This window comes from Cajanus cajan, chromosome 5 (genome assembly GCF_000230855.2).
Source record: "Cajanus cajan strain Asha chromosome 5, NIPB_CcT2T_4, whole genome shotgun sequence".
Classification (NCBI taxonomy): Eukaryota; Viridiplantae; Streptophyta; class Magnoliopsida; order Fabales; family Fabaceae; genus Cajanus; species Cajanus cajan.
This window is the reverse complement of record NC_138521.1, coordinates 24,716,389-24,788,477: the sequence shown is the minus strand read 5'-3', so window position 1 is coordinate 24,788,477 and position 72,089 is coordinate 24,716,389. Positions and strand designations below refer to the sequence as shown.

Genomic DNA, 72,089 nt, shown 5'->3' with positions numbered 1-72,089 from the left:
TTTTTAGATGAAGAAGATGAAAAGGAAGAATATTAGATTTGTTTCTCTCTGATGCAAATAAACCGTCACTCTTATATTTTACAAGTAATGAGTAATGATTACTCTCCGAAGAATAAAGGGGTTCACCTTTTTCAACTTACAAAACACATAAAGTCCCTTTGTATTAAAAATAAAATTTCCAATTCTAGAAGCAATAATTACACTCAATAATGAATATCCGGGATGAGACAGTCTAAGTGTCTAACGTGTAAGAAAATATTACCTTGCATTTACTTCAAATGCAATATTATAGAGTATTTTTCTAAACACCAATAATAACCTTTGAGTTATGAAATAATTTATATAAATTAATTAATTGTTCAAAAAATTCAATTAACATTTTTTTTAAGATAAAGATTTTATCCCTTACGCACAAACACCTAAACTTTATTAATCTTAAATACACCCTAAACATATAATATCATTTTACTTTAGTTACTTGGTCACGGTTAGTAAACATTAGAGTCATCGTTCTAAGTAACTAGCACAGTGTATTCATATTTTACCCCTTACACAAATACACCTAATCTTTATTAATCTTAAATATAAAGAATATATTTTACCCATTAGACTCAAACACCTAAACTGTGTTAATTTTAAATATAAAGTACATATAATATCATTTTACTTTAGTTATTTGGTCACGGTTAGTAAACATTAGTGTCATCAATTTAAGTAAGTGACATAGTGTATTCATATTTTATCCTTTACGCACAAACACCTAAACTTTATTAATCTTAAATAAACCCTAAACATATAATATCATTTTACTTTAGTTATTTGGTCACGGTTAGTAAACATTAGAGTCATCATTCTAAGTAACTAGCACAGTGTATTCAAATTTTACCCCTTACACAAATACACCTAATCTTTATTAATCTTAAATATAAAGGATATATTTTACCCCTTAGACACAGACACCTAAACTGTATTAATTTTAAATATAAAGTACATATAATATCATTTTACTTTACTTATTTGGTCACGGTTAGTAAACATTAGTGTCATCAATTTAAGTAAATGACATAGTGTATTCATTATTTATCCCTTACGCACAAACACCTAAACTTTATTAATCTTAAATAAACCCTAAACATATAATATCATTTTACTTTAGTTATTTGGTCACGGTTAGTAAACATTAGAGTCATCATTCTAAGTAACTAGCACAGTGTATTCATATTTTACCCCTTACACAAAGACACCTATACTCTATTAATCTTAAATATAAAGTACATATAACATAATTTTACTTTACTTATTTGGTTTAGGGTTTATAATATGGTAATAACAACTATATACACAAAATGTTGTATTTAAATATAAAGGACATATTTTACCCCTTAGACACATACACCTAAACTCTATTAATCTTAAATATAAAGTACATATAATATCATTTTACTTTAGTTATTTGGTCCCGGTTAGTAAACATTAGAGTCATCATTCTAAGTAACTAGCATAGTGTATTCATATTTTTCCCCTTACACAGACACCTAAACTCTATTAATATTAAATATAAAGTACATATAACATAATTTTACTTTACGTATTTGGTTTAGGGTTTATAATATGGTAATAACAACTATATACACAAAATGTTATATTTAAATATAAAGGCATTACAAAAAAAAGTCAATTTAGCCACCAAAATTAGCGACCGATTCTTTTTTGTCGCTAATAGCGACATAATTAGCGACCGAATATGATTTGGTTGCAAATTTTATTTAGCGACCAATTTAGCGACCAAATTTTTTAGTGGCAAATAATCGGTCGCTAAATCGGTCGCTAAAATAATAATTGTTGATTAAAATAGCGACGGAACGAGTTTCAGTCGCTAAAAAAATAAAATATTATTATTTATAATAATTTTAGCGACCAAATTAAAATCAGTCGCTAAAAAAATAAAAAAAATTATTATTTATAATAATTTTAGCGACCAAATTAAAATCAGTCGCTAAAAAAATAAAATATTATTATTTATAATAATTTTAGTGACCAAATTAAAATCGGTCGCTAAAAAAATAAAAAAATATATTATTATTTATAATAATTTTAGCGACCAAAATAAAATCGGTCGCTAAAAAAATAAAAAAAAATTATTATTTATAATAATTTTAGCGATCAAATTAAAATCGGTCGCTAAAAAAATAAAAGTATTATTATTTATAATAATTTTAGCGACCAAATTAAAATTGGTCGCTAAAAAAATAAAAAGTATTATTATTTATAATAATTTTAGCGACCAAATTAAAATCGGTCGCTAAATGTAAATTTTTTTAAAAGTATTATTATATATAATATTATTTTTATAATGATAAAAATATTAATGATAAGAAATAAAAATCAATACCCTCCTAATAAAATTAATTTTTTTTAAAATAATACAAATTATATAATTCAAAATAGATAATTAATATATCATGATGTATTAAAAAATGAGAAATGCTATAAATGAAAATTAAATAATAATAATTTTATTGAATCTTTTTTAAAAAAATAGACTAATTTAAATAATAATTTATCTAGAAAATTTATTTATTTTTCTCTTGAGAAATTTATTTCTCTTTTACCATGCTTAATATTTTATTACATTATTAGATAATATGAAAATACATAATTTATTGTGCTTTCCAATTTTGTGAAGATAAATAAACTTCTTTTCATAAATCTTATTTTATTTTCATTATTATTTTCAAAATTGACTAAAACATCTAATTCAATTGATATAAACATGTTAGTTCCATTAAATTAAAAATAATTGGCTTATATAATGATTAATAAAAATTTATCAAACAAATCTAAAATTGATAAAATATAATTAATGTTCCATTAGTTTAATAAATAAAAATTATAAAATAAATTATATATATATATATATATATATATATATATATATAATATATATACCAATAACACATGAGATCAATTACTTAAAATATGTTATACCAACTATCTTCGATTATGCTCGTACTACTTTGGGGTAGGTATCGCTTCTTTGAGGAGACATGATTCTATTATTATATATGAATATGATCCCACCATGGGAAACTAATTCAACAACAACCTTATTTTGAAATATTTTTATTTTGTTTAATGATAAATTAATTTTTAATATAAAAATATTTATTTAAAATATATCTAATTATACATATATATTTTAAATTATATTAATTAAATATGTATATAATAGTTTATCTTAAACATCAATTAAATAATACCTTGCTACTTATAATTTATTTAAATATTTATAAATGAATATTACATTAACTCCATTGATTATTTTAATCCTTGCCTTTAATTTTATTATATATAAAAATTACTTACCTAATATATTTTGAAATTATTTTCATGAATCTTATTTTATTTCAATTGTTATTTTAAAAGTTAAGCTTAATCATTCAATTCAATTGATATAATCGTGTTAGTTTCATTGTTTAAAAGTAATTGACTTATACAAAAATTAGTAAGAATTTGTGAAACAATTACAAAATGAAATATTTTTTAGTAATTTAAAAAAATTATTATCCTTTGATTTTAATTTACTCATAGATGTTCATAGTATTTAACTTATGATATATACACCTCCTTTTTATTACAATTACACCTGCTTTGTTTAAAAAGGCTAAAATTGCTGACAGTAGAGCTCAAATCCACACACATACTTACGTGGAGAAAATCTTAAGTCTTCCCCCTTAACTAATTGGGCAAACCACCCACTGGTTCTTTTTGATCAGTTTTTAATACATCACAATGCATTTCCTTGCTTTTTTCTCTATCAAATAGAATATGTGACTGTTTTAACGAAGTTTTTTTTATTCGCACATTTATTTTAAAGTTTCATGTTGAAATAAAATTCCAACACAAATTAACATATTTTATAACTAATATCTGGTTTTAAACTTGATATGAAAATATTATGATATAACTTGATAAGATTTTAAATTAGTATTTTATTAATGGTTGATAATTAGAAAATAAAACAAGGATAAATACATTTTTTAAATTTTATATCTTAGATTTAAGATGAATAAATATATTAAGTTAATTAATAATTTATTTAAAATGTTAAAATTTAATTTATAAAAATAATATTTTAAAAGAGAAGTGTTATAATAACACAGGTGTAACTTTTACTAAGTATTACATCGCTCAATAACTTTATATTAAATGTGAATTTTATAAATTCAACCGTTAGATTGAAAGTTTTTTACTCTTAGATCATATATACAAAATTTTATATGAATTCAAGATGATTTGATACTTCATTCTTGTAAAATAAAATTGACGTAACATATACATTTCAAAATATATTAAAATATGGACACTTTGATTACCTTCAAGTTGTTGTTCAATTTTAACAAAACTTGATATAAACAAATAAAGTGATATGAACTTTCAATTTAACGGTTGGATTTACAAAATTCACATTTAATATAAAGTTATTGAACAATGTAATATTTAGTAAAAGTTATACCAGTGTTATTATAACCCTTCTCATTTTAAAATATAAAAATTATTATTTAAAATTTTAAATTTATAATAGATAATTTAAATTGTATCATAATATTAATTTTAAATAGAAATAAGTAGATTGTTAATTATAAAAGTAAGTATATATAAATAAAGATTAATTAAATATAATATAATTATTATTATTGGTAATATAATTATTAAATATATTATTATATTTTTATAACGGTTCGGATACATCGAAATGAGAGGGATCCAAAGATAGTATAAGTATGAGATTGTATATTTGAGGATGACTTAAATGAATTAATTTGTACTACCTATACTAACAATATGGATATGCCTTTCTGTAGCTTATCTCATAAGAACTCCACAGTTAAGCGTGCTTGACTTGGAGTAATATGTGACACCCTCTACCCCAACATACATATACAGTAGTTATAAAAAAAATAAAAGTTTTCATCAATAAAAAATAAAATTTCCAACCACGTAAGGGTAAAGAGTTCACATTCATAAACTTAATCCAAATAACATGTCAGTAAAATTACAAAGAAATAAAACTGAATTTTCCAAAATAATTTAATAAGAACATCTTAAACTAATCCTATCTATGTCCCGATGTCACATGTCCTATCAGAGCAAAACCCAACATAGAAGCCTAAGCTTCATGACCAACATTCTCAGCCTCACGCTGATGATCACCTGTATAAAAGTCAAAGCAAAACAACACAAAAAAAGGGAGTGAGAAACATCTCACTCTAGCTCACAGTGTATATGTCGAATAGCTAAACACAAACAAAACAAGTATAACATAGATAAGTTAATAATAACATCACACTCATCCAAGACATAAACCATCACTTTATCATATAACATTAAAAATGCATAAGTATGGACACGGACTACATATTATCATGCATGTGGCGCCAGTAAAACATCACATGGCATATTGCCGCTAGCAATACACGAAGAGTAGTCTAGGAGTACGTGCCGGGTCACACCCTCTGCGCACTCTCACTAGAAGGATATACTACCAGAGTCTCGTCGGGATAGCTAAGCCGCGCAAGATACATCCCATGCACAGAATGGGCGAGACTGGGACTTCCAAACCGAACTATCCCCAAGGACTAATCCCCAAAGCTTTTACACTAGCGGGCCTTCTCTGGCGGTGTATTCCATATCGTACCCTTAAAACACTTATGCAAATGATGCATGTCAATCAAGACTCTATGCATTCTCATATCAAATTATCATTTCTCATTCCCATATCACATTATCATGTCTCATTATCACTTTTTACATCATCTCATCATATTCACATAGTCATCATTTTTCACATCATCTCATCATATTCACATAATCATCATTTTTCACATCATCTCATCATATTCACATAGTGTCTACAGAGCACTCAAAATCATATCAAAACTGATCTATTTTAAAAAATAAACACATATTTATACATCTCATTCAAACAAGGAATACATCAGAACAATCAGAAAGCAAAACAGAAAACATTCATATTTTGCCTGTTTCTCATTGGGTTCCCACAGGAACCCACAGAGCACTCTAATTCATATCAAAACTTGTTTATTTTCAAGATTATATACATATTTACACTCAGCAAATATCAAGAAACACAACAGAAAACTCAGAAGGTAAAACAGAAAACATTTAAAATTTGTCTCTTACAATTATCAATGCATTCCCTTAGGGTTTCCCATAGGAACCCATAGAAATCTCAATTCATACGATTAATTACATATAAGAAAACAATAGGCAAAACAGATACAATTGGGAAAAACCCCTCACACATAAGCATACAAAAAATGCAACAAACACAGGATTAGGGGCCAATCCCACTACCCAGCATACAATCCCACACCCAGAGCGAGGTTTCTCACTCCCCCCTTACCTCGATAAGTAGGAGCCGAATCTTGTTGGTCGCCCCCTCTAGGTTCCCCTTCGTCTTCAAAGAGAAAAGAGGAAGAAGATTAGAAAATGAAAAAATGAGTTTTAGAGAGTGAAAAATGTTCTATTTATAGGCATCAGGTCGCGGCCAGAACGACCTGTTCCGAATCTGGAACGGCACGTTCTGGACAAATAAAACAGGTCTAAAAACCTCTCCAAGAACGGCTCGTTCCAAAACCAGAACGGCCCGTTTCAAGGTGGAACGGCCCGTTCTGAGCACATAGAACATGTACAAAAATCTCTCCCAGAACGGCCTGTTCCAAACTAGAACGGCCCGTTCTGAGTCAAGACTTTGTCCTTTAAAAACACATCCGGAACGGCCTGTTCCCAAAGTGGAACGGCCCGTTCTGGGTTAAAATATTACCTATGTTTGCTCGAATTGGAACGGCCCATTCCCAAAGTGGAATGGCCCGTTCCGGGACCATGAAAATTCCGAATTTTTAAATAATAAATAAATAAATACTTATATATATATATATATATATATATATATATATATATATCAAATTAAAATAACATATCAATACAATTTAAAACATGATTTTCTTTAAATAATAATTATAACAAAATATCATAATTAATAATATTATACAAAATAATTTTGATAAATGATTATTAATAAAAACCTTTAAAAATTCAATCAAACTCATTTAATTAATCAAAATAATTATAAGGAAATAATCTTCATAAATACAAAAATAAATAATAATTATTTGTAGTATTAGTAGAAAAATTTGGGATGTTACATAATATAGGGATGGGTGACCTTCTGGGAAGTTTCCCAAAAATTGTGTAATTAAGGACAAAACATGCTGAAAAGTGAAGTATTGTGAAATAGAATCCATGAGAGGCCAACTATGAGTATTTCGTAGCGGCCGAATTTGCAACGTCTATAAAATTTAATAAAATAAAAAAATAAATCTTTAGCGACCGATTTATTCGGTCACTAATTTGGTCCCCATACACATCAGCGACCAAAATCATTGCAACCGTTTTGCGATCGAAATTTTGGGTCGCTAAATAGCAACCGAAAATTTTTTGGTCGCTATATAGCTTTGCGGCTAGGGTTTTTGCGACTACTTAAATTCAGTCGCTAATTCGGTTTCTAATTCGGTCGCTAAGGTAAATAGCGACCGATTTTGGTGGTCGCTAAATCCAATGTTTTTTGTAGTGAGGAAATATTTTACCCCTGAGACACATACACCTAAACTCTATTAATCTTAAATATAAAGTACATATAATATCATTTTACTTTAGTTATTTGGTCACGGTTAGTAAACATTAAAGTCATCATTCTAAGTAACTAGCATAGTGTATTCATATTTTTCCCCTTACACAAAGACACCTAAACTCTATTAATCTTAAATATAAAGTACATATAACATAATTTTACTTTACTTATTTGGTTTAGGGTTTATAATATGGTAATAACAACTATATACACAAAATTTTATATTTAAATATAAAGGACATATTTAACCCCTTAGACAGAGACACCTAAACTTTATTAATTTTAAATATAAAGTACATATAATATGACTTACTTTAGTTATTTGGTTTAGGGTTTATAATATGGTAATAACAACTATATACACAAAATGTTATATTTAAACATAAAGGACATATTTAACCCCTTAGACAGAGACACCTAAACTTTATTAATTTTAAATATAAAGTACATATAATATGACTTACTTTAGTTATTTGGTTTAGGGTTTATAATATGGTAATAACAATTATATACACAAAATGTTATATTTAAATATAAAAGACATATTTAACCCCTTAGACACATACACCTAAACTATATTAATCTTAAATATAAAGTACATATAATTAATTTTGTATTTGTTAATTTAATCATTAATAATGACAAGTAGTTAAATTAAAATATGCAGCTTCAATAAGGCAAAGGAATGAACTTGATCCACTTAAATCCACTTAAAATAAATAACTCATTAAAATTAAATAAAAAGGCTGCATAATTAAAATAAATGGTTGTACTCTAGCAGACATGGGAGCCAAGGGAGGTGCAGTTATTGGGAACAGATGTGGGGTATGGGGATGCAACTTCTAGTATAGATATAACTCTTCGTATATGTCATTTTTCGTATAAATATGACCAAAGTGATTTGTTAGTCATCATTGCTTTACTGCACAACAAATACTGTACGGTCATTATCTACAGTAAACATCAACCTCAAAAATGGCACTTCCACTCGAGTTAATAGTTGAAAGTTTTGTGTGGGCATCCATCTGTCGCCACCGGCCCGAAACGGGCTTTCGGCATTCGCGAAGGATGGTTGGACTCTTTTATTTGTTTTAAAAAAATGGATTGCTAGAATGACTTATTCTCAAACTGAGACCTCGTTAAACGAGCAATTTTATTAAAAGGCTCACCAATCCATGTTAATCCCAAGCGGGACCCTCCATGGATTAGCGGTTTTCATAAAAAGGAAGGGTTCATGGAGTCGCCACCAATGTTTTACTCAAAACATTGGAAAAAGAGGTTTAAGGCAATCGATTCAAAAATCGACTTCGGCCATTACAACCAGAGTCGGGTAAGGGAGTCGGTTACGCGTGGGGAAGGTGTTAGCACCCCACAGCGCCCCTTTCGGGTTCCCTATGACAGATTATTTAAAAATAATAGTGCGAAATTACTAAATTACCCCTATTTATTCTAAGCAATTATAAATTAACTATCTACATGATGACAGTTTAAATATGTACACACAGAAAGCGGTAAAAGAAGGGACTTTAAAGAGATAAACCTTTGAAGCGTGCTTTCTTATATATCTTGACAAAAATTGGGAAGCGTTTTGGCGTTCCCTCCCTCTACAAGACCGCTCGCTCCCTCCTATAAAATTTTAACTATGGAAATCCGGAGGATTTCCCTTCGACTAGGTTCGAGACTCAAGCAAATGGCTCGTGACTCAAGAACTTCGTCGGATCAACTCTCCGAGTGATTTCTAGGCAGAGCACTGCTCAAAAAAACCCAGAATACTCAAGAAGAGGGTTAAAACTCAGTAAAAAAGTGTGGAATGACATCCAATTGACGTCATATTTATAGGGATGAGGCGCAATACGGCCTCTGGGGGTCAATACGGTCCGTATTGAAGTTTTGAACTACAATACGGCCGTATTGAATTCAGTACGGCCGTATTGAAGTTCAAAAAACCTCAATACGGCCGTATTGAGTTCAGTGCAGCCGTATTGAAGTTCAGTGCAGCCGTATTGAGTTCAGTGCAGCCGTATTGAAGTTCAGTGCAGCCGTATTGAGTTCAGTGCAGCCGTATTGAAGTTCAGAAACTTCAATACGGCCGTATTGAGTTCAGTGCGGCCGTATTGTAGTTTAAAATGTTCAATACGGCCGTACTGAACTTTTGGGAGGCCGTATTGGGCTTCATTCCCTCCACTTTCTTATTTTTTGCTACTCTAAGACCTCTAAACCTACAGATTGTCATCCCACGGTCTTCTAAGAGTCCCTTTGGCTGACTTTCCTTTGATCTTCGAGAGTCTTCGAGTCTTATTTCCGACCCGGACAATTTTAGGGGTCTACAGCTGCCCCCCCTTTACTTAGTCAAACGGCCTTTTAGTGTACCGGTTGATAAGTAAAGGAGTTGACCCAATTGTCCGGGGAATAAGGCCATCCTTCCGACTTGTAGTGTCTTCCGGTGGAAAATTGCTGAGTAGCTTCTCCAGGTTTTGCTTCGCTCGTCGCCCGAGCCGGAAGCTGCATATCTCCGTGCTTCTGAACACTCTGGTAGCGTGAGTACCGCCTCTCCAGGCTCAACTTCACTCGACGCCCGAGCTGGAAGTTGTGAGTACCGCCTCTCCAGGCTTAGCTTCGCTTGCCGCCCAAGCTGGAAGCTGTGAGTACCGCCTCTCCAGGCTCTGCTTCGGTGCTTCTGACATCCTAGGCAGTTGAGTTTGCCCTCTCCAGGGTCAACTTCACTCGACGCCCGAGCTGGAAGTTGTGAGTACCGCCTCTCCAGGCTTAGCTTCGCTTGCCGCCCAAGCTAGAAGCTGTGAGTACCGCCTCTCCAGGCTCTGCTTCGGTGCTTTTGACATCCTAGGCAGTTGAGTTTGCCCTCTCCAGGGTTAGCTTCGCTTGCCGCCCAAGCTGAAAGCTGTGAGTACCCGCCTCTCCAGGCTCAACTTCACTCGACGCCCGAGCTGGAAGTTGTGAGTACCGCCTCTCCAGGCTTTGCTTCGGTGCTTCTGACATCCTAGGCAGTTGAGTTTGCCCTCTCCAGGGTTAGCTTCGCTTGCCGCCCAAGCTGGAAGCTGTGAGTACCGCCTCTCCAGGCTCAACTTCACTCGACGCCCGAGCTGGAAGTTGTGAGTACCGCCTCTCTAGGCTTTACCTCCGTGTTCTTGACAACCTCGGGGTAGTTGGATACCTCCGTGTTCCTGACAACCTCGGGGTAGCTGAGTATTGCCTCTCCAGGCTTGTGCATACCTCGGTGCTCTAGACATCTGGGTAGCATGAGTTTGCCCTCTCCAGGGATTTGTGATGATTTTGTCTTCACAGTCCACGATGCTGCTTCGACAGTTGTTTTTGATTTTGATGCCACTGAGGGCTGGATAACGCAGGGATCCGTCTAGGGGATGTGCAGTCATTCATAGGTTTTTGTGCCCCAACTTGCATTGCTTAGTTGGTACCCATGGAGAATTTCTAACTCCTTGAGGTGTAGACACAGATGCTCTCTCTCTGAGTTGAGCGATGCCTTATGTTTGGCTGTCGTCCTTTCGACGTTGTGGAGTATCCCGGTTGTCCTTATTCGGGTATCTCTTTTGGGTTTTTTTGATTTTTGTCGCCTCTGTGTAGGCTATTATCCGCTGGGGGATTTTGTCATTGATTGTGATTAGCCTCTTCTGTTAGGCAGATCATCTTGACGCTTGATGTTTGACTGAAAAGCCAGATTCCGCTTGGGGAATTGTTATTGATCTTTTGGATTTTTGCTTTTTGTAGGAATGCCTCTGTGTAGGAGACTGGGGATTTGAAGTTCTTATGTATCCCAAAGTATTATTTAGAAAGCCTCTTCAGGCTTAGCTTCACTCTTCGTTTGAGTTGGAAAGCTATCTTCCACTGAGGAAGTCTAAGTCCTTTGACTTGGATATTTTGTTTGGATCATGCTTCCGTTGGGGAATTTTGCTGATCTCGCTTTGATAGCTTTCACTGGGGAATTTGGCCTGTGAGTGGAAGCTGAGATATCTCTGGGGAGTATTATTTCGGCGAGCCTCTCCAGGCTCAATTATTCTGAGAGAGTATTATTTCGGCAAGCCTCTCCAGACTCAGTTATTCTGTGGGAGTATTGTTTCGGCAAGCCTCTCCAGGCTTAGTTATTCTGTGCAAGGCGATTGATTTTCTAAATCTTTTGCCTTTTTTGTCGTTTTTGGCTTTTTCTGTATTTTTGCCTTTTCTGTTGATTTGCGGCTTTTTCTGTTGACCGCTGCCACACACAAGCAATTTTTCCTATTTTCTATTTTATGCAATTGCCTCATGATAAGGTCTTTGAATGTGCAACTAATGTGTGTGATGCACAAATGCAAGTTTTATTATTTAATGTATTTAGAAAAATGAATGGCTCTCCCTATCCTCCTTTTCTTGGAGGAATTTCTGTCATCGACGTGAGGGAATATTTTTGTGAGCCTTTTATGCAGGAGATTATGGATTTTATAAGAACCCCTCCAATTTTCTTTATTGACCGATTATTAAGGAATTTCATACAATTTTTTAGAAATACCAATTTAGAGGCATAATCACATGGTCAAGAGAGAAAAGAAATGAATAGATATTTTATTAATATTCACAAGTGTTTTTACAGAAAGATATACAGAAGGAATTTCTGAAGAATGGCTGGCCAGGGTAGGCTTATTTACATTGGGCTTAACAATTATATCTGTAATTGTTGCTCCGTACGTTCTCCTAGTTGTTTCGGGTGATATGCCTGAGTCAGGAGTGTAGACACTGCAAGACGCTTGCTTCTAGAAGATAATCACATGAATCGCCTTTCGGTTTTCGATTCAAGTGATCGTTGCTTGATTTATTTTTATGTCTTATTCTTTTGCCCCTAACTTTTGCCTAGGACGTATCCTAGCGGGGGTGATTTTGCCTTTGTTTTGCCTAGTACCCTTGTACTGGCGGGCTTTTTGTTTTGCCCTAATTTTTGCCTAGGATGCCCTTTTTTGGGTTTTCATCCTAGCGGGCTTATGCAAGCAACGTCTTCAAGCATAATACTTCTTTACCACGTCGGCGTTGACTGGGTATCGAAGTTCTTCTCCATCTATGTCTGTGAGGATCAATGCTCCTCCGGAGAAGGCTCGCTTCACCACGTATGGTCCTTCGTAATTCGGGGCCCACTTTCCGATTTTGTCCTTTTGGGCTGGTAGTAATTTCTTCATTACCAGTTCTCCCTCATGATAGACTCGAGGGTGGACTTTCTTGTCAAAAGCCTTTTTGATCTTTCTCTGATAGGCTTGACCATGGCATATGGCGTTCAGCCGTTTTTCTTCAATAAGGTTTAACTGGTCATACCGGCTTTGAACCCATTCTGCTTCGGAAAGTTTTGCTTCCATGATCACCCTCAAAGAGGGTATTTCGACTTCGACGGGTAGAACTGCCTCCATCCCATAGACAAGGGAGAATGGAGTAGCTCCGGTAGATGTGCGTATGGAAGTCCTATAACCATGGAGAGCGAAGGGTAACACCTCGTGCCAATCTTTAAATGAGACAACCATCTTTTGCACTATTTTCTTGATGTTTTTATTGGCTGCCTCGACTGCCCCATTCATCTTTGGCCGATATGGGGAAGAGTTGTGGTGTTGGATCTTGAATTCTTGGCACAGTTCTCCCACCATTTTGTTATTCAAATTGGATCCATTATCAGTGATGATCTTATCAGGAATACCGTATCTGCATATCATATTCTTTTTGATGAAGGATGTTACCACCTTTCGGGTCACATGAGCATACGATGCCGCTTCTACCCATTTGGTGAAATAGTCAATGGCCACAAGAATGAATCTGTGCCCGTTGGATGCTTTCGGCTCAATGGGTCCAATAACATCCATGCCCCACATTGAGAATGGCCAAGGCGAAGCCAATACGTTGAGTGGGGTTGGTGGGATATGAATATTGTCGGTGTATGCTTGACATTTATGGCATTTTCGCACATATTGGTAACAATCCTTTTCCATGGTCGACCAATAATATCCCGCCCTGAGGATCTTTTTAGCCATTGCGGGCCCGGGAATGTGGGTACCGAAAACCCCCTCATGAACTTCTTTGATCATGTTTTGAGCTTCGACTTGGTCTACACATCTCAACAAGACCGAGTCATAATTTTTCTTGTAGAGGGTTTCGCCGACTAGCAAAAATCCCATGGCCCTTCTTCGGATATGCTTCTTGTCATTATCACTGGCCATATCAGGATATTCCCCTTTTGTCAAATATTGCTTGATGTCATGGAACCATGGATGATCATCAACTACTTCATCTATCAGAAGGCAAAACGCTTGCTTATCATGTCTCCGGATATTGATGATGGGCATTTCATGCTCATTATCCAAGGCGAACATTGATGATAGTGTAGCAAGAGCGTCGGCAAACTGATTTTCCTCCCTTGGAATGTATTCAAAGACGACACTTTGGAAGAGTTGTGTCAAATCTTTGATGTGCTCAACATATGGTATCAATTTGGGATTTCGGACTTCCCATTCACCTCGTAATTGGTAGATGACTAGGGCCGAATCACCAAACACTTTGAGCTTTAGGATACCATTGTTGATGGCTGCTTGGATTCCCAACGCGCAAGCCTCGTATTCTGCCATATTGTTTGTACAATCGAAGTTGAGTCTTGCCGTTATGGGAATGTGTTTTCCTTGTGGAGAGATTAGCACTGTGCCAATCCCTCGTCCAAGCATGTTGGAGGCTCCATCAAAATACATGGTCCATGCATCATCTTTAAGCTCTTCATGTTGTAGATGCATTATATGCTCATCGGGGAAATCATCCTGAAGGGATTGGTAGTCGTTGGTCGGCCCATGTGCTAGGTAATCAGCTAGGGTACTGCCCTTGATGGCCTTTTGTGTGACATGTATTATGTCAAATTCTGATAACTGTACTTGCCATCGGGCAATCTTCCCAGTGATTATTGGTTTGTCGAACACGTACTTGATTGGATCCATTTTGGAAACCAACCAAGTAGTATGCCTTATCATATACTGCCTGAGCCGTTGTGTTGCCCACGCTAACGCGCAGCATGTCTTTTCTAATGGCGTGTAGCGGGTTTCATAATCGAGAAATTTCTTGCTCAAGTAGTAGATGGCTCGTTCTTTCTTTCCAGTTTCGTCCTGTTGTCCTAGCACAGCCCCCATAGACTCATCAAGCACCGTCAAGTAGAGGATTAATGGTCTTCCCTCGACAGGTGGCACCAATACCGGTGGATTGGCCAAGCACTGTTTGATCTTATCAAAAGCTTGTTGACAATTTTCATCCCAAACTTCGGAATGATTCTTGCGCAACAGCTTGAATATTGGCTTGCACGTGTCAGTCAACTGTGCGATGAACCTTGCGACATAGTTCACCCTGCCGAGGAATCCTCTAATTTCTTTCTCAGTTTTAGGAGTAGGCATTTCCATTATTGCCTTTACTTTATCGGGGTCCACCTCTATGCCTTTTTCACTGACGATGAACCCGAGAAGCTTTCCCGACCGGACTCCGAAAGTACACTTAGCCGGATTTAGCTTAAGCTGATACTTGCGAAGCCGATTGAATAATTTTCTCAAATATTGGACATGGTCCATCTCATCTTTTGACTTTGCGATCATGTCATCCACATATACTTCAATTTCTTTGTGGATCATATCGTGGAATAACGCCACCATCGCTCGTTGATAGGTGGCACCCGCATTCTTGAGTCCAAAAGGCATTACCCTGTAGCAAAAAGTACCCCAGGGTGTAATGAAGGAAGTCTTCTCGCGGTCTTCCACATTCATCTTGATTTGGTTGTACCCAGAGTACCCATCCATGAAGGAATAGAGTGTGTTTGTGGCTGTATGATCCACCAATGTATCGATATGTGGTAAGGGAAAATCGTCCTTTGGACTAGCACGATTAAGATCCCTGTAGTCAACACAAACTCTAACCTTTCCATTCTTTTTAATGACCGGCACTATGTTAGCCAGCCATTCGGGATACTGGGATACAATCAGGAACCCCGCGTCTAATTGTTTTTCTACCTCCTCCTTGATCTTTAAAGACCATTCGGGCTTGACTCGTCGGAGCTTTTGTTTGACGGGTCGAAACCCTTCTTTCAGTGGTAATTTGTGCTCGACGATATTAGAGTCCAAACTGGGCATATCATGGTACGACCATGCAAATACATCTTTGTATTCCTTTAACAACTGGATCAATTGCTCCCTTATTTCATCACTGATATGGGTTCCAATATTGACCTCTTTTATTTCTTGGCCTTGCCCCAAATTCACGGTCTCCATTTTTTCTTGATGCGGTTGGAGTAGACGAGCCTCTTGATTTAGCAGTCTTTGCAAGTCTGGAGAAATGGTCTCCTCATCACTGTCCAACTCAACCCATTCATCCTCAACTTTTGGATCCCGGTCGGAGCGAACAATCACAGACACAATTGTTTTATTGGTTCTGTTTAGGTTTAGAATTTATTAATATTAATGAGAGAAAGAGAGAAAAGAACAAATGAGAGAATAATGTGTGAAAAATGCCTCTTTATTGATATGTATTAAAATTTGTACAAAGACCCTTATTTACATGAAAAGGTTCTCATGATCTCGGGTACTGATCACGAGTCCCTAAAAGAAAAGAAAAATATGGAGGGGCCGTATTGTGGCTCATCATTCTCTACTCCTGCTTTGGTAGAGGATTCTTGCTCACGTCAGGTGCTGTCGAATCAAAGGTGACCCACCCGGCATCAATAAGGTCTTGGACCTTGTATTTGAGAGCCTTACAGTTCTCCGTTGAATGTCCTGGTGCCCCCGAGTGGTATAGGCATTTATCTTGTGGTTTGTACCACTCGGGATAAGGTGGATCCATCTTCCTTGGTGAAATGTAAGCTAGAAGATGAGCTTCCACTAACTTCGGCAGGAGGTCGCTATATGTGGTCGGAAGTTTATCAAGCTTCCTCACAGGGTTATACTGCGACTTTCCTGACTTCGAAGTGGAAGAAGATGAAGAAATGGTTATGGCGTTGACTCCTCCCTCCTTCTTCTTCCCGAAGGCCTTCTTAGCTTCATATGATTGGGAAGGCTTAGCCAGCTTCCCACTTTTAAGTCCTTGTTCCACTCTCTCCCCAATGGTGATGATGTCCGAGAAGAGTGTCGTTGTGTTCCCTATCATTTTGTCATTATAGGGACCAGTCAACGAATTGATGAACAAGGACACCGTCTCCTTATCCGACAGCGGGGGCTCTATCTGTGCCGCCAACTCCCTCCAACGTTGGGCGTACGCCTTGAAGGATTCATCGTTCTTTTTACTCAAGGCTTGAAGATCTGACCTATCGGGTGTTAGGTCGATGTTGTATTTGTAGCGCTTGAGAAAGGCGTCGGCCAACTGCCTCCATGTGTGTACTAGATTTCCATCTAGCTGCATATACCAGTTAAGCGCGGTATCAGCCAAGCTCTCTTGGAAGCAGTGGATCAAGAGCTTTTCGTTTGTGGCATATGCAGCCATCTTTCGGCAGTACATGGTGAGATGACTCTTGGGGCAAGTCGATCCCACGTATTTCGGGAAATCTGGCACTTTAAATTTAGGAGGGAATTGAATGTCCCTCACTAAGCACATGTCGGTGGCATCTTTGATGTCAAAATCATGCCCCTCCATAGCCCTCAACCGATCCTCTAGGGCGTGGAATTGTTCTTTTGAAACCTCGGGCTCTTTGATTACAATTCCAGCCCCTATAGGTATAGCGTGTGGAGGCTCTTCCTCGTGCTCTTCCTCCTCTCTATGATGGGACTCATGGTCACTGTGGTGTGATCCATGCATATTGTGGTGACGCATGAGCTCCATCATTTGCGCCATCTGTTCTTTGAGCTGAGAGAGCTCGGTTGTGAGCTTCTTATTTTGCTCTTCCAGCGCCTCCATCTTCTTGATTTTCTGCGCGCGTGTGAGGACAGAGAGATGACCAGCCACTTTCTAAAAATGAATATTTAATTTAATTAATTTATGGAATGAATACGCTCTTGACATGAGCTTGATAACCCTCCATTTTTAAGGCACTGCCTTTTTAAAACGGAGAGTTACCACCCTCCTTGACTTATGATCCCTCCCCAACGGAGAATCTCGATAATTATGGGTCTCTTTTACTCATGTCAAGAGGTATTGGTGAACCTAGAATGCATGGTTTATGAGGATGCATGATATCTTATTGGTAATGATGCACATGCTCCTCACTTTTATTATATTTTCACACACGGTCTTTTCCCTCATGTCATGGCATTTTCATGCATGGGGATTTATTCTTAGACCTTATCATGAGGTTATTTATTAATGCACAAACAATTGCACATAAGCATTTACACAAACAATTCACTCATCCACGAACAGTCACGAGCGAATCACGAGGTAGGGGTATCCTGCAGAAAAGTGCATATTCAAGGTGGTTCTAACTGTTCTCACCGGTCTGAGGCCCCCAAGGTGCCCCCATTATAGGGACCCAATTCCTCTCGTCGTAAGTCGATGGAAAGCTCCAACGCACTGTCGGACTCGAGTTCATGGTTATCACCTTGAGTGATGCTTTCCGACAACGGTCTACGGGCACCTATAGACCCATTCGACAACCGGCCGTACTAACATCCACTCCCTATGGTTTACCACTCATGCCCCCGGGTATAGAGGGAACTGTTGTGTGCAAAGGTTTGTGTGCAGTTTGTATTTCAAACAATTGCGGAAAATTAAACAAACAACAGTTATTAAAGCCAAATAGATAAACATGTTATCATACAAGCAAGGGGTAATGAAGTAATTTTAACTATTATTTGTTAAAAATAATCTGTCACTAAATGGGACTGACTCTCGAGGCTTCCCCAGTGGAGTCGCCATCTGTCGCCACCGGCCCGAAATGGGCTTTCGGCATTCGCGAAGGATGGTTGGACTCTTTTATTTGTTTTAAAAAAATGGATTGCTAGAATGACTTATTCTCAAACTGAGACCTCGTCAAACGAGCAATTTTATTAAAAGGCTCACCAATCCATGTTAATCCCAAGCAGGACCCTCCATGGATTAGCGGTTTTCATAAAAAGGAAGGGTTCATGGAGTCGCCACCAATGTTTTACTCAAAACATTGGAAAAAGAGGTTTAAGGCAATCGATTCAAAAATCGACTTCGGCCATTACAACCAGAGTCGGGTAAGGGAGTCGGTTACGCGTGGGGAAGGTGTTAGCACCCCACAGCGCCCCTTTCGGGTTCCCTATGACAGATTATTTAAAAATAATAGTGCGAAATTACTAAATTACCCCTATTTATTCTAAGCAATTATAAATTAACTATCTACATGATGACAGTTTAAATATGTACACACAGAAAGCGGTAAAAGAAGGGACTTTAAAGAGATAAACCTTTGAAGCGTGCTTTCTTATATATCTTGACAGAAATTGGGAAGCGTTTTGGCGTTCCCTCCCTCTACAAGACCGCTCGCTCCCTCCTATAAAATTTTAACTATGGAAATCCGGAGGATTTCCCTTCGACTAGGTTCGAGACTCAAGCAAATGGCTCGTGACTCAAGAACTTCGTCGGATCAACTCTCCGAGTGATTTCTAGGCAGAGCACTGCTCAAAAAAACCCAGAATACTCAAGAAGAGGGTTAAAACTCAGTAAAAAAGTGTGGAATGACGTCCAATTGACGTCATATTTATAGGGATGAGGCGCAATACGGCCTCTGGGGGTCAATACGGTCCGTATTGAAGTTTTGAACTACAATACGGCCGTATTGAATTCAGTACGGCCGTATTGAAGTTCAAAAAACCTCAATACGGCCGTATTGAGTTCAGTGTAGCCGTATTGAAGTTCAGTGCAGCCGTATTGAGTTCAGTGCAGCCGTATTGAAGTTCAGTGCAGCCGTATTGAGTTCAGTGCAGCCGTATTGAAGTTCAGAAACTTCAATACGGCCGTATTGAGTTCAGTGCGGCCGTATTGTAGTTTAAAATGTTCAATACGGCCGTACTGAACTTTTGGGAGGCCGTATTGGGCTTCATTCCCTCCACTTTCTTATTTTTTGCTACTCTAAGACCTCTAAACCTACAGATTGTCATCCCACGGTCTTCTAAGAGTCCCTTTGGCTGACTTTCCTTTGATCTTCGAGAGTCTTCGAGTCTTATTTCCGACCCGGACAATTTTAGGGGTCTACAGCTGCCCCCCCTTTACTTAGTCAAACGGCCTTTTAGTGTACCGGTTGATAAGTAAAGGAGTTGACCCAATTGTCCGGGGAATAAGGCCATCCTTCCGACTTGTAGTGTCTTCCGGTGGAAAATTGCTGAGTAGCCTCTCCAGGTTTTGCTTCGCTCGTCGCCCGAGCCGGAAGCTGCATATCTCCGTGCTTTTGAACACTCTGGTAGCGTGAGTACCGCCTCTCCAGGCTTAGCTTCGCTTGCCGCCCAAGCTGGAAGCTGTGAGTACCGCCTCTCCAGGCTCTGCTTCGGTGCTTCTGACATCCTAGGCAGTTGAGTTTGCCCTCTCCAGGGTCAACTTCACTCGACGCCCGAGCTGGAAGTTGTGAGTACCGCCTCTCCAGGCTTAGCTTCGCTTGCCGCCCAAGCTGGAAGCTGTGAGTACCCGCCTCTCCAGGCTCTGCTTCGGTGCTTTTGACATCCTAGGCAGTTGAGTTTGCCCTCTCCAGGGTTAGCTTCGCTTGCCGCCCAAGCTGGAAGCTGTGAGTACCCGCCTCTCCAGGCTCAACTTCACTCGACGCCCAAGCTGGAAGTTGTGAGTACCCGCCTCTCCAGGCTTTGCTTCGGTGCTTCTGACATCCTAGGCAGTTGAGTTTGCCCTCTCCAGGGTTAGGGGTCTACACCATCAAATCAGTTTGTAGAGCCAAAGCCGTGTGTAAACTTTGGTTTGCTTTGTTTTCCGAATCTGACTTCGCAAAAAGGCACTACAAAGAATCCAAAATCATGAAAAAGGTTTTGTTCTTTTCATGTTTCGTAACTGAAATACTATTCGTAGACACAAGCAAGCCTCTTCTTAGTGCAGACGCAAGTTGCATTCTTCCGTACCGAATGACCTACTCCAATGTGTACATGAAAATTATTGGTACATGTAGGGGCATGATACTTATTTGGGTTCCTACATACTTCTTGATTTGGAATCCCTCTACCTGGTTTACTCGTTCTTTTTATCCATATCCACCTACTATAATGAGAATCTCTAGTGATTTTTTTGGTCTCAACTACTATGGATTTGGTTATGACCGATCTGAAGACAATTATGTTGTGGTTCAAATTTATCTCAGTAAATGTGATCCATCTCATCGCGCACTCATGTATTCTGTCAATGGTGCTTCATGGAGGGATTTCGAAGATGAGTCCCTTATGACAATTACCCACCCTTGTATTTTTGTTCATCAGGGATGTATCGAACTCTATTTTGGTGATTCTTTTCACTGGATTAGTTTCAACTGGGAAACAAATGCTGATGTTATTTTGGCTTATAATTTAATTGATTCAAAATTTTATCAACTAAATATTCCTAGTGAAGTTCAATTAGAAAACTATACTCTTTGTTGTTTGAGAAATATAAGATATTGTTTGGCTTTCTGTACTGTCATGCGAGATGAAAACTGGGACTACATGGTGGACATATGGGAAAATGAAAGAATATGGTGTCCACACGTCATGGACTAAGTTGACATCTATGCAAGTCAGTAATAACTTTCCAGGATATATGTTGCCGGCGTGTTCTTCACATGATTCAATTTTATTTGTCAATAATGAAACAGGAGTTTTGGCCACATGGAATGCAATAGATGAGACCTTAAAATATAAGACTTTTGGCCATGTAACGCAATGTCAGCATGAGATGATAGTGTGTGAAGAGACACCACTTTCAACCTAAATTTAATGTAATTTTATGCTCTTCTTAGATTATTATATGTATTTTAATCTTTAAGATGATGTATTAAACATATTATGAATTTCTATTTGTATACTATATATTATATATTATAAACCTTATATTTTATATTATACATTTTATATTATATATTTTTTCAACGCAATTTCAATGAACAAGTTGATAAAAAAATTTGCTTATTCAATACTTTAAAAGTGATGATATCAATTAATAACAATTTTTTTTTTATAAAAATAAGTACGTAACAAAATGGCTTATTCATCACTGTCATCAGTCATAAACCCATTTGCCCCTTCAGATGCTTTTCATACATACAAGTATGCATTTAAAAATCCAAAAGCCGAACGCAGCATCCAAAGCTAATAATTACAACTACTCTAAATTGAATTTTGTTTTTAACTCATTTAAGTAAACTCGAAAATCAAAATATCAAAAGTCGGATTCAGAAAGAAACTTATAGAAGCAAAAAGCAACCTTCTCATCTTCTTCCTATTGTCTTCTGGTATCATTATATTTCATTCCAAATATGTATATTTTTTTTTATTTTATTAATATTTCTATATTAACATAACAATAATCAGCACAGTTAATCTATGTTGTTTTAGGAATCAGTAATAACTTTTCAGGATTTATGTTACCAACGTGTTCTTCAGATGATTCAATTATATGTGTCAACAATGAAACGAGAGTTTTGGCTACATGGGATGCAAGAGATGAGACCTTAGAATATAAGACTTTTCACCATGTAGTGCAATATGAGCACCAGATGATAGTGTGTGAAGAGACACTGCTTTCAACCTAAATTTAATGTAATTTTATGCTTTACTTAGATTATTATCTGTATTTTAATCTTTAACATGATCTATTAAACATATTATGAATTGCTATTTGTATACTATATCTTATATATTATATATTTTATATTATAAATTTTTTGTTTGCAATTTCAACGAACAAGTTGATAAAAAAATGGCTTATTCAAAACTAAAAGAACTTTTCAGACTATCAATTAATAATATATAAAGCAATTTTTTTAAAATAAATACGTAACCAAAAACAACAGAGAATGGAACGTAAAACGAGACAATGAGTACTCATCATTGTCATCAGTCATCAACCGATTTGCCCCTTCAGTTGCTTTCCATACATACACGTATGCATTTAGAAATCCAAAAGTCGAACACAACATCCAAAGATAATAATTACAACTACTATAAATTGAAGTTTGTATTTAATTCATTTAAGAAAACTCCAAAATCAAAATATCAAAACTCGGATTGAGAAAGAAACTTATAGAAGCAAAAAACAACCTTTTTCATCTTCTTCCTAGCTATTGTCTATCCGTAAACCCTAAAATCCATTAAAGACAATCAGCCAACATCAGCTGCTTTCTGTTTCCAACGCTTAACACTATCTATTGGTATCATTGTATTTCATTGCAAATCTTGATTATATATTTTTTATTAATATTTCTTTATTCACATAACAATAATCAGCACAGTTAATCTATATTGTTTTTGGAATTAGTATGTTTGTGTTTTATAGTTTAGTAAATTTTTATTTAAAATGGACCGTATTATGAATGCTGAAATGGATAACATTGTCAAACACTTCAGATTTGAGTTATCTCCAAATAAGGTTAAGTAATATTTTGTTTTCTTTTATATTGGATATAAAATGTATACTACTATTATAAAGTATTAATACTTATCCTTGTTTCAAATGCTTTGTTATTGTTAGGATCAAATATTTTTAAATGTTGAGTTTTACAAACATTGGAATGGTAAGATACAACTAGGGGAGTGTCTCATAGCAGACCCAAAAGGGAACACTTTTAAACTTCATTTAAAAAATTTAGGTAAAACTGTTGGAATGTTTTATGGGGTCAGTGAAATCATAAATTTCTAAAGTTTGAAATCTAAACACATAGTTGATTTCTACTACAATGAGATTAATAATTTTTTTATGCGTATTTATAATATTATTGAGGAGGAAATATGTTATCCTCAATTGAGAAAAGAAACCAACAACAGTTCAACAAATGTCGGGTAAATTTTTCATACACATAAAGCCAAATATATCATTATTTTAATAATATTTGAATTACTAAATTACATTTTTCATTTTGACAGCATGGATAATGTCGAATATATGGAACCTAAAATTAAAAAGGAAGATTCAATTGAAAATGATGAAACCTTTCCAACAAGCCAACTTGAAAGACATCCAGCAAGCCAACTTCAAAGACATTCAATTGCTTGGTTTCTAACTGTGACCAAAGCGGCTTCAACCAGATGACAGCCTTTGGTTAGGATTTAAATGATTTATGTTATTTGTATTTATATTTAAAAATTAATATTAATATTTATGACCAACATTTTTTACTGTCATATATTTCATTGCAGTATTTTCCAGTCAAATATGTTAATGATTGGAATGTTAACAACTACAAAGTTTCTGTTTTGATTAATGAGCATGGACAAATGGTGAAGTCTGAAATTTACAGAAAGAGTACAAAGCGCAACAAAAACGAGTTTTACCTGGGCAAACAATGGGGTCAACTCATTAAGCACGAAAGATACAACGAAAACCAAATATTGAAAATTGAAAAACTCAATGACCGCAATTATCTAGTATTGAATGTTGATAATGCTTGAATAAGCTATTTAAGTTTGATCATGGTATTTTTGACTTTGGGGTTGATATAGTTTCTGTTATGTCGTAGTTTTAATTTTCAACTGAACATTTTAGTTTTTTAGAAGTACTATATTTCTATTTCTGAACTTCATTATTTACTACATTTGAATATATATTTCCATCCATGTTGTTAAGTTATTTTATGTTTGTGATTATCTAATATTTAATATTCTCATGTTATGAATATATTCATCTGTATTTAATTAATAGTTTTACAACATATATAGTTGGTTGTATGTTGCGCAAATATGTATTTGGTTGTATGATAATAAAGTCATGGCTGGATACTGGATAACCTAACAATCTACGTAGAGACACATTGGTAGTCCTTGCAGATCACACGAAACAACTATACACATCCAAAATAGAAAGGTATGTTTCTTATTTAAAATTTAAAAAGCACATCCAATAGAAGCATGTCGTGGCTCAAAATAGAAAGATATGTTTCTGTCAGATGAAAGTCTGCTTCATTAAATATAATGGATATCATTCTTAAACCATAAAAAACGAATCATATTCCTTTACGAGCATCACGTGCGTGTGTTTTATGAAACTCATTAATATTAAAAAATTATTTCATCCAACTTCTAACCACCTAAAATGTCCATTCAAATTCTTTATGAATTACAATAACATGTCATGTTATTTAAGACAGGTGCAAGGGTTGAATATTGGACTATAGGAATTACGAGCTTTAACACAGGAAAACACAACAGAAATCATCCTTCAATGGTGTCTCAAAGCAACAAAAAGGCAAACAAAAAAAATACCTCTCCGACAAATTTGGGTAAAATGTCAACACGAAAGAAGAAAGTACCCAAGGTCAAGCAGTTGATAGAAATTTCTTCTAGGTTACATGCTTTACATTTATCTTTCTTGACATCATTTACTTCTTTAAGAAAACAACATATTTGAAATTTATTAACTGACGAATTTTGCAGCTACATGGAAAGTGTACAAAATGATGTTGCTAAGGATAAAATTTCAGCAACTCCAATTGAAATTTTTGAGAAGAAACAAACAAATGGATTAGAAGACACAGTAAAACGACTAGCATCAACAATGGAGATCATGATGGAAGGAATAAATAATCTAACAAAAGTTGTTGCATCTCAAAGTCCAATGTTAACTCCAATGCATACTTATTCCATGAACCAGTTTACACACACTCAATCAAAACGAGATGACCGAGCCTCACCTGTTAGCATACAAATGAATGGAAATGAAATTATTGGAAAATTTAGCACACCTATCGATGATTCAACAAAAGGGAAAAAAATGACAACACACAAAAAGTTGGTGTGAAACAAGACAAACTCAAAAAAAGGTTGTTTTCATTCACCATAGCAGGAAAAGACAATGGTTTATTGTCTAATTTGGAGCCTCTACATAATAAACATTACGAAGGTCTTAATAAGGCAGTAAAAATACCACAGGTATTTCACTTTGTATAATCTTTTTTTTTTCTTTCACATATTTGTCATATTTCAATAAATTTCTCATATTATAATTTGTTCATTGTAACACCCTCAAAAAGGTTATTATTGTTATTATTATTATTATTATTATTATATGGTATTTGGTCACAATTATTTTAATATATATAGAGGAATATTATTTTGTACATTTTAAATAATTATTATTTTGGACAATTATTTTGTATGTATTAAATAAGTATTTTATTAGCGTTTTTAAATAAATATTTATATGTTTTAAGAGAAGGTTGATTTTATATGATATTTTGTTATTGAAATTATATTATTATATTTTGGGTCAGAAATATATTATTATTATAGAGGAAAAATATTTTGTAATATACATGTATTTATTTTATTTAATTATTTTGAGGAAAAAGAGAAGTGGGTTGAAAGAGAAGGAAAATGGGTTGGGTTGACCCAATCCAATGGATTAATTTTAAGAAAGGAGTCAGGTAGCGTTAACCCTATCTACCTCATTTGCGTTCTAAAGGGTTAGGGAAAAAAAAGAGGTGAAACAAAAAGCTCTAAGAAAGAGTACTCAGGGACGATTATAGATCACACCAAGATCATTCGTCTTCTGCTCATCCAGGTAAGGGGGGAGTAAGAAACATCGCTCGGGGCTGTGGGAATAATTGTTGGATAGTAGGATTGGCCCCCAATCCCTTGCCTGATGCATGCTTCTAGGAATAGGCAACATATGAACATTTTCAGTTTTGCCTCCTAATTGTTCTGTTGGGCTTCTTGTTAGATGTGATGTGTAGATATGCGATTGATTTTGAGAATGATCATGTTTTGATATGTATTAGAGTGTTCTATGGGTTCCTACAGGAACCCTATGAGAAACAGACAAAAATATGAATGTTTTCTATTTTGCTTTCTGAATGTTCTGTTGCGTTCCTATTGTGATGTTGAGTGTAAATATGTATTCAGTTTCGAAATTAGATAAGTTTTGATATGAATTAGAGTGCTCTGTGGGTTCCTGTGCGAAACCCTAAGAGGAATAATTATAAGAATGACTATGTGAAATATGAACACATGATGAAACATGATGTGAATGAAATATGCTACTATGAAAATTGTGAATATGCTATGATGATGTGCTATGATGATGTGATATGATGATGTGACATGGTGATGAGACATGATGACGAGACATGAAGAGGAGACATGACAATATTATATGAGGATAAGACATGATAATGTGATATGAGAATGCATAGGGTTTTGAATTACATGCATCATTTGCATTTATGAGCTAACAAGGTGTACCTTAGGGTCACTGGTGATGTAACAAGCTAACAATGTGTACCTTAGGGTCACTGGTGATGTAACATGCTAACAAGGTGTACCTTAGGGTCACTGGTGATGTAACAAGCTAACAAGGTGTACCTTAGGGTCACTGGTGATGTAACATGCTAACAAGGTGTACCTTAAGGTCACCGGTGATGTAACAGGCTAACAAGGTGTACCTTGGGTCACCAATGATGAAATGATGAGATATGTGATGAGACACGTGACTGGCGCCACATGCATTTATGAGTCGAGACTATGATATCATTGCATGATAAATGAGTATACATGTGATACTGATTATATATGTGTATTATTTATATGTGATTGGTGTTTATGACTTGTAATATGTTTGTTGTGTGTGTGTGTGCTATCTAACCTTTATTTCTACACCTGAACCTGAGTGAGATGTTTCTCACTCTCTTGTTGTTATTTGTTTGTGTTTAAATTGTGTTGCAAGTGATCATCAGCATGAGGATGTTGGTGATGAGGTTTAGGCTTCAGTTGGGATGCTCTGATAGGATATGTGACATCGGGGCATAGCTAGGCTTAGTTTAGGATGTTATTTATATTAAACTATTTGAAAACTCCGTTTTATTTCTTTGTAATTTCTGTGTTGAAGATGTAACACCCCAGTTTTCAATAAAGTTATTATTATTATTATAATAATAATTATTATTATATGGTATTTGGTCATAATTATTTTAATAATTATAGAAGAATATAATTTTGTACGTTTTAAATAATTATTGTTTTGGACAATTATTTTGTACGTATTAAATAAGTATTTTTTATTAGCATATTTAAATAAATATTTATATGTTTTAAGAGAAGGTTGATTTTATATGATATTTTGTTATTGAAATTATATTATTATATTTTGGGTCAGAAATATATTATTATTATAGAGAAAAAATATTTTATAATATACATGTATTTATTTTATTTAATTATTTTGAGAAAAAAGAGAAGTGGGTTAGAAGAGAAGGAAAATGGGTTGGGTTGACCCAGCCCAATGGATTAATTTTAAGGAGTCAGGTAGCGTTAACCCTATCTACCTCATTTGCGTTCTGAAGGGTTAGGAAAAAAAAAGGAGAAACAAAGAGCTCTAAAGAAGAGTACTCAGGAAAGACCTTAGATCACACCTTTGTCTTCTGCTCATCCAGGTAAGGGGGGAGTGAGAAACCTCGCTCTGGGTGTGGGATTGTATGCTGGGTAGTGGGATTGGCCCCCAATCCTGTGTTTGTTGTATTTTTATGTATGCTCATGTATGAGGGGTTTCTCCCAATTCTATCTGTTTTGCTTATTATTTTTCTTATATGCAATTAATTGTATGACTTGAGATCTCTATGGGTTCCTATGGGAAACCCTATGAGAAAACGGGCAAAATATGAATGTTTTCTATTTTGCCTTCTGATTACTTTGTGGTGTTCCTTGTTGGATGTGATGCATGAGTATGTGGTTAATTTTGAAAATAAATATGTTTTAATATGATCTAGAGTGCTCTATGGGTTCCTGCGGGAAACCCTATGAGAAATAGGCAAAATATGAAATATTTTCTATTTTGATTTCTGATTTTTCTGTTATATTCCTTGTTTGATGAGATGTAAAAATATGTATTTAATTTTATAAATAGATGAGTTCTGATATGAATAAAAGTGCTCTGTGAAAATTGTGAATATGATGTGATAATGCGAATGTGATGATGAAATGTAATGATGAGATGTGATGATGAAATATAATGAGGAGATGTGATGATGAGATATGTTGAGACATGATAATGTGATATGGGGATGAGACATGAAAATGTGATGTGTTAATGCATAGAGTCTTGTTTGACATGCATCATTTGCATAAATGTTTTAAGGGTACGATATGGAATACACCGCCAGAGAAGGCCCCCTAGTGTAAAAGCTTTGGGGATTAGTCCTTGGGGATAGCTCGGTTTGGAAGTCCCAGTCTCGCCCATTGTGTGCATGGGATGTATCTTGCGCGGCTTAGCTATCCCGACGAGACTCTGGTAGTATATCCTTCTAGTGAGAGTGCGCAGAGGGTGTGACCCGGCATGTACTCCTAGACTACTCTTCGTGTATTGCTAGCGGCAATATGCCATGTGATGTTTTACTGGCGCCACATGCATGATAATGTGAAGTCCGTGTCCATGCATGTGCATCCTTATTATTAAATGATGATAAATTACTATTTGTATGACTTGGATGATTGAATAAACTATTGTTGTTGATTGATCTATGAGGAAACTGTATTGTTTGTGTTTGGCTATCCGGTGTGCGTTCCTACACCGTGAGCCAGAGTGAGATGTTTCTCACTCCCTTCTTTTGTGTTGTTTCTCTTGTTTGATATACAGGTGATCATCAACGTGAGGCTGAGGATGTTGGTGATGAAGCTTAGACTTTTATGTTGGGTTTTGCTCTGATAGGACATGTGACATCGGGACATAGATAGGATTAGTTTAAAATGTTCTTATTAAATTATTTTAGAAAATTCAGTTTTATTTCTTTGTAATTTTACTAGCATGTTATTTGGATTAAGTTTATGAATGTGAACTCTTTACCCTTACGTGGTTGGAAATTTGATTTTTATTGATGAAAAATTCTATTTTTTTATAATTACTATATATGTATGTTGGGGTAGAGGGTGTCACAGAAGATATTGTATATGAGTTTATGAATGTGAATCCTCTACGTAAGATATTTGAGAATTTAATTTTATTTATGAAAGATTTTAATTAAAACATTTTTTTAAAATGATTGTATATGTATGTTGGGGTAGAGGGTGTCACATTCATTATTATTTTCAATGGATATCTATGATATTCAATATTCCCAAAAACATGATAGTGGATGATATTCAATCAGTAGTTGCTGCTTATATATTTGGTACAAATAAGGATGATGACAAAAATGGGTAAGTTTAGTTTAATATGATATTATCACTTATTATCATTTAAATACTTTAAATTATATAACTATAAAAAAAATATTTTATGCTAAACAAGTAACTAAGTTGTGTTGTAAAATGATTATTAATAGGAGAGAAATAATAATCAGAACAGCTGGGCCAAGAGAAATAGTCGACTATAAAGACAATTTGAAGACACTAATACCAAGAGGATTAGTTGATCAAGATGTAAGTTTCTAAACTTTGTTTTATTTATTTTCTAATACATTATTTTTATATTTAAAATTTATAAAGATTTATAAAAAAATTCGAGCATAATACTTCTTTCATTTATTTATTCATGTTCTTAACCTATTCATGTAGGTTCTTATCTTACTTGCTTCCATGCTCACTGAGATTGAAAGATCAACTCCTAACTGTACTGAAAATTGGTATTTACTGACTACCGTTGCGGTATGCACATAATATCAAAAAATTTTAGTTTTTTTCTTCTAATATTACATTTATTAACCTCTTTATTTCCTATTTATTACAGCAATTTGCTCTAGGTTGGACAACTACACCAAATGTTGTTAGGGACTTTTATCTATTCGAATTCATGGGAAAAATTGATTATTTGTCCAAGATTTGTAATATTTTGGTCAACAACCCTAAACTTTTATAACAAATTTCCCATTCAAAATACTAAATTAATGTTTGTAAAATTTATTATTTTCAGATATTTATTCTGATGAATGACATGAATATGCATTGGTATCTCATGCTTGTTGATCTGAACAAGGAAAAACTGATTTTGTTGGATTCTTGCCCAAAGAACAAAAGAAATGCTCATCGAAGGAGAAACGTTAGGAAATTGGTAAATATAATAATTATTTTACAAAAGCATTTATTATTTTTTAAAACAAATAAAATTTAAAATTACTAAGAACAATTTATTTTATATCAGGCTGTTTTTTTGGAAGAAATGTTATTGGATGATTCATTTTATGAGAATGATTTCACAAATAAACCCCAATTTTTGGATTATACTTTGGAGGTGTCAAAGAACATAAGACAACAACAACCTGAATCGTAAGTAAATTCTTTAATTTTATCTTAAATAAATTAGTTTTTATATTTATTATTATTTTATTATAAATATATTAATCAAAATTCTGTTACCACAAATAAATATTGTAGAAATGATTGTGGAGTATTCGTTGCTAAGTGGATGATTGAAGGAGCAAAGACAGAAGATTATAAAATAAATGTAATTATTAAATACATATTATCAATTAAATTTCATATAAGATATATTTGTCACAAACATTATAATAATCAAATTCTTTCTCATGTATCAGGTTAACACCGAAACTAGGATGCAAATTGCACTCGATTTGGTCCTACAAAATTAAAACAAAAATTATAATGAGATCATTAAACTTGTTACTGCAAATTGGAAGAATCTTTAGGAAAAAACAAATGGCTTCAAAACTTTATGACTGTTGATAAATTATTTTATATTTTATGGGTATATTATTCGACAACGTGATTTGTTATAATTTTTTCTCCTTTTATCTCCAATTTTTTTAACTATTATTATTCCAAACTTTGTTACTGCTTCATAATTAATAAATATTTTCATGCATAAATGAACATTGCTAAACTTTGATTATATTCATGAAAATATTAAATCCTATTGTTTAATTATAATAATATAATAATAAAAAATAACCACGGGATATGCTTTTGGGAATACGAAACACCTTATTATACAGGAAGGTAGAGAGTTGTGGTTTTGATATTCACAGTGTACAATCATTAATTGGCCACAACCACAAGTCTTAACGTTTCAAACAAATACGTGGGCGAAAACGGGGCAACAATCAGTCACTTTAATTTTCTCCAATTCCAACGAGGCAAAAACTGGGCAATAGACAGATAAAGTGCCATCATTTCATCATTCTCTCAACCCTAAACAAATACAACACAACAAGCCACTTTCATCTTCTTCGAAGAATCATCTTCTTGCCACAATCATCTGAAAAACTTCAAAATCGTTGGTTAGGTAACTTCATCATCTTCATTATCGTTGTTTTGCAAAAAATTCTTTCTTTTAGGGCTTAATGTTTATCATACTTCACTTAATATAAAAACCAAAACTTTACATGTTAAATTCGTCCATTTGACTGTTCTTCGTGTGTATTCTGTAATAAAAAATAAAAAATCACTGTTCTTCATTGCATGTATCCTTAATCATGATTTCATACATTGCATATATTATTTTTGCATTATCTTTTTTTATGTCTACAGTTTAGGGTTTATATTCGTTTGTGGAATTGAACCCTTCAATTTACTTGTCTTTGTTCCTGGTTGAAGACATATAATGGACTATTTTAACGACGCTTATCCAGAAAACCCACCAATACACTTCCAATCTGACGTGTACCCAAATAAGGTTAACTTATTTATATTTTGTTAAATAAAATTAAATAACAAAATTCCATGCTATTCATAACTTATGTTCTTCCATATTTTTGTTTTGTTTTTGTTTAGGGTCGCATCTATTTAAATGCAAAATTTTACAAGTACTGAATTTGTAAAATAGAGCCAGGCGAGTGTCTCATTATAGACCCACAAGGAAATTCCTTCAAGGTTTATCTGAAAATTTTATGTAAAACTATTGATATGTTTAACAAAGTGGTAAATGAAATGATAGATTTTTATGGTATAAAAAACAAACATATTGCAGAGTTCTGGTACAAGGGGTCAAACAAATTTAACTTGTGTATCTTTACTGCTGCTGAAGAGGAAATATCCTATCCTAAAATTAAAAACGAAATTGGCTAGAGTTCTAAAAGGTACATATAATTGCAAACCTATATTTCATTAACTTTAATTTGTCAATTATTTATTTATTTATTTATTAATCTGCACTTTTAATTTTCTGAGCAAGGTTAATGTCCCACTTCTCCACCTTGACAATGAGATTGTAGATTTAACGGAGGCTGATTCACCACCACCTGAAAAACAACAACTATAATTGTCTTTTCCAACAGATCATATGCCAAGACATCCCGTTCCTTGGTTTCACACTATAACAAAATATGCAGCTGTAACGACCCGTCATGGTCTCTACACTTAGTGAAATCGCACTACTGCTAGTGAGACTAAGAGAAATATTAAGTTGGATAACTCATACATACATGTACAAATAAAAATGAAAATAACTAAGTTTCTGGTTATAAAATAGAACGCCATATATGTACAGTCATCCCAAAAATAATATTCCCTAGTGCCAGTCAAGCACAGACAAAATCATTACCCAAAATGGTAACTCTAACACAAGGATCAAACTTCCCGTCTCGCAGCGATCACCTCAACTCCAAGCTAGCCCTGACCTGCTCCTATACCAAGTATGATCATCGCACTTCCACCACATGGAAACAGAAGGGTAAGCTAGAGTTCAAAACCAATCATACAAGTACAGAATAAAATTTATACTACACATCATCCAACTATCAATCATGAAGTCAAACACCACACACTTCATCATATTAACAATCATACAATAAATGCATCTCATGACAGATATCAATGCATATCAATCATCTAATGCGTTGTCATGCATATACCTAGGAGATCTCCATAACAATAGAGTTGTATAAGTGACATTCCATCCTACCGAAACCACCCCAACCGTTTTCACGCCCAATGTGCCTGCTCGGTCACAGCTAAACAGGATATAATCCTCACTCGGGTTTACTCGGATGATGTAACTTACACAATTGGAAGTCCAGATCCACCGTCAGATATAGCACAGTTGGGTACGGGCTTACCACGACCTTGGCATGCATAACCAAGTCAATTGTGGAGTTCGCCCACCGACTATCCGCAAGGATCCACGCACCTTCCCGAGTACTTGGTTAAGGGAATAACCCTCGACCTCATACCCCGCTCCAACACTAGCTAAGGACTTAGAGGAGACTCACCCAACCCAGTGGCCTATCTGAGCACCACTCTCCCAAATTCAGTGGCTTCCCTGAGCACCACTCTCATATATCAGTGGCCTATCCAAGCACCATTCTCAAGAGACTCTATGTGAGCTCTTCCAGTTCGAAAATATTTTTCCTCTCCTCAAGTCCTAGGCTAGACTCATGCCATAAGGCATCACATGAAATTATGCATCATACATCATACATGGTTTGCCCACCATCATGATCAACAATCATACACATGTCATAAGACATCACATGCAATTATACATCATACATGGTCTACCCACCATCATGATCAATAAACATACTCATGCCATAAAGCATCACATGCAATAATGCATCATACATCATACATGGTCTACCACCATTATGATCAATAAACATAACCATATGAACATATACATATGTCATATCATATTCAAACATTCATAAGTATCATAACAAAGCATACATATGAATCACCCCTCACCATACATCATATATCATACATACATGATCTAAAACTTCAACTTTAAACATGCATAAGCATCAATTCATTCATAAACATATTCATGCCCGGCATAGCCTAAGCTCGCCCAGCCTAATCCCAACCTGAGAGTCCTAAGACTCACCCACGCCCAACGCGTTCAACTCACGCTCGATGTCCTTGAAACAAAGACTCCTAAGAGTATCCACGCCTGACGCAACCAAATCACGTCTGGCCCAACATCCAACCCGAGAGCCCTAAGCTATTCAACGCCTAGCGCGCTCAACCTGCGCCTAGCCTAATCCCAGTCAGAGAGTTCAGAAACTCTCATCCAAACCAACAAATCCAGCCACATGCAAACACAAAAACACAATGCATAAGCTCCATACAACACAAAAACAAACTCAAAATCTACATGCACCCATCCGATGCATCAATTCCACCCAAAAACCTCATTTTTCCCAAAACCTCGATAAATGAGCGAATTCTCCGATCCAGCCATGGATCCTCAACTTTCATGCATCAATTGAGTTTCTAAACTCACATGCAACTGAAATAACAAACATTCTAGCTTCCCTCACCTGAAGATTGACTCAAAATAGCCAATAACTGAGAAGAAGTAGAATTCCCTTCTAAAGCTCAACCTGGAACTTCAATCCTCCCAAAGCAAGCTTCCTAGTCTGAATCTCAAGAAAAGCCAGAAGGCGTTAGTGATCTAAAGGAGAAAAGGAATCATACAAAGAAATTTGGGAGAGAAAGGAGCTCACAGACCCAGAGTCCTTCTCTTTAAAACTTCTCTCTAAAAACTCATTCTCCTCAACTGCCCCCAACCCCTATTTATAGACATTCTGGAGTGGCCAGAACGGCCTGTACCGAAACCGGAAAGGCCTGTTCTGCACTCCCTCAACACGTACAAAACCCACATGTAGAACGGCTCGTTTTGGAACTCATCCAGAACGGCCCGTTCTCCAACCAGAACGGCCCGTTCTCCAACCAGAACGGCCCGTTCTCCCTCCAGAACGGCCTGTTCTCAACTACGATTTTCAGGTCAATTTATTAGCTTGGAACGACCCGTTCCAGATTGGGAACGGCCCGTTCCAGATTGGGAACGACCCGTTCTAGGCTACTAAATCAGCCACATTTTTTTTCTACGTTACAGCAGCAACTGGAAGACAACCTTTGGTATGGAATTACATCATTTTTTTAATTAACAAAATATTTTATTTCAAAAATTAATATACATAATGATGTAAATAATTTACTTTCATTATTATTTCCAGTATTTTCCGGTCAAATACTTTGATGTTTGGGGCATAGACAAATACAATTTTTGTGTCTTAATCAATGAAGATGGAGAGATGGTTCAAGTTGACATTAAAAAACCGTCAACATAGCGAAAAAAAGGGAGTTTTATCTTAGGAAGGAATGGGGGCAGCTTATTAAAGGTCAACGATACAACAAAGGCATATGACTTAAGATTGAAAAAGTTCATAACTTGAATTTCCTGATCCTCCATGTTAACAAAGCCTGACTTGGCCTTCTGATTTTATGCTTATTTTATAACTGTTGACTTCATTTAAGTGCTTCTGTATGATGACATTCTTGTTTTTTTATCTGTATCCCAATTAACAATCATGACAATTTCACGCGACTTATACAATCTACTTAACTTATTGCGTAATTTAAATCAAGTTGATTTTTTTTACAGTATTATTTTTTAATTTATATGATCATTGGTTGATGATGTTTTTTAAAATATGTTTAGGCTTTTATATGTAGTAATAATGAGTAAATTGTCACATAAGAGATATCATGTTACAATTTTCATGGGCCATTGTGTTAAAAAATCATTTTTTTGTAATTATTACTATGTGACATTATATGTATTCAATGTCTTAGCTTTATTCAATTTTTCCAAACATGTACAAATGTACATTAAAATTTAAACTTTTCATTTGTTACAGAAAATTTTAAAAAAATATATGTACAAATGTACATTACAATTTAAAAACCAAAACAACATTAAACTATTTATTTTATAAAATGTTTTGTAATTTCACTTATGTTTTTGTTAGCATAAATTTCATTTATAGTTTGCCTAGTTTATACATTTATCAAAATATTTTACAAAAAAATTTTGTTTATATGACAAACAACTTAGTGGAACAAAAATAATATTATGTAACAAATGCATTCAAATCTCTTATTTGTTGTCAAAATTAAGTAAATTTAACCCTAAACTTACATAAATTTATAAATATAAAAAAATAAACTTGCAAAAAAACATAATTCATTAATCAATCATCTTATAAATTAAATTTAACAACATCAAAAATACATCACTTTGGCTACAATAAACACAATGAATGCCAATATCACAAACTTCATTTTCCTATAATCTACAACGTGAGAATCAATAGTATTACACGCTGCCATCAAATCTTCATTAATCATTTCAACCTTACTACTAAGAACACTTAATTTACTATTCATTTCATCAACTATGTCCTTCAAAGATTCTATTTCAGTGTCTCTATTCAATTTATCAACTATCCCCTTCAATTCTTCGATCTCACTCATTTTAGCTGCAACTACTGAAAGCAAATTTTCATTCTCATAAACTTCATCAACTAGGTTGCACCATAAGAAAAACTGGCAATGCTTGTTATATCCATCATAATTTCCACAACCAAAAAATTTTCTACTAAAGTTCTTAGAAGTGCTTGACATTTGAACCTTACAAGGAACTCCACAAAAACACTTTCTCATCTTTCTATTTGGTGATAATGTAACCCTACTACTTTCTGAAGATGCACATTCAACCATGTTCCTAAAAAAAATGCAATTCAGAAACTGAAAACTTTTAGTCAGAAAGTAAAACAACAAAAAATAATTCATAAATTAAGTGATGCATTTCACAAAAACATAACTAAGTTAAACATAAACAAATTCAACAAAACTATATCACCAAATTCACCTATGCAATTCACAAATAAAAAAACTAAATCACATATATAACCATGTAAACAAACAAAACTCCAAATGAAATCTCCTGAGCATGCAAAAACACTAAATAGACAAACAATAGAATCAATCGAAAAACAACAAACGAAGGAACCACATAGGTACCAATGTACATTTTTGTAAACAACTAAAAAAATTACCAACAAAACGGACATAGATCTATTGCATGCTTCCATGCTCACTGAGATTGAAACGCCACATTCACAAATAAAACCCTTGACATTAATTCGCAAATAGGATCAATAAACACACCACCAAAATCGACATATCTAAAATGATGAACATAGCGATGAATACACAAAACCCCTTCGAATGGGGTTGCAAAACCCCAAAACACCAAAACACCGAAAAAATAACTAACAAAATCCAAACCTCAGTTGAAACCCTAAAACCTTTTACTAAAATAAACATGCATTTCATACTTTCTAACAAACTTCAAAAGAAATCCCCTTTCGAAGAGTAACCTCATACAAATAAAGCACAAACCTAATTTGGAAGATGAAGATGATAAAAATGAAGCAAACACATTAATACAAAGAAAATGACTAACGAAATGTCGTATGTGGAAGGGAGGATACACGGTGAAGATACCGTCTTTGATGGAGCTTTTGGTAGGGAGAGTAGGTTTTGGAGCACCGGAGACCAGAGAATGGGAGGTGATCGGAAACAAAAAACAACAAAAAATCAAAGGTGCTTGCAAGAAGATGCGACAGAGAGAAGAGGAAAAATAAAAATGAAAAGGGTAGGAACGGAGGGTACACGGAAAGTTACCGTCTTTGATGGAGCTTTTGGTAGGGAGAGCACCGGAGCCAGAGATGCACCAGAGAGAAGATTGAAAAATGAAAATGAAAAGGTAAGAAAATGAAGAAGATAAAGCATATTTAAATAGGCTGAAGACTATTATTTAAAAGAATATAATTAATAAGGGTTAAATAGCAAATATTAAAATATTCTTAAAAAAATACAAGTTCTGACAAAATTAACACATGTCATCGTTTATATGGTCCTAGTCACGGGAATTTTGGTACCCCTAAAATAAACTTGCACTAAAGGAAATGCCTATATAATATCCAATCTTTTTTATATGCCGGCATGCATTCACAGGAACTAAGTGACATTCCATCATACATCAATTCAATTTGATTTCTTCTGGCAGAAAACCCCAATATCAATTCTAGTTAAATCAGTACCATAATTATCATTAAAATCCTCAGACCAGTCGAAGTGGGTCGTCACAAACAATTTTGTTGCATATCAGAATCATCTAAGCTAACGCACCATTCCACTGAGACCCCATCGCATGATGAAATCGGTAAAATCACTAAAATTGTTTGATTAATGATTCTGATTATTTGAGCTAACAACTCCATTCATCTATAATGGTAGGCGCAACATGTACCATTTCATATGTAAAGGAGCTTTCAAATAACTGTTGAACAGTGCAAGGCATCATTCAATCAGCATCCATGTTCAGCTCAGTCCACTCCACACAATTATTAAGTGAATCAGTGAACTAAATGAGCCAGTGAAGTAAGGTTGAGTCGAGTATTTGAAACTCAAGCTTGACATAAAAAAAATTATGATGCTTAAGTTTGATTTATTTGTTTAAATAAATAAAATCTAAATCGTGTATTTGACATGTTCAAAACTATGAAGTTTGAGTTTGATTTTTTTTTAATTTATTCATATGTTAATTATTTTCCTTTTAATTATTTATCAAATCTCTTAATTCTAAAATCATTTTACAGTTCATTAATTTAATTAATATTTTATAGAAATTTAAAAAAAATTAAAAATAGATTTAAAAGTAAGAAGAAAATTGGCATTTTCTGATTGTCTTGCTAGAATATAATGTAGAAGTAATTAAGAGGAAAAAGAAAAGAAAAGAATCTTTGAACATAATAATTATGTGATGATAGTTTTTCAAATAAAATTAAAATTTATTACTAAAACTCTTTCTCATCTAAAACCATTTTTTTCTGCTTTTCACTATATATATACACCGACATAAATTATTCATAGACTTTTGATATTAACCTTATAATGTTTGAGTTTAATTCATTTACATTATTTGTAGCAAAGATAATTTTGAGCTTATTTATCACATACACTTGGTGAAGTGTTCATTGCTCAATATCTCAAATTTTGAATAATTCACGAAAAAATTTAATTCATTCATGCCTCTAATTAGTTCTAAATATCTACCCACTTTTTTTTTATTATTAAATCATTAATTTATTTATTTAATTAAGTAAAATATTAAAAAAAATCAATTTGGTTATCCAGCATTATATGCGTCACAACATTAGTTGTCGAATAATTTTAGTTACCAAATTAATTTCTCAAAGATTTAAATAATTACTATATATATATATATATATTAATCCTTCAAATATATAATCACCAAAATTGTTTTTCAAAGGCTTCATCTGTCATCAAATTATTCTTTCAAAAATCTAAAATATGCCACCGCATAATTTATTCATATAGAGGACTAAAGTGGTGGCAAATTGATTTTAAGATAATAATTTGATAATAAAACCAAATACATTAGATACTAATCTAGTGATAAAGTTTTAAAGAATTAAAAACACAGACAACAAGAATCTTTTGAGAGAGGATAATGCTATGAACAAAAAATTAAAAGAGCTACATAATATAACACAACGTTGGATAACTATTTTGAGTTTTATTAATTTAAGAAAAAATCATTCTCTTAATTATTTAATACCTTCTTTAGACTGTCTTCTTGTAATACGAATCTTGCATCTTTTGTGACACCAATCCTTCAAAGATGCTTCTCGTTCCAATATTTTACTAAACCAAGCATATGTTGACTTTTGTAACTGTGTCGTCACGCCCCATTTTATATATATAACATTCTAGGATTTATATGAACCATAGCTGGCTATCTTAGTACTTAGTTTTCCTTCATAGCCATTGTTTTGAGAAAGAGAAACAACAAAACAAAAGAGATGTTGAAGCTGTCGTGGAGAGAAGAGGTACTATTGATAGTGCAGAACTATTACGACATAATCGTGGTCGCATTATTCTCTATAGGAGTAACATATTTCGCTTCAAAAGCTTGGAAAAGAGCCACAAACAATAGAGAAGGTATCCCTGGAAGGCTCGGATTACCTTTTATAGGGGAAACTTTTTCTTTTCTTTCTGCCACTAATAGTACAAGAGGATGCTATGATTTTGTCAGACTTAGAAGATTGTGGTATGTCACTACTTGCTTTCACACTTTCACCTTCATATTTATAAATTCAAATTGCTTTTGTTTCCAACGAGAATCTACTCTAAAGTTCAGAATCATGTTTGTTGTGGTCACACATACTGTTCTTGTTTGTTTTTCCTCCTAAAATGGAATATTGAGAAAATTAACAGCGATACAAGAATTAAAAGTTTGTTTGAATATAAGTTTAGAAGTGATTTTGATAATTATTTGACTAAAAATAAGAATTTTTTTTTCGATAGACAGGCTTTAAAAACTTGTAAACATGTATCGAAATAGGCTAGTGACTGATACTTGTTAATTGTTATTATACCTAGGCTGAATTTTCTACTCACCCCAAAGCTTTAACAACATGGAAATACATTATGTGCAAGACAAGATCATAATGAACATGTTTATTGTAGAGTTGAATTTTTAGGCAGTAATAAATTTCTATTCATCTTGTTATAGAGATCTATTCAACACGTTTATTGCACAGGTGAGTTTTTGGCTACAATAAACTTCTTTTCATCGTGTTACACACAGGTCATAATTAACACGTTTATTGCTCAGTTGACTTTTTTGGCTACGATACATTTCTAGTCAGAGTAGTGTCAGTTAATTACAGAAGACTGAAAGAAATGAATTATTATTTTGGTTTAAAAATTGGAGAAAACTTGTATATAATTCTGTAAGTGTTTTAGGTATTGATTCTCAATCGGAATTGAACTTTCACCAATGATTTATATAATAAAAGTTTGCATTGAAGGCCAACACATTGATGTTTAATTCCAATTCTTGTATGAAAACAACACTATAAATGTTAAAAGAAATGCATCTATGTTTTGTATGCAATAAACTTGACCCTAATGTTTTGTATAGTTTTTAGACCTGAAATTTTAGACCATAATCAAGTTTATTGTTAAGTTATATTAAATGGAACCATGGACCGATAGAAGATACGTAACTAGCTATTCTTTGCAAATAGGAATGGGAGATGGTTCAAGACAAGGCTATTCGGGAAGATCCACATATTTGTTCCCAATCCTGAAGGTGCAAGGATCATATTTGCAAATGACTTTGTTCTGTTCAACAAGGGTTATGTAAAGTCAATGGCAGATGCTGTGGGAAAGAAAAGCTTGTTATGTGTACCCGTTGAGAGCCACAAAAGAATAAGGCGTCTTCTATCCGAACCATTCTCCATGACTTCCCTATCTGCATTTGTAACCAAATTTGACAAAATGTTGTGTGGAAGGCTGCAAAAGCTAGAAGAAAGCGGCAAAAGTTTCAAGGTGCTGGACTTCTGTATGAAGGTAAAAACAAAGTTCTATGACGTGTAGATGTTTTTACATTGTGAATTAGTTAGAAATTATGGTAAATATAAATTTTTTTAATCATAAGTATACTTGATCTTCTTCCGAAAGCACTCGACAGTAGCAATATTTACGCAGTAACTCGGTCAATTTACCACATAATTTAACGCTACGTCATATACTATGATGTGCTCTGACTCTTAATTCCCATGAAATGTTTGCATATAAAGATGACATTTGATGCAATGTGTGATATGCTGATGAGCATCACGGACGATTCATTACTACGACAGATCGAGAAAGACTGCACTGCCGTCTCCGATGCCATGTTATCCATTCCTATCATGGTTCCTGGTACCAGATACTATAAAGGCATTACGGTTAGTGATATTTCGAAAACAAAAAAATTATGTTTTACAAGTTCTTAACAAACTATAAATAGTTGCATCTAAATTTGAATGGCCTACTTGGATTAAATTTAAGTTGAATCAGTTACACGCCTTCTATGTGTACTAAATATTTCAAGTAAAAAATCAAACTCCGAGGTTTCCTTTGGGGCGCATGAAGTTTTAAAATCCAATTTCTCTATAGCAACTCGCTTTAAACAGTGAAGTAACATTAGTTATTGATGAGAAAATCAACTGTTGATACTAAGTGCACATACATAATAAATGATGTGTTAGAACATCAATGTTATTTTTCTCATCAACAATTAAATTAATTACTTTATCTTTACTCTAGATGAGTCAAATCTATGTTTTAAAATGGTTGAACTGAAAAACAATAGCTGAAAGCAGGCTCGTAAAAGACTCATGGAGACCTTCAGAGAGATGATTGGCAGACGTAGGAGAGGAGAAGAATCTCCAGAGGACTTCCTTCAGTCCATGTTGCAGAGAGACTCACTCCCAGCCAGTGAAAAGCTTGATGACTCAGAGATTATGGATAATCTGTTGACATTGATAATAGCTGGACAGACCACCACAGCAGCAGCAATGATGTGGAGTGTAAAGTTTCTATATGACAACAGAGAAGCAGAGGACATACTCAGGGTAAGATACTGCACATATTTCTAGTGAAGCTATGGACCCGAACCCGACTAAGATTTATTACTAACTATAAGTATTAGTATTGCATTATATTTATTATCAAAAAAAGGTATTACATTATATTATATATTAAAAAAAAATTCAAATCTCTCATCAATAAAAAAATAAGATAATTAAAAAATATACAAGTGGAAAATAACTCTTATTTTATAAATCAATTTTATAAAGTTAAATTAAATCCAAATTCTCTTTCTAAGATAATATCACTATTGTTGTAAGGATCTATTTTGATTAGAAAAATCTTTATTTTCAATAGTGAAGCTTTTAAATTATTTTTGTAAAAAATCTTTATTTTCAGTAATGAAACTCTTAAATTATTTTTGTAAAAAAGCACCTAAATATACTTTTAAGCTTGTATTTAAATATGCTCTAATCATCGTTTTGCTGCTAATTACGGAAGTCTGTTATAGAAAACCATAGGGTTACTTGCACAAGATAAAATGACTAGTTTTTATCTTGACTTACAGGAAGAACAATTATCCATAACCAAAATGAAGCCAGACGGTGCTTCAATTAATCACGAAGATCTCAACAACATGCGTTATGGCTTGAAGGTTAGAGCTTAGACTTTAGAAATGACGCACAGGCTATGAAATAATTACTTGTGTCTAAACTGGAAGCATCTACGATAAAATTTCTCAAATGTCAAGAATCAATCCATGTTCTATCCAGGTAGTTAAGGAAACTCTGAGAATGTCCAACGTATTGTTATGGTTTCCTCGTGTTGTACTTCAAGACTGCACGATCGAAGGTGAGTCACACAACACCTTTCAAGATATCAATAGTATTGTTCGTTTAATTTAGCCTTAATCATAGAACGGCTTTAATCAACATTTAACAGTCATTCTGGCCTTGATAACTGTTGCTAACTATACAAGTGGAAATAACAGGGTATGATATAAAGAAGGGTTGGCACGTTAACATCGACGCAACTTATATACATCACGACTCCGATTTGTACAAGGATCCGTTGAAATTCAACCCACATAGATTTGATGTAGTTAGCTTTCTTTCTATTTATTTTGGCTTTCTTATATGGATCGTTTTTTGCCATGTCCTCGTGTCAAGAAATTATTTTACGTCTCGTAATATCTGCAGGAAATGCAAAAGCCATACAGTTTTATACCTTTTGGATCAGGGCCCAGGACATGCCTTGGGATGAATATGGCGAAAGTGACAATGTTGGTCTTTTTACACAGACTCACCGGTGGTTATACGTGAGTATTTTGTGCCATGCCAAGGTTCTTATTCTTCTTGTATAAATTGACAATTAAAAGGTACTCCTCTGCAGGTGGACCGTCGATGATTTAGATACATGCTTGGAAAAGAAGGCACACATACCTAGGCTAAGAAGTGGCTGCCCAATAACTTTGAAGTCCTTAAGCAAAAGCATGCCAGAGGCATAAAAGGTCGTAGGGATTTACAAGACAAGCGATGACCTAAGAACAAAGCAGCAGGCAATTGACCATATTTGCATATTTATGAGATTTGGAGCAAATAGTATCACAGGAAATAAATCTGTGGAATTATATATTTTAAATCTCCAGTTCTACTAGGGATTGGTAAGCCTAATCTATGGCTTGCATACAATATATAAACTGAGTTACGAGTTGAATGTAGATTACCTGGTGGTGGATGATGTGTCCTGTTAAACTTTGGGAGAAATCAAAAGAATAACCAGCTGCTGGTAAAAATAATGCGCGAGAGAAACCAGCCTCTTTATTTCATATATATATATATATTATTTGTATAGTATAAATGAAACAACCATAGTATATATAGGTGGAGGGTAAGGTCTTCTTGTGTCTTTTCTTAGTGGCCCACTACAATAATCCACACAAAACCACACAAAAAAGGAAAGTGCTTATGAAGCCACGTAACACAACTGATAACTATTTGGGATAAACTGATATAATCCAAGTATTTATTTTGACACCTATCTAATAAGAGTTTTAAAGACAAAAGAAATATTTATACAGTCAACAAATAATAATCTATCAATCTGTGCAAGTCCATCACAAAATACATGGCTGATCCCACACTCGCCCTTGGGTACATGTATGCTTTCAACAGTAAAAGGCAGTGTTGATAGCTGGGTTACAAATGGATAACAAACTAGGATTTTTTATTTATTTTTTTATTTTTATATAACTTGTTCTTGAATTTCTTGTCAATGGTTACCAGTTGCACTTTAAACTGCACGCTCCGCACTTTAGAGGATCAAAACATATGTATTGAACATTACTTTTGCTCCATTAGTTCCTTTTATATCAGTAAATCCTAGAATGTTCACAAATTTAGTTGGTACTAAACAATGACAAAATACAAACAACCATATTAGCAATGCAGCGTACATAACACCGGTATGAATAAAGTACAGACATGCTAAATCTCAGTGAATAGAAATTGACTTGTACTCTTTTATTGTATTTGTAATAGCCTGTTCCACTGGAAGCCTTTCCATACTTGAAGCCCCATAAAACCCATGAACTCCTTTTGTTCTCTTCAATATAAATTCTGCTTCTTTTGGACCAGATATTGGACCTGCATATTACAGTACATTGTTCGGAACTGGGTCTAAAAGTTGGCATAGACAAACCACTATTCCATTAAGAACAGTGAACAGTGAATGTAGCGAGGTTCATAACTATATCAAGACTAAGCCTTTTCTAGTTGCCAAAAGTTACAGACAACAATTCCCCCCAAACTAGAAATTAAGCACACAAGGTAACAACAAACACAATAACTGGCTGAGATGATATGGCTCACATCCCTTGGCACAAAGTTTACCATCAACAATCAACAACTACATACACTGATCTCAATAGATCTCTCACACAGAAAACCAACTCACTCAAGTAACAACACTCTCACCACATCCAAGACAATTCCCCCACAAACTAGAAATTAAACACACAAGGTAACAAAAAACACAATAATTTAACTGGCTGAGATCATATGGCTCACATCCCTTGGCACAAAGTTTACAATCAACAACTACATTTCCTGCTCTCAATAGATCTCTCACACTGAAAACCAACTCACTCAAGTAACAACACTCACCACATCCAAGACAATTCCCCCACAAACTAGAAATTAAGCACTCAAGGTAACAACAAACACAATAATTTAACTGGGTGAGATGATATGGCTCACATCCCTTGGCATAAAATTTACCATCAACAAACAACAATCAACAACTACATTCACTGATCTCAATAGATCTCTCACACCAAAAATCAACTCACTCAGGTAACAACACTCACCACATCCAAGACAATTCCATAAAACTTTTCCATTGGATGTTGCATCCTTCCCTAAGATCTTATCGTGCAGAGCACCTCAGTGTTTTTTTTTTTTTTTTTTTTTTTTTTGTGGTGAAATGCACTTCAGTGCTTTGGAAACACATTATAAATCTTCTGTTTACAGATCAACACCTCATTCCTTTGTACTAAAACCCTTCCTCATCCATGGCTTTCTTTTTTCAGTTTATTTCTCTCACTCTTTTGGGTCTGTAGCCAAACACAACTTACGCCAAACAGAAGTTTTTCAATATGGATGGAAAACATAACAATGATTCAATACATGGCTCTAACATAAGACAAAGGAAGATACTTTCTTTCGGTTCTCTATTAATAAGCATTCTGCACTTTGTCACTAGACCCAGATAATTTTTTTTCTATAAGCACCCAAATAATAATAATTGACATTGAACACTTAATTTACTGCTTATCTAATCTTCAAATATATAAACATAAAGGCTTCGAGGTGACTTGCATACCTCCATGGCACAACACGATGACACTGGGATTGATGCTATGCGCTGCATCTGCAATAGCTTGTACACGAACTACACTTTCTTCCAGTGAAACAGCTGTTTTTGCACCTATGGAGCCTGTTGTAGTTAGACCCATATGGGCGACTATAATATCAGCCCCAACTTTAGCCATTTCAATGGCTTCACATCGATTGAATGCATATGGGGTTGTCAAGAGACCTATTTTATGGGCTTTCTGGATCATCTCAACTTCCAAGCTGACAATTTAATAGGAAAATGAGATAAAGTTGTAGGAGGTGTAACAGTACAACCAATATAATGTATTGAGAAATTATTTTCCAAATACCTACCTATATCCCATTCCCGTTTCTTCTAGATTTTGTCTAAAATTACCGTCAAATAACCCAACTGTTGGAAAATTTTGTACCCCAGAGAATCCTGTAGACTCCACCTGTTTAAGGAAGTTACCCATTCGACGGAAGGGATCAGTTGCACATACACCAGCAAGAACTGGCACCTTCTTGACTACCTGAAAACAAAATACCAATTAGCTAGACATAATGAAAAAGAAAAAGATTCAGTGCTACACTGACAAGTGGATTTATAATCACATAAAATTACCAATTTTTAACCAAGATAGTATTGAAGGTTAATACATTGCTAGATCAAACTCTAGATCACGTGGTGATAGTGTTGAGAAATTACGCAAAATTTCTTATAATCAAATTTGCGATAAACAAAAAAAATGTGGAATAATAATACACAAAATTGATAACGGAGTTTGACTAATTGTGTCTATGTCTCCAAACTGCCGCAAATATATTATTTATAAAGAAGAAAATATAAACAATGTTTACAAACACTCAACTCACCACCACCCAAATACACCTAGAAAATAAAATATTATTTTCTAAACTCTTTTCTCTCTCTCTCTCTTTTTCTTTCTCGTAATTCGGAATACTTTTTGTAGTTATAGCATTGTGTTATTTATATATGTATGCAAAGTTTCTATTCTCTCATTTTTTGTTTTCCTATTTTCATGCATTCCTTTAATTCTATTGATTTTCCTATTTTTTTCTCAACAAGGAATGTGTGCTTCTATGAATTTTTGCTTTGCATGACCAAGTCCAACACGTAGGGGCTCCGATACTATGTTATGAAGCAACTCTCTAAACAAGAATTATGCAATTTGCGTTTGTTCAAATTTAGAAGCATCTGAAAAATCAGGCATTTGAAGTGAAACTGAAAACAACTTGAATAGAAGATAGCAGTTGGAAAATACATGTTAACTCTCTTAAAACAAGTAAATAAAGGCATACTGGCAAAACTTCATTGGCCATGTCGAGAACAACAGCATTCGCATCAGCAAAAGGTAATAATCCTGCTAATGAACCCCTTCCCGCCATTCGGAAGCGCCCTGAGTTGTACAATACTATTAGATCAACCCCTCCAACTTCTTCAAACTTGGCAGATATACCTGTCCCAGCACCAGCTCCTATTATAGGAATTCCTTTATCTATCTGATGTTTTAGTTGCTGTAATATAAGTTGTGTTTTCTCCAAAGTTTCTGCTAGCAGAAATGAAAACATTATTTGCACAGTTTGACATTAAGAAAATATTCCTTGCCAAGAGTAATTCTTAAGAGTACCTTACTTCAGTCAAAATTGAACAGCAGTTTTAACATTAAGAAAAAACTGTTGGCTTTTAATAAATATTTGGCTTATATGCGTTTTTGAGAGATTAAAAATACAATTAAGTCTAAATTTTTTTCAGACCAAGAAAAATTAAGTTTTACAAGAACAAAAAAACAAAAATAATGTGGGGAAAATTGTAAAATTAATTCCTAATTGCAAATTACTTGTGAACTTGTTGCAAATTCAAATGAAATGTGAACCTATTCTTGCATCTGGGAATTCACTAGGTGTATAGACAATGGTCCCCAAGCTTGATGCATTTGAAATATGATCCTCATGAAAGTGTTCAACAGATTTAGGACTAGCTACTGGTCGACGAGTAGAATCTGTTCTAGTCTTCTCATTAATCTCTAAAAATGCATCAACCATTGCATTTGCAAATTCAAGGTCATTAATATGATAAGGATACACCTTTACCTGAAAAATACACAATTCTTTAACTTTACAAAACCATCGACAATAAATGAAATAAAATTCAAGCAAAATTGAAGCTTATAGTGATGGTAAGTACTAAGTAATATTATTGGGCTACCATAGTACCTGTCGATCATCATTAGTTGGAATAAGCTTTTGTAATTCATTGAGAAGAGTACCCGATGCTTCTGGATCATAAAAAGGTTTCCCAGGTGCATCTAAAGCAGACACACCCTTTTCAGGAAGGCAAACACAAATCTTAGATGATGAATTCTTCAGTTTATTTGCTATGAAATCAGCAAATTTTCTGTTCTCATCTACTGTTGTTCGCATGAGTGAAACCTGGAAAGAGAAGTAATTGATTTATTATGTTTACATAAATAATAACTTCATCCATTTTAAAACATAGTAAACATCTTCAATTCCAATTAGTGTGAATAGTCAGCATAAGATCACTTATAAAAAACTAGATTGCTTTGGTAGTGGTCACAGAATAGCGGGGAAATATGGTAGACGAATCAGGATACAAATAATGTATCGAAAAGCCAATATTTTGAATTGTAAATCATAAGATTATATATATATATATAAAAGCAATCAAGGCACATTTTAACATAAACAAACATGAAAAATAAAATCATACATTAATATTTAGTTAATAATATATAAATATATTTTAATTAATTTATTTATATATATATAAATATTAAATCATTTATAATACATATAATTAATAATATACATATAAAAATAAAAACAATTTAATTTATACATTAAATATTTTCAATAATAAAAATTTACAGTAGTTAAATAAAATAAAAAAAATTAAAAAAACAAAATATTTAAGATTTTATATTAATTTTTTTATTACTTAAAATATTATCTGAATTATAATAATAATAATTAATAATAAAGAGAAGTTACTTTGTGAGACTCAAGTCGTCCCCCGCTGCCTTCTCTCTTAGAAGAAGACAGGTCTGCAGATGCCGGAGAAGATAAAGCCACCGCCGGAGAAGATAGAGCCGCTGTCAGAGAAGAAAGATCGATGAGATCCGCCGGAGAAGACAAATCGACGGAGATTTGTCGGAGAAGAAGACAGATCGGCGGAGGATCGGCACTTTCCCTCTCTTTTCTGCTTTTTTTTTCCAAAAAAAAAAAACTATTTTTGTTAGGGTTTCCAGAATCGGGTCGCGCGTGACCCGACCCGGCGCGACCTGCTGTTTCGAAATCGTGCGATTTCGTCCAGAATCGCGATTTTTCCGATTCACGCCACGATACGCACGATTCACATGCGATTCCTGAACAAATACGAGTCAACGTGCGATTCGAATCGCGCAGCCTCGGAATCGTATCGTATTACTTACTACAATGCAGGGAAATATGCAGCTAATTTCAAGTAGAAAAGGTCAGACAAAATCCCCTATAGGACCTTAAAGTAGCCACAGCAAATATATTCAGTTTTCAAGAAAAACCAAAAACAGAACACCCTAATCATATAGAGTAGTCACCTGTTTATTGTGTTCATATACATTTCTCTGCTGAAACTTCTGTGGTATGGTATCTTTCGCTCCAAAGTTCACCATGTCTAACGCTCCCACACTCAAGACTAAGGGGACTTTGTTCTCTATGATGGCATCAAAACGAGAACTGTCACAAGCCATTACACCTCCAACTATGTAGTCTGCTACCTCTGATGTTGTGATGTCAAAAACACCCTAAGCAAAACAAAACAAAACAAAAAAGGAATAGTTGTGATTAACACAAAAAGAATCTGAAATGAAACAAACAGAATACAAGTGACTTCAAAAAGTTTATCCCAATTCATCTGACGGATCACACAATCATGTGAAAGAATGTTCAGAGACTGCTTTCCCAAAACAGAATATGTATACATATCTCTTAAGAAAAACAATGTGGTATTGAGCTTAATAAATAATCAAATTTCTTTTGTTAGGGTTGGCAAGTGCGCATGTAAAAAGGAAGTTTCTCTCCTGGAACATTCAATATCCTCAAGAGTCAGGCTCAGTGGTTTAGTCTTGAGAGTCATACAGCTAGCTCAAAGGCATGTCCTCTTGATATATATAACTCAAATCTAATCCATTGGAAGCCGCAATTACACAAGACCAGAACATGACCAAAATATCACATATCACATCCATAAAGTTCACTGATATTAATAGAAAGGAAATTGTAACACGAAATTGGCTCAAACAAGAATATCCATGCCACTCACAAAATTCAGATAAGCTTCATTGAAAAATACAGTACTAAGCGGTGATAGTTTAAGTTTATTAAAGATCAAAGCAAAATTGCCCAGATAACAAATTCCATAAGCTATGCTTTCAAACAATATAAGGGCAAACACACAATAATTGAATGCACATAGACAAGCTGTCTCAAATACCTGTATAAGCCCCTCTCTAACTAAATTCTCCATTGCCCTGCCACCAACCCCAGTTGCATGGAAAACCAGGGTCTCATAACCTTCTTCATGCAACCTATCCTGGACAGCATTAACACAAGGAGTAGTAACTCCAAACATTGTAATCCCAACTGTAGGCTTATCTTCAACACAAGAAGAATCCTTCAAACTCTGAACCCTTCCAACAACCATCCCAGCAAAAGCAGCAGCAGCATTGGACAGGATGAGACTGCTAACCCTGTTGACGCCCGCAATGTCCACCACAGAGGGGAACAACACCAAATCCGAGGTCCCAACATAAGGTTCGGTTTGACCACTAGCCACGGTCGACACAATGACCTTGGGGATCCCAATTGGGAGAGATGTGAAGGGAGACGACAACAGGGATGTCCCTCCACTACCCCCAACACCAACAACACCAACAAGACACTGATCCTCATGAGACTTCTTCAAGAAATGCCCCAACGCTTGGCTCATCAATGCAACGGCCTTGCCTCTGTCGTCCGGGAGAAGCAAGGCCTCGTTCGATCCACTATTGTAGGAAGCCACAACATCATTTCTCGAAACAAACGTGAAATCTTGCAAACTTTCTGGCGCCTTTGAACCAGTAGAGACATCAACCACGACCACCTCCACCTGTCACTCACTCCCATCAGAATATGACTAATCAAACTACAAATATGTTTTAGAATCTGTAACAGCTCAATAAATCTTAAGATTCGTGGAATTAAACAATGGTGGTGGTTGTTGCGTGAATTGGATAATTGTGAGTAGTACCTTAGAGGAGGAGGAGGAGGAGAAGCGATGGAGATCGGAGCGAATTGAATCGGAGAGGAATCGGAGCTCGTGGAGCTTGGTGTCGAGGGTTCCGACGCAGAAAACGCGAAGAGTTGTGGAGTGGTTGTGGGGTGCCATCTTTGGTGTCAATGGGAACTTTTCTTTACCTCAATTAAACCAACTTCTATGGGGTGGAGCATCACATTATCATTATTATACTAGGCTTCCCATATGGTATTAACTCGAGTTTCAACCCAAAGCTTATCACCTTTCCTTACCAAACATCATTACAGATAGCTTCACTTGCGGTTTGGATGTTCATATCCCCCAAGGGTACGTGTCTTCAGCTTCTCTCCGGCAAACAATAAATGCATTTAAACGGTTGAGATTAAATGTTACATAATATATATATATATATATATATATATATATATATATATATTAATGATTATTAATTGTTAGATTAAAACATTAAGAGAAAATGAGTAAATTTGGGGTGTTTAACGAGAATTTAGATCCTCTCCTGCAGTTTTCTTTCTCCAGCCTCTCTCTCCTGCAAAAATATCTAATGACTCAAATTTAATCTTATAATTAATATAACTTCTTAAATGATTAAATTTGAGCAATTAGATATATCTCGTGGTTATTAATGTTGCAGGAGAGAGGCTGAAGAGAGAAAATTACAAAAGAAGATCCAAATTCGTTTAATGATGGGTTTTGGTCTCTCCATCCGTGATCCACAAATATGTAAAATTATACCACACTTAATTCAAAATATATGAAAAAGAAATCAAAATAAAAAATATTGCACTTACTTAAATAAAGAGGGATTAGATTAAAAATTTGTTCAGATGTAAATTAAAAATGCTTTTTAGAAATTTTTTTTAGTGAAAATAAAGAGTGTTTTTAGTAGAAAAACATTAAAAAAATACTTATAAATTTATACTCGAATAAGTTCTAAGATTAGAAGAAAGGCTCAATATTTTAAAAATACACGAGTAAACATAAAGAGAAGAAAAGAAAAGTGAGAGTGGAGATTCATTTACTATTAGCTCATGCTTAAATTTGGTAAGCAAGTTTAGCAAGCATGATTCTTAGTGTTTGTTGGATTGTCAAATTGAAGGTTTGGAGAGGGGGAAAATGTATTTGCAAATAACAACTTTGTTTTTAGTTTTTTTTTTTAAATCTTTTTATTTCTTATTTGAGAGCATTATTGTTTTGTTTATTTTGACTGATTGTATGCATTGTTGGTGCACTTACTAAATAAAGACCTTAGTGTTATATTTATATATTTATTTATGTAATTATTTTCTAATTTTTTTATATTATTATGGATTGGACTATTTAGTAGCCCGTTGAGAGGTCCTTGGTCTCTACTAGTAAGGATATAGAACTAGTATCCCATTAGTCAGTTCATATGAAGAAAAACATTTTTTGCTTCTACCTTTTCATCTCCTACTAGTAGGCATGGCAACGGGGCGGGGCGGGGGCGGGTTTTACGTTCCCCGCCCCCGCCCCCGCAAATTTAAACCGCCCCCCGCCCCCGTCCCCGATACCCGCCGGGGATAAAATCTAGGTCCCCATCCCCACCCCCGGCGGGGTTCGGGTTTCCCCGCCCCGCCCCCTCCCCCGCTTTTATTTTTTTTTTCTTCTTTTTTTCTTTTAAATAAATATGAACAATTTAAAAAAAATAAAAGAAAAATAAAATAATATAAATTTTTACATATAAATATTTATAATTTTGGTTTATATATATAAAAATAATTTTTTAATTATATTATTAAGCGGGGCGGGGGTGGGGGCGGGTATGGGGACGGGGACGGGGTGGGTATTAACATCCCCGCCCCCGCCCCGCTCCCGATTTTATCAATCGGGGAAAACCCGAACCCGATAAACACGGGTTTTCCCCATCCAAATCGGGGCGGGTTCGGGCGGGTACCCACGGGGGCGGGTTAGATTGCCATGCCTACCTACTAGGAAGAAAGCAGTCTTCTCTCATGTGTTCAAGACCAATAAGAATGGATCCCTCATTGATTCTGGGTACACAATTTTTTTTAAACCTTATATGAAGAAAAACATTTTTTGCTTCTACCTTTTCATCTCCTACTAGGAAGAAAGCAGTCTTCTCTCATGTGTTCAAGACCAATAAGAATGGATCCCTCATTGATTTTGGGTACGCAATTTTTTTTAAACCTTACTCAAACATACTATAATATTGTATCTTACATTGTTCATTATCTAAGTTATTACTATGAATTTCTAACAATTGGTATCAAAGTCTTTAAGATACAGATTATGGTTGTTCTGGGTTATAGAATTTGTATCAAACGAATCCTATAATTATATTGATAATATTATTTACAAGTTGTATATATAAAAAAAATTATAATTTTTTATTGTAGGATATTTATCCTAATGTGTAAATATTGTATATGTATTGCAAATGTCATTTATTAGGTTTGATTCCGATTTCGAATAACAGAAACTATTTTCTTCTTCGTTCAAAAATGGCAACTCAGATTATATTCATTAATTGAACAAATTGACAAAGGGATTTTATTTCTGCATGTATTTCAAACCTTGTGTAATTTTTTTTTTCAAACTTGTTCTATTCGGTGAGCAATTTAGATTCGTTTTTCCTCATTTCTTGATGATTATTCATTGCAATTGATTGGGGGCTTTTGTTTACCTTTGAAATTTGAATAAATCTGCACATTTTGAGAAGGAATTAATAAAAAAAATCTGATGAATTTTTCGTCATGAACGGTGGTAACACACATACCTACCCACTCATAGTCCCAGGTGCGTGAGACCCCTATTTTGGCCCGAAAATTTATATTAATATTTTAAAATTAAATAATTAATTTTTTTGATTATTTGGTATATTATTTGTAATTTTTTTTATACCTGTAAATATTTTATTTTAATTATTCCAAGAATAAAACTTAATTTGAACTTAATTTTAAATTTGTACTCTTGGGATTTGGGTCTAATATATATATATATATATATATATATATATATATATATATATATATATATATGTCTCTTGTTGTCTCAGTGACATGTTAATATGTTGTACTCTCCCTGGTAGCATATATAAACTTGAGTTAAAAAACTTTTGACCCTTATTTGTATTAATAATTGTTTGTTTTGTACTTATTTCATATGTTGTTCATGCATAATATAATTTTATTATATTTTTTTAAGCATGAGTAATATAATTTTATATGATTGTGAGCTCACCTAACGTGGGTATAGTTATATGAAATTTGTGTGAATGAAATAATTATTTTTCTAATTAATTTTATATTACATTAATGATAATTATGCCCCATTGATATTTTGTTGTTAATGTATTTTCGTGTTATGATACAATGCGTTTTTAATTTTTTCTTATGTCAATTATTTGTCATGTACCCTATTGGTATTAGTTTTTTTTATACATGACTTGTGTGTTGTATTTGTATTTCTTATTTGTTATGGTTTGGGACCCTTAGGCGGGATCATAATCAATGAGAATTTTTATATTATAGACAGGTTTGGTTGTGTATTCAAAAACATTTAATTTTTTTCATTGCATAATGATTATGCATATTAAATGTTTCTTTGTTGTTTTGATACCTAGCTTCTTTGCCTATGCAATTGACTTCGATCAAAACTTTGAATGGGATAAATTTTGAGGATGGAAAGAATCTCTAGATTTATATTTGTCAATTACTAATATGAACCTTTCTTTAATAGAGGAAAAGCCTCCAGCTCTTACTCTTGAGTCCACTATTGTCCAAAGAACTTCTCGTGAGAAATAGGAACACTCAAACATGGTGTGTCTGATGATGATGAAATACACCATGGAGAAGTCTATTTGACAAAGCATTCTAGAAAATGATAAGGCTAAGAATTTTTTGAGGTTAGGTGGTGAGAAATTTAAGACTTTTGACAAAGCTCAAATTGAGAAGACCAAATATGATGGTGTCAGTGGTGTTCGTGAGCATATGATGAAGCTTGTACACTACTATAATAAGCTCAAGTCTCTAAAGGTGGGGCTTGGTGAGAGTTATTTGATTTGGCAGGTTTTGGAATCTCTTCCTTCTCAATTTGATGTGTTAAAAACTTCTTACAACACTCAAAAGGAGGAGTGGACAATTGATGAGATGATTGCCATTGTTTCCCAAGAGGAAGCATCAATTAAAAAGACTAAGTCTCATAGTGTGCAGTTTATAGGTTCTACTTCTGGCACTAAACATGAAGAAGGATTTCAAAGGCAAGTCCCATTTTGAAAATGCGAACACAAGGAAAGCACCAATGCATTTGGAGCCTAAGAAGAAGCGCTTCAAGGGGAATTGTGCCTATTGAAAGAAATTTAGGCACAAGATAAATGGTTGTTATCTTCTTAAAAAGAAGAATACAAACAAGGAAGGTATACTCCTATTTGCTCTAGCTTGTTTTGAATCTAATATGGTTGATGTTCCTCCAAATTCTTGGTGGTTAGACTCAAGTGTCACTATTCATGTTGTGAATTCTTTACAGGGGTTCACAAGCTTGAGAAAACCAAGTGATGTTGAGTCCAAGGTTATCATGGGAGATGGAGCTAGAGCATCTGTTGAAAATATAGGAGTAGTGTCTTTATGTTTGCCTTCTAGAAATGTCTTGTTATTAAAAGATGTTGTTTATGTACCTTCTATGAAAAGGAATATTTGATTTCATTTTCAGCTTTAGACAAATGTGGCTACGCTTTTTAATTTGATAATGGTTGTGACACCCTCTACCCTGCATACCATAACATAGAAATAATAAAATTTTGAAGAATATAATATTTCATAATTAAAAAATCAAACTTGTTCAATAGAGAATACCACATCCATGACTTAAACAAATAACAAAATCAATGAAAATTACAACGAAATAATGCTAAGGTTTCCAAAATAATAAGAACAACATCCTAATCTAATCCTATCTATGCCCCAATGTCACATGTCCTATCAGAACAAAGCCCAACATTGAAGCCTAAGCTTCGTCACCAACATCCTCAGCCTCATGTTGATGATCACATGTATAACAATCAAAGGAAAACAACACAAAAGAAAAGGGAGTGAGAAATATCTCACTCTAGCTCACGGTGTAGGAACACACACCGGATAGCTAAACACAAATAATATATGTACATGTACATAGCATAGATAGATTAATAACAATATCACATTCCACTCATCAAAGACATAAAAATCACTTTAACATATAACATTAAAATGCACATGTAATGGACATGGACTATATATTATCATGCATGTGGCGCTAGTAACACATCACATGGTGTATTGCTGCTAGCAACACACGAGAGTAGTTTAGGAGTACATGTCAGGTCACACCCTTTGCACACTTTCACTAGAAGGACATATTACCAGGGTCTAGTCGGGATAGCTAAGCCGTGCAAGATACATCCCATGCACACAATGGGCGAGACTAGGACTTCCAAATCGAGCTATCCCCAAGGACTAATCCCCAAGCTTTTACACAAGGAGGCCTTCCCTGGTAGTGTATTTCATATCGTACCCTTAAAACATTTATGCAAATGATGCATGTAAATCAAGACTCTATGCATTCGCATATCACATTATCATGTCTCATTATCATATAACATTATCATGTCTCATTATCACATATCCTCATATCTCATGTCTCATATTCACTTTTCACATTATTTAATCATATTCACATAGTCTCCACAAAGCACTTTAATTCATATCAAAACTTATCTATTTGTGAAATTAAACACATATTCGTACATCTCATCCAACAAGGAACATAACAGAACAATCAGAAAGCAAAACAGAAAACATTCATATTTTGCCTGTTTCTCATAGGGTTCTCTTAGGAACCCACAGAGCACTCCAATTCATACAATAAACATTTAAAATAATACAATTTACTCATATAATTTCTTCTTCAAACAATCTCCTCTTACAATCACCAATGCATTCCCTTAGGGTTTCCCATAAGAACCCATAGGAACACCAAAGTCTGCAATTATAATCCAAACACAAACACTACTCATACATACATACTAATTACATCAATTAGAACATTTAGGGAGAAACAGAGATGAAACATATATAGTTGGGAAAAACCCCTCATACATGAGCATACAACAAACATAGGATTAGGGGTCAATCCCTTTACCCAACATACATTCCCACACCCAGAGCGAGGTTTCTCACTTCCCCCCCTTACCTCGATAAGTAGGAGATGAAACTAAAGCAGGATCTTGCTAGTCTCCTCCTCTGTGTTCCCCTTGGTCTTTAGAGAGTGTAGAAGAAAAAGAAGTCAGAAATGAAAAACATGCTTTTGGTAGTGCCAGAGTGTGCTATTTATAAACTTCAGGAGTGGCCAGAATGACCCATTTTGGATTCATTCGTCATGTGTTAAATTCGCGTCTAGAACGGGCCGTTCTTAAACCAGAATAACTCATTCTGGAGTTGAGTTTTACTCATAACGGCCATGTTTGAACGACCCGTTCTTAAACCAAAACGGTCCATTCCCAACTAGGGTTATAGGTCTTTTTAGTAGTTTGAAACGACCCATTCCAGTTTGGGAACAACTCATTCTAGGCTACTAAATATAAAAAAAATTCTAAAATACCTTCATATAATTTGTGAAAAATAGGGTGTTACAATGGTAAACTTGTTGTTTGTTTCAACTCCATTACTGTTGGTTTAGGAGTTTTATGTGATGGCCTTTACATGCTAAATCTGAATGACATGTCTTTTAATGCCATTGTTGGGCATAAGTGTAGTAGAGTTGATGAAAATTCCTCTATGTTGTGACATAGACGTCTGGGGCATATTTCTAGACCTCGAATTGAGAGGTTGATTAAATAGGGTATTCTTCATAATCTAGATTTTTCTGATTTTGACACTTGTGTTGATTGCATTAAGGGCAAGCTTATTGCAAAAGTCAAAAATAAAGGTGCAAACAGGTGTGATGATGTGTTACAACTTATCCATACCGATATGTATGGACTTATTACACCTATTGCCATGGGGGGATATAAGTATTTTATCACTTTCATAGATGATTATTCCAGATTTGGATGGATAGATCTCCTTCAAGAAAAATCAAGTTCCTTGGATGCTTTTAAGTCTTTCAAAGCTTTTGTTGAATTGAAAACAGGAAAAAAGATCAAATGTGTGAGGTCTAACAGAGGTGGAGATTATTATGGCAAGTATGATGAGACTGGTAGAAATCTTGGACCTTTTTCTAGATATCTTGATGAATGTGGGATTGAAGCTCAATATATTATGCCCGGTTCTCCTCAGCATAATGGAGTTGCAAAAAGGATGAATCACACACTTTTAGAAATGGTGAGATGTATGTTAAGCCATTCCTCTTTACCAAATTTCCTTTCAGGAGATGCCTTGAGGACTGCTACGTACATTCTTAATCAAGTACCTAGAAAATCTGTTCCAAAGAATCCCTATGAGCTTATGTCTAGGAAGAAGCCAAGTTTGAGACATTTCCATCTGTGGGGTTGTAAGGCAGAGGTGAGACCTTATAATCATCAACTTAAAAAGCTTGATCCTAAGGCTGTTAGCGACTTCTTCATTGGTTACTATGTGGGTTCTCGTGGTAGTGGATTTTATTGTCCTTCTCACTCCATGCGGGTTATTGGACAATGGAACATTACACCATGACTAGTCACTCTTAGAGAAGATCGTGTTCTTGTTCTTGTACCTCCTATTTCATTTACTATAGATAATGTGATTCCTGTTGTCCATGACGACAATGAAGTTGTTCCAAATAATGTTGATATCACAACACCTATGGTAGATGAACATATACATAATGATGTTGTTGAAGAGGTTCTTTTGAGGAGATCTCAAAGAGTAAGCAGGTCTTCTATACCTGATGATTATCTAATGTATCTTCAAGAGCATGAATTTGATCTTAATGATGTTGATGATCCTACCACTTATAGAGAGGCTATCTCTAGTTCTCATGTTTTTGATTAGTTAAATGTTATGCATGATGAGTTAGCTTCTATGGCCCATAATGATGTTTAGGATCTTATGGATTTACCAGTTGGTTGTAAACCAGTTGGGTGTAAATGGGTCTTCAAAACTAAGTGAAGTCCATATGGTAAAGTTGAGAGGTATAAAGCTAGACTTGTAGTAAAAGGTTATAGTTAAAGAGAAGGTATTAATTATAAGGAGACTTTCTCACCGGTCTCTGCTAAGGATATTTTTTGTGTTGTTATGGCTTTAGTAATTCATTTTGATTTGGAACTTCACCAGATGGATGTCAAAATGACTTTTTTGAATGGAGATTTATTTGAGGAAGTCTATATGGTTCAACGTGATGGCTTTGTTGAAAAAGGCAAGGAACATTTGGTTTGCAGGTCGAAGAAGTCTATTTGTGGGCTAAGACGAGCTTCTAGATAGTGGTATTTGAAATTTGATCAAGTGGTTGCTTCTTTTGGCTTCAAGGAAAATGCCTCAGATCAATGCATTTACTTGAATACTAGTGGGAGCCATTTCATTATTCTTGTCTTATATGTTGATGATATTCTTTTTGCTAGTAGTAGTGTTAAACTTTTGATTGAGACAAAATTTATGTTAAATAGCCACTTGGATATGAAAGACCTTGGTGATGCCTCTGTTGTTCTAGGCATTCAGATTTTTCGTGATAGGTCACATGGCATTCATGGATTGTCTCAAAAAGGGTATGTTGATAAAGTCCTCAAACGGTTTAACATGCAATTTTTCTCCCTATGTGTTGCACCTATTCAAAAAAGTGACAAACTCTCTAAATCTCAATGTCCTAAAAATGATGATGATATAGTTGAAATGGAAAAGGTCCCATATGCTTCCGTTGTTGGTAGTTTGATATAGTCTTAATATTGCTTTTGCTATTAATGCTTTAGGGAGATACTTGAGCGACCTAGGATTAGGTCATTGGAAAGACGTTAAAAAGATCCTTAGATATTTGCAAGGAACCAAGGATCATATGTTGGCCTATAAGAAGTTTGATCAACTTCAGGTCATTGTTTATTCTGATTCTGATTTTGCCACTACAAAAAATATGCAATTTAGCAACCACCAAAATCGGTCGCTAAATTGCAAAAATCGGTCGCTATTTACCTTAGCGATCGAATTTAATCAATCGCTAAAACCCTAGTCGCTAAGCTATTTAGCGACGAAAAACTTTTCGGTCGCTAAATGGTTGAAATGATTTTGGTCGCTGAAGTGTATGGAATCAAATTAGTGACCGAATAAATCGGTCGCTAAATATTTATTTTTTATTTTATTAAATTTTATAGACGTCACAAATTTGATCTCTACGAACCACTCATATTTGGCCTCTTAAGGATTTTATTTCACAATACTTAACTTTTTAGCATGTTTTGTCCTTAATTACACAATTTTTGGAAACTTCCCAGAAAGTCACCTATCCCTATATTACTCCAAGTCAAGCACGCTTAACTGTGAAGTTCTTATGAGATAAGCTACCGAAAAACAAATGCATGTTGTTAGTATAAGTAATACAAATTAATTCATTTAAGTCATCCTCAACTAATCTCATACTTATATTATTTTTGGATCCTTATCATTTTGATGTATCCGGACTGTTATAAATATATAATAATATATATAATAATTATATTACTAATAATAATAATTATATTATATTTAATTAATCTTTATTTATATATATACTTACTTTTATAATTAACAATCTACTTATTTCTATTTAAAATTAATTTTATGATATAATTTAAATTATTTATTATAAATTTAAAAGTTTAAGCAATAATTTATATATTTTAAAATGAGAAGGGTTATAATAACACTGGTATAACTTTTATTAAGTATTACACTGCTCAATAAATTTATATTAAATGTGAATTTTGTAAATCCATCTGTTAGATTGAAAGTTCATATCACTTTATATGTTTATATCAATTTTTGTTAAAATTGAACAACAACTTAAAAGTAATCAAAGTGTTCATATTTTATTTGAAATGTATATATTACGTCAATTTTGTTTTACAAGAATGAAGTATCAAATCATCTTGAATTCATATAAGATTCTGTATATATGATCTAAGAGTAAAAAACTTTCAATCTAACGGTTGAATTTATAAAATTCACATTTAATATAAAGTTATTGAACGATGTAATACTTAGTAAAAGTTACACCAATGTTATTATAACCCTTCTCTTTTAAAATATTATTTTTATAAATTAAATTTTAACATTTTAAATAAATTATTAATTAACTTAATATATTTATTTATCTTCAATCTAAGATATAAAATTCAAAAAATGTATTTATCCTTGTTTTATTTTCTAATTATCAACCATTAATAAAATACTAATTTAAAATTTAAATAAAAAAATTTATTTAAAAATAAAGTTATCATAAGTTACAAATATATATTATAAATATGGATCAAAATAAATAAGAAATTTTAAAATTCATATACTATAATTAAAAAACTGACTAAAAATCCAATCGTAAAAAAAAACCTCTAAATATTTTTTCATATAAATCACTATTGGTGTTAATTATGTAAGAGTGCATATAAATATATATATTTTATTATAAATTAATGTCTTGCTCTTACAAAAAAAAAGAAAATGAGATTGATACTCAACAACAATAATATCATCATTTTTAAGCAATTTATAAATTTTTTTTAAGTATTACTAGTGATCGAATAGAATTTCGTCGCTAATTTTAACTAATATTTAGCGACCGAATAGAACTACATCGCTAATTGTAACTAATTTTAGCGACCGAATTTAATTCCGTTGCTAAAAAATTCAAAATTTCTGATTTAGAGATTGAATTCAATTCCCTCGCTAATTTTCACTAATATTTAGCGACCGAACTAAATTTCGTCGCTAAATATTAGTTAAATTTAGCGATCGAATTGAATTCGGTCGCTAAATTCACTACTATTTAGCGACCAAATTCAATTCCGTCGCTAATTTTAACTAATATTTAGCGACCAAATTCAATTCCGTCGCTAAAAAAATCAAAATTTCTAAATTAGCGACCGAATTCAATTTCGTCGCTAATGTTAACTAATACTTAGCGACCGAATTCAATTTTGTCGCTAAATTTATCTACTATTTAGTGACCGAATTCAATTCCATCGCTAATTTTCACTAATATTTAGCAACCGAATTAAATTTTGTCGCTAAAAGAAATCAATTTATAATTTAGCGACCGAATTCAATTTCGTCGTTAAATTTAACTACTATTTAGCGACCAAATTCAATTTCGTCGCTAATTTTAACTACTATTTAGCGACCAAATTAAATTACGTTGCTAAAAAAATCAAAATTTATAATTTAGCGACTGAAATAGCGGCCGAATTTAATTCTGTCAGTAAATTTAACTACTATTTAGCGATCGAATTCAATTTTGTCGCTAATTTTAACTATTATTTAGCGACCAAATTAAATTTCGTCGCTAAAAAAAGAATTTAGCGACCGAAATAGCAACCGAATTTAATTCTGTCTCTAAACAAAATCAAAATTTATAATTTAGCGACTGAAATAGCGACCAAATTTAATTCCGTCGCTAAAATATCAAAATTTCTTATTTAGCGACCGAAATAGCGACCGGTTTTCTAGCGACGTCTTATTTTGGTCGCTAAATTGGTCGTTATTTTGATTATTCATAATCGGTCGCTAAATCAGTTGCTAAATAGCGACTGATAAATTTCGATTGCTAATTTCGGTCGCTATTTTGCAATTTTCTAGTAGTGTGCTAGTTATCCTAACGACCAAAAATCTACTTACAATTTTGTTTTTATGATGGTAGGAGGAGTTATTTCTTGGAAGAGTGTTAAACAAACTCTTATAACTACTTCTACCATGGGGGCAGAGTATGTCACTTGTTGTGAGGCTACTTGTCAAGCTGTGTGGCTTAAAAATTTGATTCCTGGCTTTCATATTGTTGAATGTATTTCTAAGCCACTTGTGATATATTGCGACAATACTACTGCTATGCATTTCTCTTAAAAAAACAGAAGTTCTTGTGACACCCTTACTATCCCAACACATATATAAATATTAATCATATAAATAAACTAAAGAATAAAATTTTTAACGTTGGTAAAATGGTTCACATAAAACCTTCATATTCATTTATCAATAACCAACATAATAATTGAAAATAAAACTTGAAAGTTTACAAATTGTTTTCAAAATCATATTTACAATTCCAAATCCATATAAAATCTATGTCCTAAAAATTCTCTGCCCCGATGTCACAATATCAGAGCATACCCACAATTCAACTGTTGGCATTCTACTCGTAGCCGTATCTTCCTCACCTAAAACATCCATAATTTATACGGTGAGAAAAGAAAATATCTATATGCAAAGTACATACAACCACATCATAATGAAATCTCATCATAATTCATATATATAAGCATGTATCATAATTTATCAATCCATCACCATCCACACAATTTTACGATTAACAATATCATTTCCACATCCATAATTCAAGCCAATCTTACAATTAACACTATACCAAGACCTCGCCAAATCTGACACAAGTGATACGGGTTATCAGTACAAGAATTCACACTCGCATCTTATTCACATTCCACATATCTCATTTCACATCCATATCTCAATCCATCACAATCCACACCAATCATACAATTAACACTATGCCAAGGCCACACCACAACTGACACAAGTGATACGGGTTAATTGCCTCACTCATCCCACACCATGCCAGGGTCACGCCCTCCCTGTAGCATCACTTACCCAGGGGCCGTGCCATCCCTAGTCATTGATGTGAGGCACCACAATCACATCGCAATCCAAACAATCTCTTGCAATTAACCCTATGCCAGGGCTTCCATAATTGACAAGAGTGGTGTGTGTTAACTGTCTTACTCATCCCACACCATGCTAGGGTCACGCCCTCCCTGTAGCACCACCTACCCAGGGGCCGTGCCATCCCTAGTCATTAGTGTGAGGAAACACATCGCAATCACATTCTTAATCATGTCCATACAACATCTCATCTCATATCACGATTCCATATCACATACACAATTCCATATCACATACACAACAGATAAGTCTAACAAAATAAGGATTTACACATCCCTCAAGCAATTCACATTTAAATCGTCAATTCTTATTAAATAATATAATAACATTCATAAATTAATATAATAAATAATAGAATTATCAATTTAATATAATTTTAACATAAACAGTAAAATCCCCAATTGTTCTAAAACCTAGCTCACAGACACTTTTCTACAATTTCGTTCTCTCTCCCAGATCATCATTCTTACAAATTATTAGCATATTTATAATCCTCAACATATACAAAATCTAATGGGATCATCAATTCCTCAAACAGAAATCATCCAATTTTTCACAACCTAACTTACAGGCACTTTCCTATAATTTCGTTCTCTCTTCCAGAGCATCATTTTTACAAATAAATCATATATTCGTAGTCTTAAAGATATATAGAATCACATAAGACAATTAATTCTCCAAACAGAAATAATTATAAATTACTCATAACCCTAAGGACTCTTCTTCTACCCAATTCCCTCATGTAACTCTACATATAAATAATCCTTTTTTCCCCCGTACCTGGATAAATAGGAACTAGGGCAGAACCTCCTCCTCTTTTTCCTTAAACAGGGACTGGAACTAAAACTAGGGTAGAACCTCCTCCTCTAGATTCCTCTTGGTCTTGAGAAAGAAGGAGAGGGAAAGAAGAGAGAACAGAAGAGAAGAAAGAATGAGAATGAGAGGTGTGTGAAAAATGAGAAGTGAAGCCCCCTATTTATAGGAATTTTGGCTCACCTACCACTACGGCCCGTTCTAAAAGAGGAACGGCCCGTTCTGAGCCCTTCAAACCTACGTAAATTTCTCAACTAGAACGGCCCGTTCTAAAACCAGAACGGCCCGTTCTCAATCCCAGCAGAATGGCCCGTTCCATTTTCAGAACGGCCCGTTCTCCAAACCATAACGGCCCGTTCTCCAACCGGAATGACCCGTTCTCAACTACGTTTTTAGGCAAATTCTTTATTCCGGAACGGCCCGTTTCACTTTTGAAACGGCCCGTTCCGGGTAATGAATTGGGCCCAAGGCCCAGTGAAAATTGGGCTGTTACAGTTCTACTCACTCAAAGCATTTTGATATAAAATTTTTGTTTGTTAGAGAGAAATTTTTGGATTTTCATACTCGAATTGAGCATATTGCTACAGAAAATATGCTAGCAGATCCACTGACTAAAGGCTTAGCTATTGGAGTTTTTCAAAATCATGTAACTCATAGATTGGTGTGGTTAAGTTTTTTGATATATTGGGTTAGTGGGAGTCTAAAATTTACATTTTTATTATTATGGTTTTCATGAGATGTAAATTTATCAATGATGTCATTTTCATTACATCTCTTTTAGCATATAAAATTGCTTGGACCAATTTTGGGATCACATATTTATTATATTTTTCATTATCCATTATTTATGAAATAAAAGCATAAGGTATGTATCCCTATAGGAAACTCTTTGTGGTTCATGTTTATATTTCTTATATTGTTAATTGATATATGTGCTAGTGTTGTAATTGGTGTATTTAATTTATTAATTAATGTTATTCAAGTGGAAGAATGTTATATTTATATAATTATTCTCTATTTTTTTTATTATTATAGATTAACATTAATTAATCAATTATATTTATATGTTAATATCAATTATATTGCATATTATTATTAATTTATAGGTAATGCTTATTGGGCTTCTGATGAATGGTCCGTGATAGGTTGGACTATTTAGTAGCTCGTTGAGAGGTTCCTGGTCTCTACTAGTAAGGATATAAAACTGGTATCCTATTAGTCAGTTCATATGAAAAAAAATATTTTATGTCTTCTGCCTTTTCATCTCCTATTAGGAAGAGAGCAGTATTCTCTCACGTTGTTCAAGACCAATAAAAATAGATCCATCATTGATTCTGAGTACGCAATTCTTTATAAACCTTACTCGAACATACTATAGTATTATATCTTACATTGTTCATTATCTGAGTTATTACTATGAATTTCTAACACTTAATTCTAAATTAGTTGTATCAGTCTTGTCTATAAGACAAAATAACATTTGTAAAACTTTACCCATATATAATTGTTGTTATAGGGTTAAGCCTAAAAAGATTTGTTTGTAAAATAATACTTGTTTGAGCCTAGAGAGACTTGTTTGCAAGAATACTTGTTTGAGCCTAGAGATACTTGTTTAAATTTGGAGAGATTTGCCAGTAAAAGAGTATTTGTTTGAGTCTAAAGAGGCTTATCTATAAAAGAATACTTGTTTGAGCCGGGAGAGGTTTGACTATAAAAGAATGCTTGGTGTTGAAGCTTGGAGAGACTTTGTATGAAAGAATACTTGGGTAGATTGCTTGAAGAGACAACTCAAAGAACACTTAGATTTGAATCAAAAGTGACTTGTTGAAAGAATATTTATATCTTGTTTAAGATAGTGGAACTCATTCTATCTAGATTGAGAACTAGACGTAATCTCGATGGTTGAGACCAATCAGTATAAAAATTACAGTGTATTTCATCTGTCTCTTCTCCTGTACTCATTAGTGTCAACGTTACTACTTCATTACGTGAAAAAATACAAGTTATTGATTGATATTGATCAACCTCTCCCTTCAAGTATCTATCTTTTCTATATAGGATCTACTTTTCATAAGCTAGGTCCCTTGTCTCATTATTCAATAATTCATGTCATTCATCTCTTATCATAAGAGGTGTCTCATCAAAACATATATCACACAAGAATATAAATGAGTCAACTTAAAACTTCCTAAGCAAGTAAATCAACATAACTTTTTGTCACATTTTTATTAAGGATATCTTCGCTTACCAACATAATGATAACAATCTCATGCCATTATCAAATGCAATTAGATCCCCTTTTACTTATAGTACAATTATTGAAGACACAAACATGTTGATTTTGATCTTATTAAAAGGTTAAAGAATATGTTTTAATTTGATTTTCAAGCAATTGAGGAAAAAGTATTAAAAAATTGAATTAGTTAGAAAACAACAATCAAGGACCCAACACATGTGGTAGAACTGTCAGCTAATGGGAGGATGTATCTACCCCCTACTTATTTTATAATGTCATTGGAGGAAAAGAAGTTGTTCTTTGAAGTACTTCAAAATGCTAAGTTTCCACGTGGCTATGCATCTAACATCTCACGTTGCATTCGTAAACGAAACATTTCAGGGTTGAAAACTCATGATTTCCATGTCCTAATGCAAGAACTTCTTCCTCTAGCTTTGCGAGGAATAATAGATCAAAAGGTGAGTTCTGTTTTGATTGAATTGTGCATATTTTTTCGGGTGCTTTGCAGTAAAATACTCAAAGTTGAAGAGTTGAACTTACTTGAAGAAAAAATTGCATTAACACTATGTAATATGGAGAAACTCTTCCTCCCATCTTTTTTTTTACGATTATGGTACATTTGGTTATTCACTTGGCAACTGAAGCGAAAATTGCAGGGCCAGTACATTATCGATGGATGTACCCAATTGAAAGGTAGGAAGAATCACATCAAGTATTATTTTATAAAAAGTTTTAAATTGTAGGCTACTAACATTATTTTATGCCATTGGTGCTTGTGTACTTTAAAATCATATGTTCGTAATCGTGCATGTCCAGAAGGTTCAATAGTAGAAGCATATCTTGCAAATGAGTGTTTGACATTTTGCTCTCGATATTTGGAGGGTGGATATTCAAGGTATTATTGGTCAAGAAAGAGTAAAAATGAGATTGAGCATCAAGGTGATAAAGTAGAAAGTTGTCTCTTCCCTACCATTGGGAACCCATATGGTAAAGTAGAAGTTTTTTTGTTGGATGATAAAACATGGTTGCAAGCACATCGATATGTGCTCTTCAATTGTGAATCCAATATTTTTGAAAATTGCAAAAAGTGAGTAGTATATATTTATCTTTTAGTATATATTTATCTTTTTATATATATCTTTGTTTGATAATAATATTGATATAAGTTACTTGTGTAGTGACCACATAAATGAGATCAAAAGATCAAATCGTAAGCCCCGCCTTACACAACATCAAGTTGATCATATCCATTTTAATTCATTTCATGATTGGTTCAAGGAGCAAATAAGTAGTAATATTTAATCATTTATTAATGTAGATTAATTAATACGGATATTTATGTTTGTGTGTTTGTGTATATATATATATATAAATACTACTTAATGGTTAGGTTAAGGATTGGAGCTCGTATTTGATGTCCAAAATGATCTAAAAGCCCTTGCACAAGGTCCAAGTTACATTGCAAGAAGATTCAAAGCATTCGATATAAATAATGGGTATTGATTTCGAACAAAACAATATGAAGAGGGCATGAAGACCCAAAATAATGGTGTCATGGTTGTTTCAAAGACACAGAGTTATGCAAGTACAAGTGATAATGCTCCAAAGTCCACATATATCACTTATTATGGTAGATTGAATGATATTGTGGAGTTGAATTACTTTGAAGAATTTAAGGTTGTTTTATTTAGATGTGATTGGGTTGATGTAACCCAAGGTAGAGGAGTCAAGGAAGATGGGTTCGGTTTCACACTTGTGAACTTCTCACATTTAATATACTCCGGTGATCGGGAAAGTCATGAACCTTTTGTATTTGCAGGCCAAGCTCAACAAGTAATATTTGTTCAAGATATTCATGATCATCAATGGTTTATTCCTAGATAAATAAAACCTCGAGACATTTTTGACATGGGACATAAAAGGAGTATAGTGTTTGAGTTATCAATGCATAATGATGTTGATGACTTGGCTTTGTTGGAAAAATTTTGTGACTTAGAACATGATAATAATAATTGGGTAAGAAATGGAGTTGATGGGACAATACTTGAAATAAGTGTACATTCTAACCTTCCTTCAAATGAGGTTGAAGACAAAAATAAAAGAGGGAGTGATAGTGAATCTGATAGTGATTCTGAATAATATAGGTATTACTATCATTATATATCTTTAAATTTTTATCCTTATATATTAATGTTATCATTTTATTTTATTTTATCCATTCTTTAATGGATTATATGTTATTTAACATATTATTATCTTTTGTATAGGTCACGTCTAATTGAAAAATAACTTTGGTTGTTGCAACATTCATTTTGGCAAGTTATAAACAATAAAGGCAAGTTCATCATGCTACCTTTTTGGCAAGTCATATACATATCAATTTTTATATATACTAACTTTGTTCTTGTAAATCAAATATGGTTTATTGTTTATCATTTACAGGGAATACATTTTTATATCACAATGCCTAGAAAAAATAATCTTAGACTTGTAGATAGACATTATGATGAAGTGGAGCCTTATATAGAGCAATTAATGAACACCCAAAATTGTTGTGAACCCAAGTCAAATGGATTGAAAAATTCAGGTAGCTTTGATGTTGAGCAAAATGATGAATAAGGTGAAATTATTGTAATGAATAATTTTTTTTATAATATTAATTTTCTTTAGTTAAGCCTTGACATTTAAATACTTTTATGTTAGGTTCTTTGGAGACAAGGAAGGTTTGTGGGCCTACTTTATTAAAAGATATATGGAATATGCCTCATGGGAAGACAATTGATGTCCAATTCAATAACCGTAACCAAGCCATAGGAAAAGAGGGTCGAAATCTTGCTAGCTTTCTTGGCATTATAGCTAGAAACCCAAAATTAATACCTTTAAACATAGATGATTGGAGAAGTTTTGATCAAGATCAAAAAAAGAAATTGGTGGAGCTTGTGAGGGTATGAAATAACTATTCTCATTATTTTTTAATATAATTTTATTTTATTTTATTTTTTTCTTGTTTCACATAACCTCGTAACTACTTGTGTGTTATTTATGTAGAGGAAATTCTCAATCCCCGCACGAGGTGAAGATTTTGTAAAAACATCACTAGGGAAGAAATTGAAAGATTACAAATGTGAACTAAGGTGTAAGTACATGACAAGGTATAAGACTATAGATGCCTTGATAAAAAGCAAACCAACTCGTATACCAATGGACCAATGGATTGGTCTTGTCTCTTATTGGCTTTCTGATAAAGGAAAGGTAACAACTTTAGAAAAGACCAACACATAGTTTATATTTTATGCAATACTTAAAGTATTTCTCTTTATTTTTTTATAAATATATTATATGATGTTATTGTGTGTTTTAATAACAGAAGCGTAGCCAAGCAAATAGAAATAATAGGACAAAGCAAAAGATGCCTCACACTGGAGGATCCAAAAGCATTGGAACCTTAATGGCCGAAAAGGTATTTGCGGATAATTTACAAATTATAATATTGTTACATTTGTCTTGAGAATTTATTTGACATCAACTTAATCTTATTAGGCCATAGATGGGATGGAGCCTACAAGGGCATAAATCTTTATATTAACTCATAAGGAACGTAAAGATGGAAGACCATTGGATGAAGTGTCTACAAAAATAGTGGTTAGATTTTTTAAACAAATTTTATACTTGTTATATATTATATATGCCATTTGAATTATTTTGAATATTTTTATATTGATTGTGAGTATATAATAACTTCAAACTTTCTTACATAGGATGTGATGCAAGAAAAATTGAACAATGGTGAAGCATCTAATGAAAAAGCTATTGGTAGTGTTGCTTGGGAAGGAGATGTGTATTCCCAAGTATTGGGGGCTGAAAGAAGTGGCTATGTTCGTGGCTTAGGGCTTGGTCCAACATCTTTTTTGTTGTGGGGTTCTAAATCTTCCATAGGAAGTACTTTTGCTGATAATATATCTAATGAGGTAGTACAAAGATTAGAGCAAGATGTAAGGATGTTAAAGGAAAAACATGAT

General features: G+C 33.9%; 2 protein-coding genes and 1 long non-coding RNA gene across 4 annotated transcripts in view; 2 read left to right on the top strand and 1 right to left on the bottom strand.

The window, feature by feature from the left end:
• The first annotated feature begins 40,241 nt into the window (after nt 1-40,241).
• LOC109817436 (abscisic acid 8'-hydroxylase 1) lies at nt 40,242-44,706 on the top strand. Its single transcript, XM_020382676.3, has 9 exons — nt 40,242-40,657; nt 41,640-41,964; nt 42,195-42,344; nt 42,762-43,013; nt 43,538-43,624; nt 43,743-43,821; nt 43,961-44,067; nt 44,169-44,287; nt 44,362-44,706. Exons 1-9 carry the CDS (start codon nt 40,410-40,412, stop codon nt 44,474-44,476), a joined length of 1,482 nt encoding a protein of 493 aa, XP_020238265.1. The 5' UTR covers nt 40,242-40,409; the 3' UTR covers nt 44,477-44,706.
• Nucleotides 44,707-45,281: 575 nt separating this feature from the next.
• Nucleotides 45,282-52,490, bottom strand: LOC109817435 (TIM-barrel signal transduction protein). 2 transcript variants are annotated; one of them, XM_020382674.3, is made up of 9 exons: nt 52,156-52,490; nt 51,361-52,014; nt 50,465-50,671; nt 49,083-49,298; nt 48,743-48,959; nt 48,168-48,325; nt 47,199-47,377; nt 46,852-47,105; nt 45,282-45,614 (listed from the first exon to the last, which is right to left on the bottom strand). In XM_020382674.3, the coding sequence occupies exons 1-9, from the start codon at nt 52,291-52,293 to the stop codon at nt 45,463-45,465; spliced, it is 2,175 nt and encodes a 724-aa protein (XP_020238263.1). In that variant the 5' UTR covers nt 52,294-52,490; the 3' UTR covers nt 45,282-45,462. The 2 variants fall into 2 exon arrangements, with proteins under 2 accessions (XP_020238263.1, XP_020238262.1); XM_020382673.3 differs by having other exon boundaries at nt 48,168-48,415; nt 52,156-52,488.
• Nucleotides 52,491-71,416: 18,926 nt separating this feature from the next.
• The window catches only part of LOC109817433 (uncharacterized), a 2,788-nt gene continuing 2,115 nt past the window's right edge, over nt 71,417-72,089 (top strand). The window contains exon 1 of the long non-coding RNA XR_014433742.1: nt 71,417-71,530. This is a non-coding gene — a long non-coding RNA (uncharacterized LOC109817433). The remainder of the gene's footprint in view (nt 71,531-72,089) is intronic.

Excerpts from the sequence above, each read along its gene's own strand:
- LOC109817435 (XM_020382673.3), bottom strand. The coding sequence starts at position 52,293 with ATGGCACCCCACAACCACTCCACAACTCTTCGCGTTTTCTGCGTCGGA. Across the intron at positions 48,960-49,082 it reads CAACTAATGATGATCGACAG|GTAAAGGTGTATCCTTATCA; the intron begins GTACTATGGTAG and ends TGTATTTTTCAG. Across the intron at positions 45,615-46,851 it reads CATCGTGTTGTGCCATGGAG|GTCCAATATCTGGTCCAAAA; the intron begins GTATGCAAGTCA and ends TGTAATATGCAG.
- LOC109817436 (XM_020382676.3), top strand. The coding sequence starts at position 40,410 with ATGTTGAAGCTGTCGTGGAGAGAAGAGGTACTATTGATAGTGCAGAAC. Across the intron at positions 43,014-43,537 it reads AAGCAGAGGACATACTCAGG|GAAGAACAATTATCCATAAC; the intron begins GTAAGATACTGC and ends CTTGACTTACAG. Across the intron at positions 43,625-43,742 it reads ACATGCGTTATGGCTTGAAG|GTAGTTAAGGAAACTCTGAG; the intron begins GTTAGAGCTTAG and ends TGTTCTATCCAG.